The sequence below is a fragment of the Apium graveolens genome, chromosome 11 (genome assembly GCF_009905375.1).
Source record: "Apium graveolens cultivar Ventura chromosome 11, ASM990537v1, whole genome shotgun sequence".
In the NCBI taxonomy this organism is placed as follows: Eukaryota; Viridiplantae; Streptophyta; class Magnoliopsida; order Apiales; family Apiaceae; genus Apium; species Apium graveolens.
The window spans coordinates 135,807,437-135,879,525 of NC_133657.1; the positions used below are offsets into that span (position 1 = coordinate 135,807,437).

General features: G+C 34.2%; 3 protein-coding genes across 4 annotated transcripts in view; 2 read left to right on the top strand and 1 right to left on the bottom strand.

Annotated features, from left to right (window-relative positions):
• Positions 1-5,197, top strand: part of LOC141698400 (protease Do-like 2, chloroplastic) — a 5,890-nt gene extending 693 nt beyond the window's left edge. The window contains exons 2-9 of one of the 2 annotated variants that reach the window (XM_074503084.1): positions 3,605-3,650; positions 3,799-3,886; positions 3,980-4,067; positions 4,157-4,181; positions 4,265-4,336; positions 4,430-4,480; positions 4,556-4,616; positions 4,693-5,197. In XM_074503084.1, coding sequence (XP_074359185.1) covers positions 3,985-4,067; positions 4,157-4,181; positions 4,265-4,336; positions 4,430-4,480; positions 4,556-4,616; positions 4,693-4,907 — 507 coding nt within the window. In that variant the 5' untranslated portion in view covers positions 3,605-3,650; positions 3,799-3,886; positions 3,980-3,984 and the 3' untranslated portion in view covers positions 4,908-5,197. The remainder of the gene's footprint in view (positions 1-3,604; positions 3,651-3,798; positions 3,887-3,979; positions 4,068-4,156; positions 4,182-4,264; positions 4,337-4,429; positions 4,481-4,555; positions 4,617-4,692) is intronic. The other variant, XM_074503085.1, reaches the window with a different exon arrangement.
• Positions 5,198-8,990: 3,793 nt separating this feature from the next.
• LOC141695912 (receptor-like protein EIX2) lies at positions 8,991-11,870 on the top strand. The gene has a single exon (XM_074500117.1). The coding sequence runs from the start codon at positions 8,991-8,993 to the stop codon at positions 11,868-11,870; it is 2,880 nt and encodes a 959-aa protein (XP_074356218.1).
• A 738-nt stretch (positions 11,871-12,608) lies between these two features.
• Positions 12,609-14,935, bottom strand: LOC141695151 (methyl-CpG-binding domain-containing protein 5-like). The gene is made up of 3 exons (XM_074499410.1): positions 14,453-14,935; positions 13,180-13,287; positions 12,609-13,063 (listed from the first exon to the last, which is right to left on the bottom strand). Exons 1-3 carry the CDS (start codon positions 14,834-14,836, stop codon positions 12,860-12,862), a joined length of 696 nt encoding a protein of 231 aa, XP_074355511.1. The 5' UTR covers positions 14,837-14,935; the 3' UTR covers positions 12,609-12,859.
• Positions 14,936-72,089: the final 57,154 nt, after the last annotated feature.

Sequence of the window (72,089 nt, forward strand, 5' to 3'; positions counted from 1 at the left end):
CTCTCGAATACCACCTGATTGTGTGTGCGTGTGTTTATCAATAAAGGAATCTGTTTCCTTTTATATTTATACAAAGAGCAGGCCTGGACAGGTCCTAACCTAACAGTGGTATCAGAGCACTTCCGTTCTTGGGGCAATGGCAGGCGCAAAACGAGTCGAGAATCGGGTCGACGAAATTGTGGAGAAGCTGGAAGCAATGCAAGCTGATATTAGGGAATTGAGATCAGATTTTCAGCGGATAGACATGGAAAACTTCAATCTGGTATAGACAAAATACCATATCTCGAAGAAAGTATTCTTGCTTTGGTTAAAAAATTGGATATCATCACCAAATGGCCGGATGAAGAGACTCCAGCAGCCTCTGGCAGTGGCAACGACAAAGAACCACTGACTCAAACGCCTGATGGATTGCCACCATCAATAACATCCATGAATTTAATTCTCCGACAATTTGAATTGCCCGTGTTTGAAGGTGTGAACCCTGAAGGCTGGCTATTTCGCGCGGAACGTTATTTCGAACTCAATAATCTCTCACCAACAGAAAAGATCAGGTCAGCTGTAAAATGTTTGGAAGGTAAAGCTTTATCTTGGTACTACTATGAGGACAGTCGACGACCTTTCTGCAGTTGGGAAGATTTTAGAAAACAATTGATCGAACGTTTTCAATCCACGCAAGAGGGTGCTCTTCAAGACCAATTATTCTCTCTGCAACAAATTACCACAGTACGAGAATATCGTCGTCAATTTGAGGTATTATCTGCCTCTCTAAGTGATTTATCTGAATCAACTTTGGAAATCGTATTTAGAAAAGGACTTCAACCTGATATACGTGCTGAGACTAATGGACCCCATGCGGCTTCCCAAGATGATGCGCATGGCACAACAAATTGAGGATAAAAACATGGCCATGCAACTTTATCAAAGTGGCAACAGTTTTTCAAAGGAACAAGCCATCCCATCTGAAACTAATTTTTCAAGGAATGTGGCTTGACAACTCTCTGCAGTGTCCTCTACCTCTCCAATTCAGCCCTATGCGAAGACAATAGCTACTCCCAAATTTCGACGTTTGTCAGAAGCTGAAATGCAGGAAAAAAGAGAAAAGGGTCTGTGCTTTCGTTGTGATGAAAAGTATGGGCCAGGACACCGCTGCAAGAAGAAGGAATTACAAGTCCTATGGATGCATGGAGATGAGCGTGAAGTGAACGAGTCCAATGAGAATTATGAGGAGAACATCACTTGAGGTCACTATGGAGGACTTTCCTCATTTGAACCTTGAGGACATGGTTTGAGTTTGGGCGGCGGGTAATGTTAGGCAACATAATAAATATTTAATCAGTTACAAATCTGAATAATTAGTTTGTGCATCAGTTACAGATTTGAAAGGGAGGATTTGGTGGGAATAATATTTTTGCTTTAATTTAGGGATTATGAGTTGATGTTAGGATTATAAATAAGGAAGCCAACTGTATGTTGGAGGTATCAAGGAATAAGGTTAAAGGGTATTAGTGTGGAGAGTGGTGATCTCTCGAATATCACCTAATTGTGTGTGTGTCCTTTTATCAATAAAAGAATCCGTTTATGTTCAATATCTCCTGGCAGCCTATATATATAATATAAATAAAGAGCAGGCCTGGAAAGGTCCTAACAGTGGTATCAGAGCACCTCTGTTCTTGAGGCAACAACACGTGCAAAACAAGTTGAAAATCGAATCAACGACTTCTAGAAAAAAAATGAAAAGATGCAAGCAAAATTTCTGAAGTTGGATATTGAAAAGTTTCGAAATGACATTTCTTTTCTCAAAGAAGGTATGGTTGCCATACTTACAAAAATGGCCAGCTATAGTCGCAAGACTACTGGACCATCTCCGTCTACTCGTGAAGATTTGCAAGGCTTGGAACAGGCCAAGAAGTCGGTCCACGAAATCGAGGAGAATCTGAAGGAAATACAAGCGAATGATAGAGAACTTAAATCAGATTTTCAAAAAATTGATTTTGGAAAATTTCAAGAAGATGGAAGGGCTCGTCAGCAACCACCAATATTGGAGGTTTTAGGGTAGACTCCGTTAAATTCTAATAGTGGCAACAACAAAGAACAAGAGACTTGTTTGTTTGATGTCTCATTGCCTCCAAACTCATGCATGGACTCTTTATCACAAATACTTGAAATAGTCATATTCGAAGGCTTAAAACTTGAAGGTGGGTCGTTGAAGGCTGAAAGTTATTTTGACAATTATTTTGAATTAGTAAACCTCTCAACGCCAACTAAGAAGGTCTAGTCAGCTGTAGTATACTATGTATATACTCGAGAAATGATCTTTTGTTCTTGGACTATTGCGGAGAATGTCAACAGCTTTCCTGTAACTGGGAGGAATTTAGAAAATTATTGGCGGAGAGCCAGGGGTTTTCGACTAGAAAGAAAAGGGAAAAGAAAGAATGAGACTATTTTCTCATTTGAACCTTGAGGACAAGGTTCAAGTTTGGTCGGCCGGTAATGTTAGGAAACATAATAAATAGAATAATTATTAAATCAGTATAAATCTGAATAATTAGTGTGTGCATCAGTTATGGATTTCAAAGGGAGGATTTGGGGGGAATAATAATATTTTAGCTTTAATTTAGGGATTGTGAGTTGAGGTTGGGGTTATAAATAGGGAAGCCATTTATATGTTTTAGGGGGAAGAAATAAGATTGACTTAAGTGTGTTTATGGAGAGTGGGTGGTCTCTCGAATACCACCTGATTGTGTGTGCATGTGTTTATCAATAAAGGAATCTGTTTCCTTTTATATTTATACAAAGAGCAGGCCTGGACAGGTCCTAACACCCAAATGCAAAAACAAAATATTAAGCCTATAACTTACCAAGTAACATGTTCAAAATAAAGGAAAAAAAACCTCTTGTTGTCTTGCTACCAATTACGTAACCTAGAATATTCCTAATAATCTCTTCTATAATCAAACTCTAGGAAAAAATTTCAAACAATAGATTAGTACTCAATAAGTAGTAACAGTCAAGTAATTAACAAAGTGAGCATATAGGTTCAGTAGTTAAAATCCAAAATTTGTGAGTTTATAAATCAAATGAACTGTTCTGTCCTTCTCAGTTCTCTCTCCCCTCTCCTCACTATGCATGTGCCGTTGTTTACACTACAGATTAGAATTATTTCTTTGACCTAGATATCTTTAAAATAAATATAAATCTGGAGCTTTCACCGAGTTTGTGCTTGATCCTGCATCGGTCGCGACTAGTCGATTTGGTCAGTTGCCTGGTCCAGATTTCTTGGCAACATTTATTCTTGGCATCGTTTAATGATTTCTCAACATAAACTACAGTATTTTTCAGTTTATCTTTGTGAATTAGGTCATTGTTGATTATCGGTTCATGTTGCTTACTATTCGTGTAAACGTTTTCTTGTGCACGTGACTTATACTACGATGTGACCTAGATTCGTAACCCGTAGGTTATCAGCTTCAACCTTACGTGTTATGGAATTAGTGTAGTACCTGCATATTGTTAGGTTCCCCCTTTATTTCTTTACGAACTCTCAACCGTAAAACATTATTTAGCAGTACACACTTTCATTTATTGGCCTTTTTTTTGTTAACAGTTGTTCCCATTGGATTATCTTGTTCCCTTTCTTAGAGAAACATTTTGTAAGTGTACCATACTTTTTCCATCTGGAATTTTGTTGATCTGTTAAGATTGGTTTGGAACCTTTTTATGTTAACAAATTCTCGTTATCATCTGTCAAGCACACGCATGATGTTACAGCTGAAATAAAAATTGTCGATTTGTGTCCAGATTTTCAGGTGATTTGGCAGAGATTGGTATTATTAGAGCAGAAATTCTAATGAAAGTTCAAGCGGCTTTAACTCCACATGTGCATTTGGTATATATTAATATCTTTATATGACGTCATACCTTCTCGACAAACCAGTTCGTTTCTTTATTTTTTGACTTTTGGTTGGTATGCACAACCTAGGTTCCATGTCATATATTGAAGGAGGTCAGCTGTCGTATTTAATAATTGCTGGTTTGGTGTTTACACCACTGTCAGAACCGCTAATAGAGTAAATAATCAGATTCTCAAGCTCTACAATTTATCTATCAGTTGGTTACAGAAATCCTAATGTTTTTACTTTGTTCATTTTCTTAATAGCGAGGAATGTGAAGACAGTATAGGGGTAACAAAATGGCCTGCATATATGATTCTTATTCAAATTTGCTGTTGTCTGTGCAAAGTTAATTAGCTGTATCTTGGTTTTAGCTAAAACTAGTGACGAAGGCTCGCTATTCTTTGTCAAGATTTGAAGGGGAACAAATTGTGGTCCTATCCCAGGCATGTTTAGCTTCAGAATGGGAAATTATGTAATTGATCTTCTTCTTTTCTGTAGTGGTAGCTGCTAGTTATGCTAATTGTCTGTTCTTCCAGGTCCTAGCAAATGAAGTAAACATTGGGTATGAAGATATGAGCAATGAGCAGGCAAGTATCCGACACTACTTTTAACTTTCAAACAATATCTTTGATACCTTTAGCCTTTAAAATATATCTTTTCAGGTTTTGAAATTTAATGGGACACGAATAAAGAACATACATCATCTTACTCATTTGGTTGATTGTAAGTGACATTTTTTCATCTATCAAGTACATAGGCTTTTTAAGTAAATATGTTGCTCATATCACTGCTGTGTCAGTGTGCAAGGACAAGTATTTTGTTTTTGAATTTGAAGACAATTACTTGGTCATTCTGGAAAGAGAGGCATCTTCAGTTGCTTCACCCTGCATTCTAAAAGATTATGGAATTCCATTCGAAAGGTCAGCTGATCTTTCAGAGCCATACATAGACATCATTGAAGAAAACATTGCAACAGATCAACAAAATTTCGGTTACAGTCCAGTTACAAGTTAGAATTTGGCTTTAATTGGCTTCTTTGGACGTAGCATATATTTCTTGAAGTTCAGTCTGCAATCTTCTTAGGCAGTTGTCCAAAAAGTGATCAGCAGGTCTTCGGAAATAATATCCATAAAATAATAGGGGTAGAGATGTAGGTCCATGTTGTAAATATTCGTTGCTAAATGTCTAAACTACGATCATTTATGATTAACAGATTACATACACATAATATTTGTCAACATTAGCAATTACTACATCTGTATTTTTAGTATTTCAGTATCATTTCCATAATGTGTTTGAACATGTGTGGGGAAAAACAAGTACACATCTTTGATGAAAAGCTCTTGTTTGACCCTTCCAGACAAGCGGGATATACCGGATTTGTTTGGTTGATGGTCAGGTCATCGTAGCTCTTTAATGATCTCTGTTGTTCGATAAATTCTTATTGATATATTTGTGTTTCGGTAATGATTCATATTCAAAGTTCTTGTTTACTTTCTATATGAATGCAGTCCTATAAAGTTATAACATTGATATATATAGAATTCACCGTTGTTTTACAATTTATTTTGAGAGAAGTTTTGTTTCGGTTTTTAAAGCTATTTTAAATACGAATTTAGGAGCATTTTTCAAATAAATATATAGACGTTGTTATGGATAAAAAAAACTAAGTTTATTATTTGCTATATTTAATGCTAAGGTTCGGGAGCTCAAGGTCTTTAATGGCTGCTCTCGTATTTCGTAACTTAATTCTCTGCCTTTACGAGATGCCTACGTATCTCTGTGAATTAGAGAATCAAGCCAAAAAACGTAGTTCTGATTGGAGGGGTAAGAACCTTTATATAGACGTTGGTGGTCCTTGAATCGAACTTGGTTTAGGAGACTTGGTAGCCAAGTCTCAGAATTAGAATAGACTTTGGGGTCCTAAATAGTAGGAAATTGATTCCTTATCCTTCTAGGTCCCTTAGAGGCTAATCTGCAAGGATTTATGTCCTCAATGAGACTCTTTTCAATAGCTGATTTTTCTCTTATTAATTAATTACGAAATTAATTAATATTCAGGATTTTTTGGGCCTTCTTTGTTCCATCAGACCTGATCTGGTCCATCAGGCCTGATCAATGTGTTAACCTTTTTGGTCTGAATGTCATACATCTTCTTATTGGGCCTAACAGCCCAAATCATGTATAATTACTGTAATATTTAATTACATAATTATGATTTATTTATCCCTATCATTTGGCCCCCAACTTTTGGGAAACCGTATAAGATTTCGCAAAAGTTAAGTTCATTCATTCCCTTTCAGGGTATCGTTTTGCGTAAAGTGTGGAGCGACCTACACGCTTACAACGATTTGCCTTGTACGTGGCTTCAGGGTCGTTTAAAAACTTTCCCTTTTATTCTCTTACCTTCTCCCTATTTTTAGGAATTTTCTGGTATTTTTCAGAAATTTTCCCTTTTTTCGAGATTTTTTCACATTTTTTGCAATTTTTTACAAATATTCTCAAATTTTCAGCCCTTTTTCGACCAGGATCATAGTCGAAATTTCGACCTGGATCCTAGTCGAATTTTGGGCCAGCTTTCCAATCCTGGTCGAAGGACTTCGACTAGGATCCACGACCTGGGTTTCGACCAGGATCCTAGTCGAACCTTCGACCTGGATTTTGGTCGAAAACTAGTGTCTTTCTTTGCTTCCTGGTTGTTTGGTTTCGACTAGGATCCACGACCTGGGTTTCGACCAGGATCCTAGTCGAACCTTCGACCTAGATCTTCGTCGAGACTCATGTGCTCACTTGCTTCCTGGTCGTTAGATTTCGACTAGGATTCTCGACCTGGTTTTCGACCAGGATCCTAGTCGATTCTTCGACCTGGATTTTAGTCTATGTTTTCGCATCACATTCTTGAAAAATATTGTGCTTGATTCAGGAATTCGACCTCGATCCTAGTCTGGCTTTCAACCTCAATCCAGTTCTATTATATCCGTAATTTCCGGGTGTCTGTTCGAAAGAATTCGAACAAAATTCACAAGCTGAAATTCGACCTAAACCTGGTCTATTATACCCATAATTTTCGGGTGTCTGTTCGAAAGAATTCGAGTAGAATTCACGACTTGAAATTCGACCTGAATCCTAGTCTTATTGGGCTTCCTGGATTTGGGCCTCTTATTTTCCAAATCTTAATTGGATTTGGGCTTTTTATTTTTCCAAATCTTAATTGGATTTGGGCTCTTTTTTTATTGGGCCTCTTATTAATCTGGGCTTAATATATCAAAACACCCTCTTTAGAATTCTCTAGAATTATCGGGAATTTTTATTTCTTTGGAATTCCTTAGAATATTCTGGAATGTTCCATTTTCTGGGCTTTTTTCTTTGGGCCTTTATCCTTACTGGGCTTTTTGTCCCTTTAATTTCACTTTTTCTCCTATATAAAGGAGTGAGTAGAGTCTACTGCTCCTCACTTTCTCATTTCTAAATTCTTCTTCTTTCTTCTTCTGTTAAGAATCTCAGAGCAATAACAGTATGTCGGAGTATCTTAAGCCCCAAAGCCTTTTTTAGGAGCATTACTTCAGGTAAGACTTCTCCCTTTACTTCTTGTGCTTGTTTTTGCATAGTTTGCGTTTTAAAATTGTCTCCTTATGTGCCTTTTTTCAGATGGCTGATAAGAAAATGACCCGTTTGACCAAGATGAATGTGGCCAGAAAGTCCAGTGAATTCCCCATTCAGTCAAGGTACACTTCCTTGATTGACATGATCAACACCCGAGGGGACGAGTACCCGTCAGATGGATAAAAAACTAAGGTTATTATTTGCTGTATTTAATGCTAAGGTTCGGGAGCTCAAGGCCTTTAATGGTTGCTCTCGTGTTTCGTAGCTTAATTATCTGCCTTTACGAGATGCCTACGTATCTCTGTGAATTAGAGAATCAAGCCAAAAAACGTAGTTCTGATTGGAGGGGTAAGATCCTTTATATAGACGTTGGTGGTCCTTGAATCGGACTTGGTATAGGAGACTTGGTACCCAAGTTGCAGAATTATAATAGACTTTGGGGTCCTAAATAGTAGGAAACTGATTTATTATCTTTCTAGGTCCCTTAGAGGCTAATCTGCAAGGATTTATGTCCTCAATGAGACTCTTTTCAATAGCTGATTTTTCCCTTATTAATTAATTACGAAATTAATTAATATTCAGGGTTTTTTGGGCCTTATTTATTCCCAGGCCTGATCTGGTCCATCATGTCTGATCAATGTGTTAACCTTTTTGGTCTGAATGTCATACATCTTCTTATTGGGGCTAACAGTCCAAATCATGTATAATTAATGTAATATTTAATTACATAATCAAGATTTATTTATCCCTATCAGTTGTTTTTCCTTTCTGTTTAGCAAATTCACTCAATAATCATTGTATAGTAATTGGAGTCGCCATTTTTTTGTTAATTTTCTTTTGCAGAGTTCACTCTGTGATTTTTATTTCTCATACTACCTCATTTTTCGACATTATGTTAAAGTAAATCATATTCAAAATGGGTGACCAAGTTAGTTATGAACTAACCGAATCATACAATCGAAATGGTGACAAAGATGTAGTTTCAACTAATAACAAATAACAATAACAGGAATCGAAATTAAGAGGCTCAAGTTTTCTTTAGAAAGAAACTATCAAATCGTTTTCTTCTGTTAGGCCGGTTGTCTCATTTCTGGGAGACGTTTTCAAAGTTTCATACCGCGGAATCGACTTTAAAGCTGTGGACAGAAGCTAATTTTTAGTAAGAATATGACAACAGTATCCGAAAATTTCATTTAAAAACTATAGCTGAAATGCAAACAATAACAACAGAAACAACAAGACTTTGCAGTAGGTACTAATACAAGTTTCTTCATCCTATGTGAAGAGCACAGCAGAGTTAGTAGGGAAACTTCACCTGCAAAATTATCGAATAACTGATGCGCGATTTTCCCCAGTTTAATCTCAACAAAAGATTACAGTTATCTGAGTAGCAATTTTCATTGCAAAAGAAATATGTACAGCACTTTCCCACTAAATTTATTATATTACCTCATCAATTTTGTTCTGCTACCAGTTGTTTTTCTGTCTCCCGAAATGGACATTATCAGGCTTAGCTTGGCCCGGGAAAGTTTCACCAACGCCACTTGCTCCGGTAAAGAGATGGAAGCGCTTAAAAGTTTTAAACAAGGGCTCCGAGATCCATCAGGAAGGCTTTCTTACTGGACTGGTGCTGATTGCTGCCAATGGAGTGGCATTGAATGTGACATGTCAGGGAATGTCATCAAGATCGATATACGCAATACATTTCCATCTACTACTTACAGAAGTTCATGTTTAGGTGGTAAGATAAACTCTTCTTTGCTTGAGTTAGAGCATCTAGTTTATCTGGACCTAAGCTTCAACTGTTTTCAGGGACTTCGGATTCCTGAATTCTTTGGAAATCTCAAGAACTTGAGATATCTAAATCTCTCTTTTTCGTCATTTGGGGGGGAAATTCCACCTCATCTTGGGAATTTATCTAGCCTGCATTATCTTGATTTAAATGCAGATGATTTTATTACTCCAATCTCATACATTTTATCATCCGCACATTTGCAATGGCTCTCGGGACTTACTTCCATAAAATATCTCAATATGCGGAATGTAGAACTACACAGCCAAGGACCAGATTTGTTGCAAGCACTTAATATGCTTCCTTCTCTTGAAGAGTTACACTTGCACTCATGCAACCTTGATAATCTCACTGTTTCACATTCCTATGTCAACTTGACCTTGCTTTCTGTCCTTGATCTCTCTGATAATAATATGAAGTCTTCAATACCAGAATGGATTTCTAACCTCACCGGTCTTACAAAACTAGATCTCAGCAATAACTATTTCTATCGTTATGAAAATATTCCTAGAGATTGCAGAGACAAGGCCTCTAAAGAAAATCTTGATCCTGTATTATATTATGGAATAGAAGGTCGAATACCACGATCCTTGGGAAGTCTTTGTGGTTTAAAATTCTTGAACCTCTCAGGAAATCTTTTAACAGGCGAGCTGGATGAATTTTTAGACAGTTTTACCACAGTTTGTCCAGACAACAGATTAGTGACCCTAAGTCTGAGCGGCAACCAGTTAACAGGGGGTATACCAAGCTCAATAGGAAAACTCAAGTATCTGAAACAACTCCATATGAGTCATAATTGTTTCTGGGGATCTCTTCCGGAAACTATAGGAAACTTATCATTCTTGCAGGAATTGGATGTCTCTCTCAATGAAATGGACGGAACAATTCCAAAAACTTTAGGGAAACTTTCTTATATCACTGATCTGAACCTTGAAGACAACCACTGGCAAGGTGTTCTAACAGAAGACCAACTCGTGGATCTTAAAAGCTTGCGATATTTATATGTCAGCACAGATAGAGTGAGGACTCTGGTTTTCAATGTAACACCAGAATGGAATCCCCCTTTCAGGCTCTGGCATCTGGAACTATATAATTGCATGGTGGGACCTACATTTCCTGCATGGATTCGTACACAAAGTGAACTCAACTATGTAATCCTTCACAATACAGGCATTGAAGACACCATACCTGAGGAATGGTTTGCAGACATATCATCCCAAGTTACTCGCCTGCAGCTCACTGATAATAAAATAAAGGGAAAGCTGCCGCAAAAGTTAAAATTTCCAGAAGTTGAAACTATTGACCTGAGGAAAAATTGCTTTGAGGGATCACTGCCACATTGGTTTACCAATGCCACCTACATATTTCTTCAGCAAAATCTATTGTCAGGGCCTTTCCCAGATTATATCAGTGAACTGACACAACTGCAAATTCTTGATGTTTCCGAAAATCTTCTTACTGGTATGATCCCAACGTCCCTTTGTAAGATGATAGCTTTGGAGATACTGTCCCTCAGGGAAAATCAATTCTCTGGGAAGCTACCTAACTGTTGGAGTGACTTTCAGATGATGAGAGTTCTTGATATGGCGAGCAATAACCTATCTGGCGAAATTCCTAGTTCCGTTGGTCTCCTGCCTTCTCTCAATATATTAAGTTTGAGCAACAATAGTTTGAGCGGAGAGATTCCAGCGTCGTTACAAAACTGCACGAGCCTTCAAAGCCTAGATCTTGGAGATAACAAATTTTCAGGAAACCTACCACTGTGGATAGGAATTGATTCCACCGAACTTGGGATCCTGCGCTTGAGATCTAATAAGCTTACTGGAATCATCCCTGAACAATGGTGCAATCTTCCAAATCTTAATATCCTAGATATGGCTGAGAACAGTCTTTCAGGGGTGATTCCAAGCTGTTTGGGCGAACTGCGTTCAATGACTCATACTACGCTTGGTGATTCTAACCTCTGGGTTAGGTACACTTTCGAAGAGCAAATATTAATGCTGACTAAAGGAAGAGAAATGAAATATAGCAGCACTCTGAGGTATGTCAAAACCATAGATCTTTCCAGCAATAATTTAACAGGTGAAATACCACATGGAATAACAAACCTCACTGCACTGGGAACCTTAAACATTTCCAGGAATTGCCTCGCAGGAAGCATCCCTAGTGATATTGGAAACATGAGATGGTTAGAAACACTAGACCTATCTATGAACAAACTCTCCGGCCCTATTCCACAAAGCATTTCATTTCTGAACTCTTTAAGTCACCTCAATTTATCATACAACAATTTGGCTGGGAAGATTCCACAGGGAAATCAACTGCAGACACTCATTGATGTGTCTATATTTGAAGGAAATCCTTCATTATGCGGGAAACCGCTTCTGTCCAAGTGTGGTGATTCTGATGGCGGTTCTGATGTCCCAATGTCAAAAAATCCAGATGAAGATTTTGAAACTGAACTAGAAAACCTATGGTTCTATTGTTGTGGGTTTGTCATAGGTATATGCAGTGTTTGGTGCACTCTATGGAAGAAAGATCAGTGGAGAGAAGCATACTTTCGGTTTTTTAAGTTAGCTTAACACCATTATTCGTGTACATAAAGGATTCTAGTGAAGTAGTAGCTCTGCTTTTGGTGTATGCAAAACGATAACCATTGTTTAATGAGAATCCTTCCTGTTTATATTGACAAAATTTGAATATATACAAAAGCAGATCACACCACCCGTGAACTTCAAATTTTATACATAAAAACTTAAAACAAGATTATCAGCATACCAATATATTAAAAAAGCAGAGAGTAGTAGAACTCAAACCACCAAGACAATATCATTGACAAATATTACAATTAGCGCAGCATGATTTCAGAAATGTAAATCTAAGAAAGTTAACTTGGGAAAAAAAGATGGATCAAAAGATCTTATGTTAGTATTAGATTCCTATCCTACTTTTAAATGATATATATTCATGATCTTGAACAACTTGCAACCTATATATTCAATTATTCATGCATCAACAACTGAATTTTAAAGATAACTAACTACCCTTAAACTAGATCTGTATAAAGCTATACTTATCACGGGATAACAGCTCGAATACGATACTAATATAGACATTTCTCAGAGACTAGGAGGGGAGATGTAGTCTGTGTACACGACCACATAAGTTACAATTCCTTACCCTTAACAATTGAGGCAAAGGCAAGAGGTAAGAACTACTTTATTATCTCCATAGAGCTAGGTGCATAAATATACAAGGCCGCAAAATTTCTTTTAGCCAAGTCACACCTTACAATTCTATACTGTAGATTAGTACCCTCATAGTCCAACAGAGAAATCAATATATAATTGCAAAAATTAAATGAAGTCCTAATATCCAACTCCTCCACTATGGCATGCACAGTATCACAGGAATGGTGAAAATATTCTGCACCTAGCTATGCTAATGACAGACTTATATCCAAGCCCGTTAACATCCCTTGTAGCCATGGTTAAGAACGGAAATATTAAAATTCTTTTACAAAAAAAAACAGCATGTTTTGTGTCTATTGTCAGATGGATATTTAAAGTCTTCAATCCATCTGACACGCACGCTCAAAAGCAGTTGTCCACTCACTGGCAGTTGTTTCACGCACCTCTTCTTCACCAATTGATGGCTTCCACGAGTCCTGATCTTCATCCACGATGGACCAGGTAACTTCCCTAGGTGTATTTTCAAAATCGAAGCTCCACGCAGCTTCCTTCTTCTTCTTCTTAGGGCCCGTTTTTTTAGAAGGCTGCAAATTGTGAAGGCAATTAACTGTATAAGATTATAACATGTAATTACTTTGAACAAGAGTTCGTTCCAAAACATACAGAATTGAATGAACAGACTGAAAAATCATAGCCTCACCGTAGTATTGGCATCAGAATTTGATTTCTTCCTGCTTCCAGTTTCTAAGTACCGCTGCACTTCAATCTTTGAACGGAATCTTTGCCCTGTTATTGGCTCTACATAATACTGCAAAAAACACAGTTCAAGATTAATAGAACACATATCAGTTATGCAGGAAACTTTCAATTCTAGAACGTATTGAATTCTAATATACAACAAGATTGTAACGCCAGATTTTACATAGCCCCTTAGATTAGGAATTACGATTCTTGCTTAGAGATTTATCAGAAAGACAAATTATTATAATAGAATATTCTAGGTAATTCAAAAGGAAGAATCGACATTCTCCTGCAGTAGGCTAAAAGACTACAACATTAATAAGTGAATTGGTATTATAAGGAACAGGTATGAGATAGTTAGTCAGCATGAAAAGTCCATAGTATATGGCTATGGCCCTTCACCCTGGACACTTTCGATACCCTTATATGCCTTTTGAGGATGTATAAATCCTGATCACCCAATCCAATAGGCCTTAAGAAGTACCGTATTTGCAATGGCTTTTTCCCTTCCAAAAGCTATTTTACTCAACTCATGTTGCTCTACATCCTTAGGTAAAGTGACCTAGTGTCCCTCTACATAAGAGATAAGAAGAATATAGAACTTTATTCATTAATGTTAAATAAAAGTTTTCTCTGTATGTTCATCCAAATACATATACATATATATAATTAACACGAGTTGAATGTAAAAGACCCAGAACTGAAGTCATTATACAATTTTGGAAGATGGCACCGGAACCATCAGATTTGTTAACTTGTAGATAAAGCAGATAAAGTAAGCATTAAAAATGTGCCTGCAAGGACCAATCTGTATGAGATTACTATTTTGGAGCAACAATCTTGAACCGCAAATTATGTGTCATACCGTATTAGAAAACACTTTGACACGCAATGTGCGAACCACGAAAGAAAACGAAAATAAAATTGCCGGTCCAATTCTTAGATCACCACTACAAAATCGATGCTTCTCCTATTAACTAGCAATCAATTTTAATTACACTGAACACATTTTTTCGACTAATTCTCATCAATTGTCAAATTTACCATTTCTACAAGGCAGCTTAATTTTCGTAAAAACAGACACTGCATTTATACCAATACAACTCAACAAATTAATACTTGACAAAATAAAGTAATCGAAATCACCAATAACAATATTAAGCTACACATAAATTAAACCAAATTTAATTAACATTGGATTGGACAATGCAATTAAAATCGAAAAATCATACCCTATCAACGGTTCCAGCAGTAGCTCCATTAGTCCGGGTCTTGGTAGTGATCGTCCAGCCCGCGGGCAACCAACCCGAAGAATCCCCTCCATCTTCACTTCCTTTCTTGGCCCGCTTAGGCTCAGGGCCCTTAGAAGAACCACCTTCAGCAGCAATAAAATCACCGGATCCCAGAAGCGGGTCGGACCCGGGTACAGATTTCGGGTCGGATCTTATTCCACCCGGTACCTGAGAAGAACCGCCGGCAGCGGCGAATCCGGGGGGTGGGGTGACCTCAGCGTCAGTGGTGTGAATCGGGTCGGGGGAGATGAATGAGTCGGAGCTTAGAAGCGGGTCGGGTGTGAGTTGAGATTGTTCCCAGGTTTTATCAACTGGATTTGCCATTGGATATGAAAGAGAGAGAGGAGGGTGTAAATTGTGTAATTGAGAGGTGATGAATATGAGTGCAACTCAAATTGTAATTGAGAGGTGAATTTAATTTGTAGCAACAGTTATCCTATATGAAATTTATTAGCTAAAGTCTCTTTTCTTTTTTCCTTTTTTGAATTTAATGATTCATGTTTATTAATATAAATATTTAATCATGGATTCTTTTTTAGTTTTTTTTATACAACATGTAATTATAATATTCTTAGTTATTTTATTATTTGTAAATGTTGTATAATGTATAACGTATATCAAATATAAGTTGATTGTTTATCAATATGTATTATTTTCATACAAGAAATTACCAAATTACACAACGTTTCAAATATAACTAATTAAGATATATATATATATACATATATATATATACTAACAAAATTGGAGTCCTTGGAGAACAAATGCATAACCGTTGGATCCAGTTTTATATCAATGGCCCAGATTTAAAGAAACATAATGGCAATTTTGTAAAAAGGTTAAATATTGAGGGCAATGTCCTGCATTTATATCTATTTTGTTTATTGATAAAGTCGTGCAAATTTCAACTGCTATTATCTCGTAGACATCAAAATCGGCAGTTATAATTTCACGAGCATGTTTATCACTTTTTCTTCAGATGAAAAGAGAGATAGTAGAACAAATAATTAAATTCGAGTTCAATTTACTCTACTTTTGAGAGTGAAAGAGCAATTGCAACACTTCCACTATCACGAGTGACAGTATGTTTCGTGAACATGCATGAACGATTTCCCTTTTAATGATTGAAGGTATTGATGGATTCTTGTTGTTATTTTTCAAAAAAAAATTAAGGTGTGAGGAATTAATTTATCAGGAGTCTATTACATTTAAGTTTTGAATAATATTCTTTGTGTTTCTACTGCACTCTAGTGTGAATTTAAGATTAAAATATATCAGTTTTGTTAATATTTGATCGAATAGTACTAAGATTTATTTTGTAGTAGATAATTTGATATACATAGTAATGCACAGCTCCATTTAAACAATTTAGCATATATGATTTAAGTTCTGCGAAAATTGTGTATGACAGATATTCCTTGTTACCATGAGAAATATTTTTTTTTTCCTTCATATTTGAAGTATTGACTACCATATTTAGTTAAAATTGTATGTTATTTCCATTACAGGTCGTCGAAGGAGTGGGAGATTAATTGCAAATCCTTGGCAGAACAAAAAAAAACACCATCAATATAGGTATGAACACTAGAAGCAATCAAGGATTCACTGGGATAGTAGTTAGTGCAGGACATAGAGCAAACATAATTGATATCCCAGATATGAGAAGAGAAATGCAATTCTGGAGGGAAGAGGAAAAAATGAATCAAGTGATGATGATAATGATTTTATTACGCCCGTTGAAGTATTTGAGAGTAATAGTAATTCGGGGAAATCAAAAAAAATAAAATATGCCTATCTTGAAGATGGTCGGGATTGGTTGGAAAGAGGTATATATGAGGTCCTTGAAAAAGTAGTCATTGATGAATCAAAAATTGAGAAAATGATGACTGTGAACAAGGTAATTATAGTTTTATACTGTTGTTATGTTTTTAACATGTAATTTTATGGCATTGTTTGCAGGAAGCATGTTAATTTTTTTAATATCCTGCAGGGTACAGAGGCAAGGATTATATGTGGGATGGAAGTAAGTGAGGAAATCGGGAGTGGGAAAAAATTGCGCACAACGACAAAGAAAGTTAGGGTATGTTTTAAATATTTTTGTAATACTAGAACATTTATTATGACGAATATATACTTTATTTTAGTTTATATGATAAATAATTTAGTGTTAGCTATAATTATAAATGATATTTCTTTTTGGTGGATAAACATGATAAATCAAGTGCTTGTCGCATTTTAAGAAGATCAAAAGCGGTTGGACTAAGAAGAGTGAAGAACATTACACCCAACATAAATGAAAAGGGAACAAAGTGAGGATATATAAACGGTATATCCAAAAGAAGTTCTCACCATCGATAATGAAAGATGTTATAGTTAGTTTATCAGATTCGTAAAGAAAATAGGTAAATTTAACTGGACTTGGTTCGTTACTGTATTTTCGGGTGGAGTGTTATGCACACAAAATATGATATGATGTTGTTGAATCTTTCGATGGTGAAACTTGCTCAGTTAAGATAAAAGCATGGAATATTGATGTGATTGTTCATATTATTATGGGTTTGCCGATGGGTAACGAAGTGATTGAATTTGATGAGAAAACTGTAGCGTATGCTTTGAAGTTTCCAATGATGTCTGTGATTGAAAAGCTCCCTAAGTCTTGGGAAGATTTTGCTCTCTCCCTGAAAAGACAGAAAGGAGAGATCACATGAACTAACTTGATGTTAAACATCTCTGTATAGAAGAAACACAAGTCCAAACAGGGACATGTGTTGCCTGTGGAACATGGGAGCTCGAAGGTGAATGTAGTGACTGTAGGACAGAAAAGGGAGGTAGTCACTAAGAAGGCTAACACTAAACTTGACAAGAACAAGGCTAAGAAACAAAAGGCGAACAAACCATGTTGGTCTTGTGGACAGGTTGGTCATTGGAGCAAGGACTGTCCAAGTAAGAAAGCTAAGAAAGCTGGAGTGGTAGCTCAAGCAAATACTGTGCTTGGACTTGGAACCACGAGTGGGCCAGTAGCTAACATGGTCATTGGTGAGGTTGTTGCCTCTGGAACCGATGACGGGTATGTTACTTACAACCCTGTACTACTTTCCACTTATCTGTCACATGAGTGGTTGATTGATTATCAGTCCCGACCATTTTTAAGATAGGCGTATTTTATTTTTTTGATTTCTCCGAATTACTATTACTCTCAAATACTTCAACGGGCGTAACGAAATCATTATCATCATCACTTGATTCATTTTTTTCCTCTTCCCTCCAGAATTGCATTTCTCTTCTCATATATGGGGTATCAATGATGTTTGCTTTATGTCCTGCACTAACTACTATCCCAGTGAATCCTTAATTGCTTCTATTGTTCATACATATATTGATGGTGTTTTTTTTGTTCAGCCAAGGATTTGCAATTAATCTCCCACTCCTTCGATGACCTATAATGGAAAGAACATACAATTTTAACTAAATATTGCAGTCAATACTTAAAATATGAAGGACAAGAAAAATATTTCTCATGGTAACAAGGAATATCTATCATACACAATTTTCGCAGAACTTAAATCATATATGCTAAATTGTTTAAATGAAGTTGTGCATTACTATGTATATCAAATTATCTACTAAAAAATAAATCTTAGTACTATCCTGATTAAATATTAACAAAACTGATATCCATTAATCTTAGATTAACAATAGAGTGCAATACAAATGCAAAGAATATTATTCAAAACTTAAATGTAATAGACTCCTGATAAATTAATTATGATATTTATTTCAAAATTATTTGTCATATAAACTAAAATAAAGTATATAATTGTTATAATAAATGTTCTAGTATTACAAAAATATTTAAAACATGCCCTAACTTTCTTTGTCGCCGTGCGCAATTTTTTCCCACTCCCGATTTCCTCACTTCCATCCTACATATAATCCTTGCCTCTATACCCTGCAGGACATTAAAAAAATTAACATGTTTCCTGCAAACACATCCCATAAAATTACATGTTAAAAACATAACACCAGTATAAAGCTATAATTACCTTGTCCACAATCATATTTTTTCTCAAATTTTGATTAATCAGTGACTACATTTTCAGGGACCTCATATATACCTCTTTCCAATCAGTCCCGACCATTTTCAAGATAGGGGTATTTTTTTTTTGATTTCCCCGAATTACTATTACTCTCAAATACTTCCAAAAGGGCGTAAGGAAATCATTATCATCATCACTTGATTCATTTTTTTTCCTCTTCCCTCCAGAATTGCATTTCTCTTCTCATATCTGGGGTATCAATTATGTTTGCTCTATATCATGCACTAATTACTATCCCAGTGAATCATCGATCGCTTCTATTTTTCATACCTATATTGATGGTGTTTTTTTTGGTTCAGCCAACGATTTGCAATTAATCTCCCACTCCTTCGATGACCTGTAATGGAAAGAACATACAATTTTAACTAAATATGGTAGTCAATACTTAAAATATGAAGGAAAAAAAATATTTCTCATGGTAACAAGGAATATCTATCATACACAATTTTCGCAGAACTTAAATCATATATGTTAAATTGTTTAAATGGAGTTGTGCATTACTATGTATATCAAATTATCCACTACAAAATAAATCTTAGTACTATCCTGATTAAATATTAACAAAACTAATATACTTTAATTTTAGATTAACACTAGAGTGCAATACAAACACAAAGAATATTATTCAAAACTTAAATGTAATAGACTCCTGATAAATTAATTATGATATTTATTTCAAAATTATTTGTCATATAAACTAAAATAAAGTATATATTTGTCATAATAAATGTTCTAGTATTACAAAAATATTTAAAACATGCCCTAACTTTCTTTGTCGCCGTGTGCAATTTTTTCCCACTCCCGATTTCCTCACTTACTTCCATCCTACATATAATCCTTGCCTCTGTACCCTGCATGACATTAAAAAAATTAACATGCTTCCTGCAAACACATCCCATAAAATTACATGTTAAAAACATAACACCAGTATAAAGCTATAATTACCTTGTCCACAATCATATTTTTTCTCAAATTTTGATTCATCACTAACTACATTTTCAGGGACCTCATATATACCTCTTTCCAATCAGTCCCGACCATTTTCAAGATAAGGGTATTTTATTTTATTTTTGATTTCCCGGAATTACTATTACTCTCAAATACTTCAACGGGCGTAACGAAATCATTATCATCATCACTTGATTCATTTTTTCCTCTTCCTTCCAGAATTGCATTTCTCTTCTCATATATGGGGTATCAATTATGTTTGCTCTATATCCTGCACTAACTACTATCCCAGTGAATCATTGATTGCTTCTATTGTTCATACCTATATTGATGGTATTTTTTTTGGTTCAGCCAACGATTTGCAATTAATCTCCCACTCATTCGATGACCTGTAATGGAAAGAACACAATTTTAACTAAATATGGTAGTCAATACTTCAAATATGAAGGACAAAAAAAATATTTCTCATGGTAACAAGGAATATCTATCATACACAATTTTCGCAGAACTTAAATCATATATGCTAAATTGTTTAAATGGAGTTGTGCATTACTATGTATATCAAATTATCTACTACAAAATAAATCTTAGTACTATCTCGATCAAATATTATTAAAACTGATATACTTTAATATTAGATTCACACTAGAGTGCAGTACAAACACAAAGAATATTATTCAAAACTTAAATGTAATAGACTCCTGATAAATTAATTGTGATATTTATTTCTAAATTATTTGTCATATAAACTAAAATAAAGTATATATTTGTCATAATAAATGTTCTAGTATTACAAAAATATTTAAAACATGCCCTAACTTTCTTTGTCGCTGTGCGTAATTTTTTTCCACTCCTGATTTCCTCACTTACTTCCATCCTACATATAATCCTTACCTCTGTACCCTACAGGACATTAAAAAAATTAACATGCTTCCTGCAAACACATCCCATAAAATTACATGTTAAAAACATAACAACGGTATAAAGCTATAATTACCTTGTCCATGTTAGATATATTTGAGATGTCATGTCTAATATATTTCATGTTTAGTTTTCAGATCTTAACAAACAGGAAATATCAGTACTTACTGAAAGTCAGAACTTAAGGATATCAGAACTTAGGTTATCAGAAGATAAATATCAGAACTTAAGTACGGGAGGACTTACAGTTAAGGAAGGAAGCTGATTTACAGGAAAAAAGATTGAGACTAAAATAAAAGAAGATATTCATGAAAAGAGTTAGAGGACTGAAAGGATTGTATAAGATATCTGATTGATATATTTTAGGAGACATAATTATATTCCATATCAATTAGAAGTTATCTTGTAACTGTGTACTATATAAACACAAACATAGGTTTACCGTAACGACCGATAAATTATTCTTGTATTATATTATAATAAAGATAAATTATATGTATTATTATGTGATTAAATTTGTTGAGTCATTAAATCCTAAGTGCTATGTGCTATGTATTGCCTGTTTTGATCCGAACATGTTTTGGATATTTATTGAGTGTTTTATTGTAAGTTATACATTTTATATCAAAACCCGTAAAGCTCAAATAGTGTTTTAAAAGCCCGTATTTCAAACAAAATCATTGGCCCTATTTTATCAAAAATGACCTATACCATATCGCTATTCTGAACCCCTAGACATTTTACAAGTTTATCTTTTTCGCGAAAAATGACTTTTCCGGACCCCTTCGGGTACCAAAACCCCACAAAAATCACATTTTTATTTTTATATGATCATGAAATTATCATACATCATTTTTCTTTGCATTTTTGTAATATTCATAATTTTTGGGAATTTTGACATTTATTTTGTATTTATTGGATATTTAAAAATTCATTATTAATACCCAAAAATTATAAAAATTGGGGCCAAATATTTTTATTAGGAGTGTAATTAGCCCCTTAATTTTATTTAGGGGTATTATTTTCCATAATATAAATAGCCTAATTTTTATTAATTAATTAGTTAATTAATCATAAAAATTCAGAAAATTAGGAATTAGGGTTTGTGGGTGAAGAACAGGGCAGAGAATCAATCACAGATTTGAAGGTGATTCCGGCATCCAAATCGATCATCTAAGTAGTCAAATTGAAGCTGGTGAACTGTAGTTTATGATTCTGGGATCAATTTCAGTTAATAAGTATTCGATTTTAATTTCGTATTTTCTGATTATTTGCTTATATTCGGGTTTGGATTTTGCTTAGTTGTTAGAAGATTTTGATGTTGTAGTTGTGTAGATCGTTGAATCCTCGTTCGAACGGCATCGGTTTTGTGTCTATTGGATCCTGTTTTCGCGTCGCCGGAAACGGCGCCGCCACCGCGGCGTTTCTTGGTTTTCCGGTTGCAATGGTGGCAGAGGTCGATGGGGACGCCAGGCTGAATCCTGTTGGATTTTAGTCGCAGCGGAGGCAAGGTAAAACACTTTTACAAATATAAAATTCAAATAAAAGCATATAAATCGTGGTAAAAACATATGGATCGAAAACTAACCTTTAATATGCGATCCAAAAGCAACGTTCGGAGATCCTTAGCAGATGCTCCTCAAACGTGAAGCACTCCACCGGTATCCACCAAGAAAACGACGTTAAGGAGGAGGAGGAGGTGGAGAGAATTAGGTTTTTATAAAAATTGGGGTTCGAATAAAATTAGGGTTTATAATAGTATATTTATAGGCAAAATTTTCAGCTGAAATTTTCCCATGAATATTATTATTATTATCCCATTTATTATTCTCATTAATAATTAAAACACCTTTTAATTACTAATCCTTTTTCTAAACACTTTAGAAATAATTCTCTCTCTTGATTTAATTTCCAAAAATTAAATCCTTTAATTAATAATATTAAGAACTTTTCTTAATCAATTTATAATCAATTAAATCTCATTTAATCAATTATTAAATTTGCCAATTAATTATTTATTTCATAAATAAATAATTATTAGCCATTATTAATTAATTCCTCCACCATTAAATCATTCTCTTTATATGGTGTGACCCTGTAAGTTCAATATTAAGCCGGTAGTAGAAATAAATAATAATAAAACTATTTTATCATTATTTATATAAATTCTCTAATTTATTAAATATAATTAATTAATTAATTATATTTATTCTACATCGTGAGGGATACTTCTCAGCATATCGCGACTATCCGGATAATATGAATTCACTGCTTAGAATACCAAGAACCTATTCAGTGAATAGTTACCGTACAATAAACTCCTTCTACCCTATAATGTCCCCATTAAATACAAGGCATGGATCTCGTGTCAAGCCTATCTAATTTAATCACTTGCTTACCATTTACTATGCTTAGTTCTATGCAAATTAGAAACTCCTTTCTAATTTCATTCACTCTGGCCAGAGATTCCTGAACTAGCATAAGTGGATCAGCCTTGAACATTCGCTTCCTTCACTGGAAGGGGTAGATCCTTTATTGATCATACACTATCTTCGTGTACAAATTCCTATACCCAGTAGAGCCCTAATAATTGTCCCTGGAGACTAAGAACTAAACCAAAGCATAGTTCAGTGTACACAAGATGACTATGATGACCTCAAGTCTAAGGATACTTGTACAACTATCACTATGTGAACAACTGCTGACACGTGAGTGAACTCCATCAGTTGTTCAGCTGTGCGAGTCATGTTCAGTGAACTTATTCTATAATAAGCACCTACATACTAGCTATAGTGTCACCACACAAATGTCTATGAGAACATACATCCTTCATAATGAAGCAAGCATAGTATGTACCGATCTCCGCGGATTATTAATTACCAGTTAGTAATCCTACGACCAGGAACTATTTAAGTTTAGAGTTATCATCTTTTAGGTCTCACTATTATGATCTCATCATAATCCATAAAAAACTTTACTCTAAACTATGGTATATCTTATTTAAACACTTAATTAGATAAAGCCCGTAATAAAAACAAAACAAGTCTTTTATTAATATCAATGGAATCAAAACAGATTACATAAAAGGTTATTCCTAAATCCTAATACTTGATTGGACTTAGGACATATTCCTTTCAAATCCGTAATGCTGCAGTTGAAGGCTCGAAGTTGGGGAAGGGAGTAATCGAGGTGCTATTGCTGTTTGTTCGCCATGGTTCGCCGAGAAGCAGCCGCCAGCGTCGGGTTTTCCGTCCGGGCGGCCGTGTTCTTCGCAACCCGGGTTCGACCCGGTTTCGACCCGGGGTTTGATCCAAAAACCCTGAAACCCTTCTCTGTTTTTGTGTTTCTGATTTTCTATTATTTATTTTATTTTATAAAATCCAAAAATCAGATTTTAGTAATTCTAAAAATCAATTAAAAATCAGTTTTAAATTCTGAAAAATATTATAATTAATTTCTAAATAATTTATTTATTTAGAAATTCGAATTTAATTATTTATTTAATTATTTATCTAATTATTTATTAGTTATTTAATTAATTAATAATTAGGTAATTAATTAATAAATAGGGATTAAAAATAATCGAATAATATGAATAATACTTTGTTAATTAGTTGAATATCGCGAGTAACTCGTAATTATACGAATAGTGATTCGATATCTTAGAATTAGTAATTGAGTGATATTTATTCAAAGAGTGTTGTAATAATTATTCGTATCGAATAATTAAATACAGATAATTAATTAATTAATTAATCGTATAAGATATAATAATAATAATAATAGTTCGATAATTATTCGAGGAATGCGAGTAGCTCGTATTTATACGAGTAGTTAATCGTTGAGTTAGGTTATGATTCGAGTAATAATTATTTATTCGATACATAGCGTATCAGTTAATTGTATTGATTGATTATTTGTGAATAATCAATCTAATCGAGTAAGTGATGATAATTTGTAAATAATTGTAATAAATTGTAATTAATCCTAATAATTAGGGATTAATTATTTTAAAATACAATAATTGTTAATTAATTATTTGAAAATATAATTAAGGATTATTTAATTATAATTAATTAATTATAATTAATTATTAATTAATTCAAATTTTGTTTAATTCATAATAATTAAACCGTTAGTCCGAATTGAGTAAAACGAAGACCCCTAGACTCAGAAAAATGAAACGAATCCAATAAAAATAATTGTAAATCATAATTTCCTCCAAAAGAGAGTGGTCTTGTGATAGTTAATGGTTTATAGGCCTAATAGGGGTAGAATCGAGTCAAATAAATCTCGAAAAATTATAATAAAATCAAATGGGGTTTGTTAATACAGGTATGAGTCTAGTATCGATTCTAAAAATATTTATCAGTTTAAAAATTAATTATGTGCCTTATGTGCTATGTGCTTTACGTGATTATGTGAACCATACGTGCTATATAATTATATGTGTATATGCGAGTCATATAGAAACGCATGGGTAGATTAATAGGGTTGCGTAGTATCAATTCGAGATACGCGTATGTAGTAAGTTATCTAAACAACTATCTTTTTATGATTGATTCAGTATTAGCAAGGAAGATCAAGTAGGAGTCCGAAGGCGGTGAGTGAACCAGGTTAAGTACGCGCAAGGCAAGTTTTTTCCCTATTCTAAATTTAGAATAGTGAATTAGACCCCATTTTCCATATCAGTTACACTTTGATAATTCTTGTTCATATACACTGTTACCCAATTATTGATTCTTGTTTCTATTTCATTTTGATTCTTGATTTCTCTCAATTTATTGAATCCCTATCCATATTCCAATACTTTTACCCTTGTTATATATACTTTGATATATCCTAGTGTTGGGATACATCAAAAGCATTTCGATTGTTCCGGATGCTACGCTTTGGACTGGATGGTTACTATACAGGCTGGGTTTTACCCAGACCATTAATTAATAGGCCGTGGTTGCCTGAGTACTCTTTATGTTGGTCGGGTCTATGCAGTTGGGTATAGATCCGCACTGTATCCTGACTGATCAGTAGGTTATAGTGCATAGTTAGTTCTTGTTTCCAGTCTTGTTAATTTGGCATTCGCCAGCAATGGCAAAATTATTATTCTACATAGAAACAGATGGTTGTACAAATCACCAGATTATTGGTTCATTTATTCTTCTCTCTTTATACTATATAGATTGTTGCAGGCTTGTTGAGCAATTTTGACTCATCCCCTTTTATTGTATTCCAATTGTTTTACAGTTAAGGTAGAGAATGAAATCCATCAGGACCCGTGTAGTCAGGACGCGAGTCAAGCAGCGGGACCCTCTTATACCAAGAGTGTTCCTCCCTATTCCAGAAGAGAGCTTTGAGTTACCTGATCAGGTGTAACAGGATAAGTACTAATGTTGGGTTGAATAAAAGTTTTGTGTGTTTTGAATAAAAGTTGTGTGGTGAGAATGTAGATAGAATAAAGGTTTGTAACAAAGAGAGTTCTTGAGACAGATTGTTTTTATTTGGGTTTGTAATAAAGTTAGTGTGTCGTTCTTGTTTTCAACTCTTAACCTTAAAAGATCCTGAGTAGCAGTAGTTCAGGGTAATTATCATATTTATATTCCGCTTGTGCAGGTTTAGTGTGTAGTTAATGTTAATAATACCCCAAATCTATACCCCGAATTTGGAGGGTGTTATATTTACACTAGATGTGTTATCATTATCGAGAAGATCATACATTGTAACCTAGCAGCTCTCGTGATATTTGTTCATCACTGAGAGAGAACAGTTCCATTGTAATAGAGATTATTATATTGAATATATCTGTTTACTGTTACCTGTGTTCAAAATCGATTTGATTGTATAAAACACTATATTCAACCCCCATCTACAGTATTGTGTGACCTAAAAATTGGTATCAGAGCTTATTTGTTAACACACATTCAGTAAAGATCCAAAACAATCATGTCTGAAGAAGCATAAAATCCAACCAAGCCCACTAAAACTGAAGAAACTCAAAAGACTCAAACCCACAGTCGATATGAGACTATTAGGGTTCCCATACTGAGACCTTTTGAGTATCCCATATGGAAAATGAAGATGGCCATGTTTCTGGAAGCTACAGATCCAGAATACCTTGACAGTATTAATGAAGGACCACATAAGCCAGCCAAGCTCTCTGTTGTAGTTGCGGATCAGCCATCAAAGACCATACCAAAGGAGAAAAGTGAGTATATAGCTGAAGATATCTCATCCATTGCTAAGGATGCAAAGGTAAGGCATTTGCTGCATAGTGCCATTGATAATGTCATGTCAAACAGGGTAATTCATTGCAAGACTGCAAAGGAGATATGGGATGCTTTGGAGAGAAGATGCCAGGGAACTGATGCAATCAAGAAGAACAGGAGGACTATACTCACTCAAGAGTATGAGCACTTTGACTCAAAAGGTGATGAGTCATTAACCGACTTATATGACAGGTTTGTCAAACTCTTGAATGATCTGTCACTGGTGGACAAGGAATATGATCTTGAAGATACAAATCTAAAATTCCTTTTAGCTCTTGCTGAAAGTTGGGATTTGAAGTCTACTACTATAAGAGACAACTATTCTCTTGATGAAACTACTCTTGATGAATTTATGGTATGCTCAAGACTTATGAACTTGAGATAGATCAAAGAAGCAAGAGATATGGGAGAAAATTAAGGATAGTTGCTCTTAAGGCTGAGGAAGAATCCCCCAAAGTGGATGTCTCAAAGAAAGGCAAAGGAAAGGCTCTCATCATAAAGTATGATTCAGAATCATCAAATTCTGATGATGATGATTCAGAAATTGAAAGTTTACCTGAAATGGATGCTGATGAAGAGATGATGAAATTGTGTGCTCTTATGGTGAAGGGTATCACAAAGATAGCCTACAGGAAATTCAGAAGGGGAAAGAAGTTTTCCGAGAAAGGTGGAAGTACTGATAAGAAAGGGTTTAGAAAGTATGAAGGCAAAAGTGCAAAGTCTGACAGAGGAGACAACTCAAATGTCAAATGCTACAATTATGGTGAAAGAGGCCACATATCTCCTGACTTCAAGAAAGGAAAGAGTGACAAAGGCAAGGCACTTATCACAAAGAAGAAAAGATGGACAGACTCTTCAGATTCTGAAGATGAGGTAAATTATGCTTTAATTGGAAAATGCTGATGGCAGCCCTGAAACTGCTGAATTAAAGACACCTCAAATAACTTATGCTTTTCATACTGATAATATTACTGAGTTGAGATTATATCTTAAAACCATGTTTATTAGTTACAGAGATCAAACTTTAATATGTGAAAGATTAACTTCTGAAAATCTTGCTTATAAGAAAAGGAATGACTATTTATAAAAAGAGTTAGTTAAGTTCCATCAAACTCAGAAAGAAAGAGATGATGCTTTTTATGTTAGAGATGAAGTGCTAAAATTGAATCAATCTCTAAAAACCAGTGTTGTAAAAAGTGCATTAAGCGGACGCTTAAGCGGGGGCATAAGCGAAAGCAGAGGTAAAAGCGCTTGGATTAGTGCAAATCCGATAGTTAAGCGTTTAGTAAAGTTTAAGCGGATTGAAGCGGTTTTAAGCGGAATTAAGCGGATTTTGACCGTTTAAGCGGTTTTTGACCAAATTAAATGGGGATTAAAAATAATTAGAAAAAGAAAAATAATATTTTTAAAAGAGGTGTAATTTGATATTTTTAGATGTTACCTGTATTTTTTAAGTTAATTATGACTTTGTGAATGATCATTTTATTAATTTATTATAATATGTGGATGTTATCTATTTATTCAAAAAATATACATTATTTTTAATATATATATATATATTTATTTATTTATTTATAATCTGATTAATGGTCCGCTTTTAAAACCGCTTAAGCGTCCGCTTTAGCGCTTAAGCGCTAGAAGGTGACCTCACCGCTTAGGTCCAATTTGCGCTTTTTACAACACTGCTAAAAACTGAGTTAGAAAAGGAAAGAGAGATTATTAGGACTTGGACTAACTCTGGCAGAACAACTCATAATTTATTAAGTAGTGGAAACTGAAAAGAGGGCTTAGATTATGGAGATGATAAAAGTGAAAAAAGAATTGAACAAATTGAGCCAATTGTTGTTAAACAAACTGCTAAGCCAAAGGTAAATCCTATTAAGTTTGTAGCTAAAACTGTAAAGTCTGATTCTGAAAAGATGAAAGAGTCTGTGACAGAAGTTAAGGAGAAGTCAACTTCTGACAAATTAGAACATGATAAACCAGCTGAAGTCAATATAGGCTTAATGACAAAGAAGCAGTTTAAGCATAAGCTGAAAGAGATAAGGAATGTCAACAAGGTAAATGCAGCTAGGAAAAATAGGAATGGAAAGGAAGGTGTGAATAAAAGTAATAATTATATGCCTGTTCCTAATTTTCCTAGAAAGAAATGTTATAACTGTGGAAACTCTAACCATCTTGCTTCTTTTTGCAGGAAGAATAAGAATATAAACTCTTTACCTCCTAAGTCAGGAGTTAAGAGTCGGTCTGTTAGATTTAAGCCACAAAATCCTTGTTTTCATTGTGGTAGTTTATGGAATTCCATTTATACTTGTAAGGAATATCATAGTTTGTACTATGATTATTATCAAATAAAACCTTCTTTGAAGAAAGTTATTTTAATTTCTTCTAGTGTAAAGTCTGATGCAAAGTCTGATATAAGTTCTGATAAATAACATGTTAGCATAAACTCTGATATTAAATCCGCTGCAAATGCTAAACTTAAAAAGGCCAAAGGATCCAAGCAAGTCTAGGTCCTTAAAACTAACCATTAGTGGTCTTTGTGATTGAAGGGCAACAGGAAAAACATCCTAGTACTGAATAGTGGATGTTCAGGACATATGGCTTAAAAGGGTTGTAACGCATCACCGGAATGCGTTACAGGGCTAGTAACGCGTTCTTGTAATGCGTTACAGCCCATCTGTTATTTTTAAATTTGATTTCTGGGAGTTTCGTAACTCCGTTTTGGGCGTGCAATATATCGTTGGATTCGTTTTTCCGAGACGGATCTAATGGAGTGATCAAATTTTAGTTTATATAAAAGTTTTGAACTGTTTATATTTCCGAAAGTGTTTTAAAGCTATTTTTAACTGTTTTAACTGCTTTTAAATGCTTCATGTGATACATAGAGATGTATAATGCTTAGACCAATATGCTAGATGATGTAACATGCCTACCTTGATGTTTATTCATGTTGATATATGTGATATATGCTTAGTTTATCATGCGATGATAGATTTAGGTGAACTTAAATGAACATAAGACGTTTGTTAGACAACCTAGTATAGTGAAATTGTTTCATAACCTTAATAATAATATTATGAATACAATCATGAGATTCTTGTGTTTATGAAACACGTAATTGAATATGAATTTTCAATATGAGAGAAAAGATGATTCTGTCAACAACAGATTTCTATCTGTAAGAAAGGGTTATTAAGTGACGCCTCTTGACAATGCTCCACCCGATCTGGGAATCATCTGATTATCGATTATTGATTTGAAATATTTAATTTATAAGGAAGAATCTCTTTATAATATGATTATGATTGTAACGTAATATAATCCCTCTAAAATTAAATAATATCAAGTAGTAATTGGCCAATGATACAACGGGCTTGTGTCGGTCATAGCCTTCCAACATGATAGAAAGTAGTTCTTATTTTTAAATCATTGTCGGTTCGTGCTACAGCCGAGGGCTTTGATTTCGAAATAAGAAATACTTGTCTATTACATAAAGATGTGTATATTGAATTAGAATCTAAAGGTCGGTACGTGCCACAGCCGTGGGCCGTTGGAGACTGATTCAATTGTACGGAATGTTGGGTTAGACTTGACTTAGAATATTGAGTTTGTCGTGCCACAGCCGTGACTCAAATATTCAAGAGGCTAAAGTTTGATTAGGGAATAACATAAGATGTAATTGACAAGAGTTGTCTGCCTATTGAACATTATATGGCGGTTCGTGCTACAGCCGGGGTTGTGTAATAGAATGTAGGATCCCTATTCCCACTAGCATTATGAATGCTTAATTTTTCACGTAGGGGGTTGAATAAATTAGATAAACTAGTGGGAGCCACTTATGAATAAAGACCCGATTCATATAGTGTTTTGAAATGAAATTGAATATTTGCTAAGTGTTGTTATGTGTTTATCATTTACAGATTTACAATATACATTATGTCTTCTGCACTATCACTCAGGAGCATACTGGATGCTCATAAGTTGACTGGTCCTAATTATGCTGACTGGCTTCGAAACTTGAGAATTGTTCTCAGGATTGAGAAGCTGGAATACGTGATTGACTCACCTAAGCCTACTGAACCTGCTAGTGATGCACATAAAAATGAACATGTTGTGTATTGTAAGTGAGTAGATGATGCAAATGTTGCTCAATGCATCATGCTAGCTTCCATGAATATTGAGCTACAGAAGCAACATGAGCATATGGATGCTCACACTATCCTCATACATCTACAAGAGTTGTATGATGTGGCAGGGAGGACAGCTCGATATGAGATATCGAAGGAGCTATTCGGTTGTAGGATGTCTGAGGGATCATCTGTGAATGACCATATACTTAAGATGATCAATTTGATTGAACGTCTTGGACAACTTGGTTTTGCCATGGATGGGGAGCTGAGCCAAGACCTGGTCTTGCAATCGCTTCCGAGTTCGTTCTCGCAGTTTGTTATGAACTTTCACATGAATAAGTTGGATGTCAGCCTGCCTGAACTCCACAACATGTTGAAGACTGCGGAATCGAATTTTCCCCCTAAGAAGAGTTTTGTTCTTCTAATTGGTGAAGGTTCTAATCCTAAGAAAAGGAAGAGGAACCCTTCCAAGAAGAAGAAAGTAGGTGAGAAAACGCCGGTTCCACCAAAAGCTGAAGACCCCAAGAGCAAAGTTGTTTGCTTTCACTGTAACAAGGTGGGGCACTGGAAGAGGAACTGCAAGGTTTACCTTGCAGAATTGAAGAAGAAGAAGGGTAGTGAGACTACCGCTTCTGATTCAGGTATGTTCATGATATAAGTGAATATGTTATTAAATCAAATTTCTACTTGGGTATTAGATACCGCCTGTGGTTCTCATATCTGCAATTTGTTGCAGGGACTAAGGAGAAGTAGGACTCTTGAGGAAGAGGAGGTGATTCTACTGATGGGAAATGGAGCAAGAGTTGCTGCTAAAGATGTAGAATCATTTCATTTACATATGCCTACGGGCAAGACTATTGTTTTAAATAATTGTTATTTGGTTCCCTCGATTGTGAGGAATATTATTCCCATGTTAGACTTGGATGGATTTTCATTTATTATTGAGAATAATGAATGTTTTTATTCTTAGAGATAATATTCTTTATGGACATGATACTTTAAATAATGGTCTGTATAAATGTGACATAATTTACTTCAGATTGAACAAACTAATAAAAGAAAAGGGATGATGAAAATCTCACTTCATTGTGGCACTGTAGTCTCCATTTAGTAGACATGGAGAGAGGGCTGCAAATTTGCTAGGAATGGTACACACAGATGTATGTGGACCAATGTCTACGCAAGCCATGGGTGGATTTTCATACTTCATTACTTTCATGGATAATAGATCTAGATTCGGATATGTGTTTGATGAAACACAAGTCTGAAGCCTTTGAAAAGTTCAAAGAGTATAAGTATGAAGTGGAGAAACAAACCGAACATAGTATTATAATTCTTCGATTAGATCGAGGTGGTGAATACTTGAATGGAGAGTTTCTGGATTATCTCAAAGTAAATGGTATAGTCTCCCAGTGGACGCCTCCAGATTGGTATCTGAAAGGAGAAATCGAACTTTGTTAGACATAATTCGGTCCATGATGAGCTATGCAAATCTTCCAGTATTCCTATGGGGTTATGCATTGGAAACCTCAGCATATTTACTGAATAAGGTGCCTTCCAAATCTGTTCCTCAAACTCCGTATGAGATATGGAAAGAAAGGAAACCGAGTCTTAAACACGTTAAGATTTGGGGATGTCCAGCTTATATCAAATAAGTTGACCCAGATAAGCTGGAATATCGATCCGTAAAATGTAGTTTTGTGGGATATCCTAAAGAGACTTTAGGGTATTACTTTTACACCGATCATCGGGTGTTTGTCTCCAGACATGCTACCTTCTTGGAAAAGGAGTTTATCCTTGAAGGAAACAGTGGGAGGAAAATTGAACTTGATGAAGTTCAAGAAGCACAAACTACTACGGATCAAGTGGAAACACTTGTTCTGACTGAACAACCTTCTGTGGAACAGCCCATTCGTAGGTCAGGGAGAGTGTCTCGCCAACCTGAGAGGTAATATGGCCTTGTCATTGAGAATGACAATGAGTTGCCGATCATTGATGATGACGACCCTGTGACCTATAATGAGGCTATGAGTAGTGTTGACTCAGAGAAATGGCATAGTGCCATGAAATCCGGAATGAAATATATCAGTGTTTTGAATAATATTCTTTGTGTTTCTACTGCACTCTAGTGTGAATTTAAGATTAAAATATATCAGTTTTGTTAATATTTGATCGAATAGTACTAAGATTTATTTTGTAGTAGATAATTTGATATGCATAGTAATGCACAGCTCCATTTAAACAATTTAGCATATATGATTTAAGTTCTGCGAAAATTATGTATGAAATATATTCCTTGTTACCATGAGAAATATTTTTTTTTGTCCTTCATATTTGAAGTATTGACTACCATATTTAGTTAAAATTGTATGTTATTTCCATTACAGGTCGTCGAAGGAGTGGGAGATTAATTGCAAATCCTTGGCAGAACAAAAAAAACACCATCAATATAGGTATGAACACTAGAAGCAATCAAGGATTCACTGGGATAGTAGTTAGTGCAGGACATAGAGCAAACATAATTGATATCCCAGATATGAGAAGAGAAATGCAATTCTGGAGGGAAGAGGAAAAAATGAATCAAGTGATGATGATAATGATTTTGTTACGCCCGCTGAAGTATTTGAGAGTAATAGTAATTCGGGGAAATCAAAAAAAATAAAATACGCCTATCTTGAAGATGGTCGGGATTGGTTGGAAAGAGGTATATATGAGGTCCCTGAAAAAGTAGTCATTGATGAATCAAAAATTGAGAAAATGATGACTGTGAACAAGGTAATTATAGTTTTATACTGTTGTTATGTTTTTAACATGTAATTTTATGGCATTGTTTGCAGGAAGCATGTTAATTTTTTTAATGTCCTGCAGGGTACAGAGGCAAGGATTATATGTGGGATGGAAGTAAGTGAGGAAATCGGGAGTGGGAAAAAATTGCGTACAACGACAAAGAAAGTTAGGGTATATTTTAAATATTTTTGTAATACTAGAACATTTATTATGACGAATATATACTTTATTTTAGTTTATATGATAAATAATTTAGTGTTAGCTATAATTATAAATGATATTTCTGTTTGGTGGATAAACATGATAAATCAAGTGCTTGTCGCATTTTAAGAAGATCAAAAGCGGTTGGACTAAGAAGAGTGAAGAACATTACACCCAACATAAATGAAAAGGGAACAAAGTGAGGATATATAAATGGTATATCCAAAAGAAGTTCTCACCATCAATAATGAAAGATGTTATAGTTAGTTTATCAGATTCGTAAAAAAATAGGTAAATTTAACTGGACTTGGTTCGTTACTGTATTTTCGGGTGGAGTGTTATGCACACAAAATATGATATGATGTTGTTGAATCTTTCGATGGTGAAACTTGCTCAGTTAAGATAAAAGCATGGAATATTGATGTGATTGTTCATATTATTATGGGTTTGCCGATGGGTAACGAAGTGATTGAATTTGATGAGAAAACTGTAGCGTATGCTTTGAAGTTTCGAATGATGTCTGTGATTGAAAAGCTCCCTAAGTCTTGGGAAGATTTTGCTCTCTCCCTGAAAAGACAGAAAGGAGAGATCACAAGGACTAACTTGATGTTAGACATCTCTGTATAGGAGAAACACAAGTCCAAACAGGGACATGTGTTGCCTGTGGAACATGGGAGCTCGAAGGTAAATGTAGTGACTGTAGGACAGAAAAGGGAGGTAGTCACTAAGAAGGCTAACACTAAACTTGACAAGAACAAGGCTAAGAAACAAAAGGCGAACAAAACATGTTGGTCTTGTGGACAGGTTGGTCATTGGAGCAAGGACTGTCCAAGTAAGAAAGCTAAGAAAGCTGGAGTGGTAGCTCAAGCAAATACTGTGCTTGGACTTGGAACCACGAGTGGGCCAGTAGCTAACATGGTCATTGGTGAGGTTGTTGCCTCTGGAACCGATGACGGGTATGTTACTTACAACCCTGTACTACTTTCCACTTATCTGTCACATGAGTGGTTGATTGATTATCAGCCCCGACCATTTTTAAGATAGGCGTATTTTATTTTTTTGATTTCTCCGAATTACTATTACTCTCAAATACTTCAACGGGCGTAACGAAATCATTATCATCATCACTTGATTCATTTTTTTCCTCTTCCCTCCAGAATTGCATTTCTCTTCTCATATATAGGGTATCAATGATGTTTGCTTTATGTCCTGCACTAACTACTATCCCAGTGAATCCTTAATTGCTTCTATTGTTCATACATATATTGATGGTGTTTTTTTTGTTCAGCCAAGGATTTGCAATTAATCTCCCACTCCTTCGACGACCTATAATGGAAAGAACATATAATTTTAACTAAATATGGTAGTCAATACTTAAAATATGAAGGACAAGAAAAATATTTCTCATGGTAACAAGGAATATCTATCATACACAATTTTCGCAGAACTTAAATCATATATGCTAAATTGTTTAAATGAAGTTGTGCATTACTATGTATATCAAATTATCTACTAAAAAATAAATCTTAGTACTATCCTGATTAAATATTAACAAAACTGATATCCATTAATCTTAGATTAACACTAGAGTGCAATACAAACGCAAAGAATATTATTCAAAACTTAAATGTAATAGACTCCTGATAAATTAATTATGATATTTATTTCAAAATTATTTGTCATATAAACTAAAATAAAGTATATAATTGTCATAATAAATGTTCTAGTATTACAAAAATATTTAAAACATGCCCTAACTTTCTTTGTCGCCGTGCGCAATTTTTTCCCACTCCCGATTTCCTCACTTCCATCCTACATATAATCCTTGCCTCTATACCCTGCAGGACATTAAAAAAATTAACATGCTTCCTGCAAACACATCCCATAAAATTACATGTTAAAAACATAACACCAGTATAAAGCTATAATTACCTTGTCCACAATCATATTTTTTCTCAAATTTTGATTAATCAGTGACTACATTTTCAGGGACCTCATATATACCTCTTTCCAATCAGTCCCGACCATTTTCAAGATAGGGGTATTTTTTTTTTTGATTTCCCCGAATTACTATTACTCTCAAATACTTCAACGGGCGTAACGAAATCATTATCATCATCACTTGATTCATTTTTTTTCCTCTTCCCTCCAGAATTGCATTTCTCTTCTCATATCCGGGGTATCAATTATGTTTGCTCTATATCCTGCACTAACTACTATCCCAGTGAATCATCGATCGCTTCTATTTTTCATACCTACATTGATGGTGTTTTTTTTGGTTCAGCCAACGATTTGCAATTAATCTCCCACTCCTTCGATGACCTGTAATGGAAAGAACATACAATTTTAAGTAAATATGGTAGTCAATACTTAAAATATGAAGGAAAAAAAATATTTCTCATGGTAACAAAGAATATCTATCATACACAATTTTCGCAGAACTTAAATCATATATGTTAAATTGTTTAAATGGAGTTGTGCATTACTATGTATATCACATTATCTACTACAAAATAAATCTTAGTACTATCCTGATTAAGTATTAACAAAACTGATATACTTTAATCTTAGATTAACACTAGAGTGCAATACAAACACAAAGAATATTATTCAAAACTTAAATGTAATAGACTCCTGATAAATTAATTATGATATTTATTTCAAAATTATTTGTCATATAAACTAAAATAAAGTATATATTTGTCATAATAAATGTTCTAGTATTACAAAAATATTTAAAACATGCCCTAACTTTCTTTGTCGCCGTGTACAATTTTTTCCCACTCCCGATTTCCTCACTTACTTCCATCCTACATATAATCCTTGCCTCTGTACCCTGCATGACATTAAAAAAATTAACATGCTTCCTGCAAACACATCCCATAAAATTACATGTTAAAAACATAACACCAGTATAAAGCTATAATTACCTTGTCCACAATCATATTTTTTCTCAAATTTTGATTCATCACTAACTACATTTTCAGGGACCTCATATATACCTCTTTCCAATCAGTCCCGACCATTTTCAAGATAAGGGTATTTTATTTTATTTTTGATTTCCCGGAATTACTATTACTCTCAAATACTTCAACGGGCGTAACGAAATCATTATCATCATCACTTGATTCATTTTTTTCCTCTTCCCTCCAGAATTGCATTTCTCTTCTTATATCCGGGGTATCAATTATGTTTGCTCTATATCCTGCACTAACTACTATCCCAGTGAATCATTGATTGCTTCTATTGTTCATACCTATATTGATGGTGTTTTTTTGGTTCAGCCAACGATTTGCAATTAATCTCCCACTCATTCGATGACCTGTAATGGAAAGAACACAATTTTAACTAAATATGGTAGTCAATACTTCAAATATGAAGGACAAAAAAAATATTTCTCATGGTAACAAGGAATATCTATCATACACAATTTTGGCAGAACTTAAATCATATATGCTAAATTGTTTAAATGGAGTTGTGCATTACTATGTATATCAAATTATCTACTACAAAATAAATCTTAGTACTATCTCGATCAAATATTATTAAAACTGATATACTTTAATATTAGATTCACACTAGAGTGCAGTACAAACACAAAGAATATTATTCAAAACTTAAATGTAATAGACTCCTAATAAATTAATTGTGATATTTATTTCTAAATTATTTGTCATATAAACTAAAATAAAGTATATATTTGTCATAATAAATGTTCTAGTATTACAAAAATATTTAAAACATGCCCTAACTTTCTTTGTCGCTGTGCGTAATTTTTTTCCACTCCTGATTTCCTCACTTACTTTCATCCTACATATAATCCTTGCCTCTGTACCCTACAGGACATTAAAAAAATTAACATGCTTCCTGCAAACACATCCCATAAAATTACATGTTAAAAACATAACAACGGTATAAAGCTATAATTACCTTGTCCATGTTAGATATATTTGAGATGTCATGTCTAATATATTTCATGTTTAGTTTTCAGATCTTAACAAACAGGAAATATCAGTACTTACTGGAAGTCAGAACTTAAGGATATCAGAACTTAGGTTATCAGAAGATAAATATCAGAACTTAAGTACGGGAGGACTTACAGTTAAGGAAGGAAGCTGATTTACAGGAAAAAAGATCGAGACTAAAACAAAAGAAGATATTCATGAAAAGAGTTAGAGGACTGAAAGGATTGTATAAGATATCTGATTGATATATTTTAGGAGACATAATTATATTCCATATCAATTAGAAGTTATCTTGTAACTGTGTACTATATAAACACAAACATAGGTTTACCGTAACGACCGATAAATTATTCTTGTATTATATTATTATAAAGATAAATTATGTGTATTATTATGTGATTAAATTTGTTGAGTCATTAAATCCTAAGTGCTATGTGCTATGTATTGCCTGTTTTGATCCGAACATGTTTTGTTATTCCCAGTGGACTAACAATGAGATTTACAGAAGGGGGGTTGAATGTAAATCTCAAAACTTTTTCAAGTTTTGAGCAATTTGTAAGACTAAGTGTTTGAGTGATCAAATGTGTGTGAATTGCTTGGAGCTGATGCAGACAGATATATATTTAAACACAAATGTAATGAACACAAAGAACTTAAAAACTTTTCTGGTGGATTTGTTGTTCCACCAGAGATGTGTTATTTCAGAAAATCTGTGATTCAAAATTAAATCACAGCTGCTTCCTAGTACAAACTAGATGATTTTCTCTCTTGATATTTCTAAACAGCTCAGGGAAAATTCACACCTAATTACTAGCTACTACTTGGTTTATATAACACCAAGTTTACAAGTGAAGACAAAGATAAAGTACAATAAGACAATAGTTCTCCACTTGTTTCTGTTCCATTTTTATCCAGTGTAATATGGAATTATCTGTTGACTTTCCATTATGAACCAGACTAAAAATGGCTGCTTTTTCTGCTATTCCTGAAATAGGCTACCACATCTCTGTCAATCCATGTGCCTCTGTCAGCTTTGTTAACTGTCACTATCAACTGCTATGAGACTGAGCATCCGTTGAAGCTTTCATCCGTTGATGACTTTATCCGTTGATGCTCTAGCAGTTGAAGCTTTATCCGTTGAAGCACTTATCCGTTGATGGATATTATCCGTTGAAGCATTAGAGACATCCTTTGAAGCTTAGTTTCTTATCCGTTGAAGGTCTTCAACATCCGTTGACACTTCTTCACTTATATAAAATTACAAGGCATGAAATATTTACAATTAGCCCTCCTTTTTGTACATCCATTAGCAGTCAACATGACTGATTATCTCCTAACAACATCTAAGAATTACAGCTTGAAATCAAAAAGTGAGATGTGCTACAGTACCAAACTTATTGCTAAGTAAGGCTACTCCTTCAACGGATAGACAAGATGGTCTTATCCGTTGAGGCTACAAACACTAAATTTCTACTTAAGTGTTTTGCTGAACTTATCATCAAACTAATACACATATTCCTAACAATCTCCCCCTATATATGTCTACTAGAACTGTAGGCATAAATTTGGGTTTATCTTGATGATAACAAAACACTTAACAAATATATAAACTATAACAAAGCAGAAATTCAAAAGTGCTGCAAAAGTGTATATGCTGAGATGAAATTGAAGAAATACATTGTTTCCAAGGGTGCTCCTTTAGCCTGAGCAAATTACTTTCTTTTCCTTTGATCCCTGGTTTTCTTTCCTAGCCTCCTGTCATTCTCCTCTATTTGAAGTTGAAGTTGTCTTTAGAATTCAGCTTCATCTTCTTCATTGATATCTAACTTAGATTGCATATCCTTGAGAGTTTCATTACTGGCAATCTTTAGCTGATCTTCAATTCTGAAAAATCTTCTGACTCCTTTGTTGTCTCTGAACTCCATCAACCAATGAGGTGATTTGTGAATTGTAATACCTCTCTCTTGAATGAGTAAAGTTCTAGGCAAGGCATTGGGCTCCCTCCAAGTTTTCCTTATGATGGCAATCTTGTTGAGAATCTCAGTCCTGGCAGTTCTGGTAAAGCCAGAATCCTTATGTATGGCTGAGTAGACTCTAATCAAGGCAGAGTAGCCTTCATTCAGAATTCTGTGAAGAGGCCATGTTCTTTCCCCAACTCCTTTGTATTTGAACACTAGTCTTTCTGGTAGCTGTCTGTAGGCAGCTATTCCCCTTACATCCTCCAGCTCATCCAGATAGAGTTCAATGTCTGAAAATTCTTTTATGTCACAGATGTGAACATAATCATCTTTAGAGGTTTGAGGTTTAGGCTTAGGTTTCTGTGTGAATTTAATTGAGGCTTTAGAGGGTGTTGATTTGATTCTTCTTTTCTGCTTCTTTGATGGTGGAGAAGAGGTTAGGAAGGTGGGCAATTTGATGGTGTCCCAATCAATTGGTTCCTCCTTGGGAATGATTGTTTCACCATGAATGTTCATGAAGGGGTCAGGTACAATGGGTTCAGGAATAGAGGGTAGTGGTTTGGATATTGATTGGGTTTCTTCAGTCTTATCTACCTTCTTTCTCTTTGCATTGACCTTCTTTCTTTTCCCTTTCTGCCATTCTTCCTTACTTCTTTCCTCCATCTCAGTACCAACCATGTCCCCCATAGCTTCATCTTCACCTTTGTCTTCAATTTCTTTCTGTTCTTCAGCCTGACTTGACTTTAGCTGTTTTTCAAGCTTTGCTTGTGCTCTTTTGTCAGCCTTTAGCTGTTTGGCTTCTTCCTTCAACCTTTTGGTTTCTTCCCTCTTGGCTATTGAGAATTTGGGATGTCCTTGCATCACACATATGCTCTTTCCCTCTCTGAAGATAATATCCATATTTCTCCTTACAGCCTCATCTATGGTCTCTTTGAGATATGCAATACTTCTACCTAAAAGCTTATCCTCATCAGCTTTTGGAAGAGGAAAATCCACCTCTTTTAGAGGATTCTTTGTAGAGTCCTTATTGGATCTGTTGTTGGGCTTGAGAACCATAGGTTGCAGATCTTTGGAAGAAGTTTCTCCATCCTTATGCCTCCCTACTGGCTTGAGTTCCATAATAATTGATTCCACTTTTGTGCTATGCTTCACAGATTGTGATTGAGAAGTTGTAGAACCAAATATTAGTTGCATCTTTTCATCAATTTTCTTCCTTTGCTCTTTGACTTGCAATTCAGCTGCTGCTATCTGGATTAGATCAATTCCATCTAGCTTTCCTTTGACTTGAATTGGTGGAGAAGTTGTGATGACAGGAACTAGCACTTGAGAAATCTGAACTGTTGTAGATGGCTCTCCTTCCCCTTCCCCTTTATTCTCCCCCTTTTTGTTATCATCAAGGGTAGGGGTCAAGCCTTGTGCTTGTGCCAGCTGCATGAGTAGATTTGTTTGAGTTTGTTGATTCTGAAGAATGGTGACCATAGAGTCTTCAATGATTTGAACCCTATCTTCCAATCTGGCCAGCCTCTTGTCAGCATCAGAGGCATTCCTTAGTCTCCCCCACAAATCTTGCATAGTACCATAGGGTATAACTGAATCCAATTTCTCAGCATTGTAGGATTTCAGATCAGCAATGTCCAGCTTGAGCTCATCCACACTTAGATTTTGCTGGTAATGCTGCAACTGCAAGAGATGCAGAGATTCCAGATGAGCTTGAAGAATTGCCTTGGTACCATCATCCTGAGTCTCCTGAATGGCCTGCTGAATTGTCATGACTTGTTTGACCAAAATGACACCAAACTCTCCTGGTGTTGATGGTTTTTCCCATGCCCATGCAGGACGATTAGGAACAGAACTTGGGCCTGCTACTCCCCCTAAGTTCATGCTCTCATTCAAGGAATTAGAGTTATCATCATTAGAATTTACTCCAAATTCTTCAGATGGCTCACCAGCTTGAGAAGGCAGCTTGTTGACAGCAGCTTTGTCTCTGAGAAGAGATTCTGAAGTGTGTACAATGTGTAGTGTCTGTTCTGCCTCCACATTGCCCTGTGCAGCCAATAATTGATAGGCTGAAATAGGGTGAGTAAAAGTGTCAGCATCCAAGGAAATGTTATTAATGACAGCTTTGTAGTGTTGCTGAAATTGTCTTTCCTTATCTGCATCATCCACTTTCATTAACTCACTAGCAATGGCTGGATCCACCCTTATAGCTTCTGTACCTGCCTTTCTCTCAATTTCTCTCTTTTCTTGCATCAGGGGCTCCCCCTGGCTCACACACACCCTCACACCCTCACCTTCACCTTCTAAGGTGGCACTCCTCTCACTTACTTTTGCCATGCTGGAAGAAATAGCATGCATTTGGTGACGCTCAACCACTCCTTTTGCTTGGGAGCAACCCAGCCTCTCACTCAAAAAATCACTCCCTTCCCTCAAGCCTAAAAGTGATTGTACAGTTGCCATGTCCTCTACAGTTGGAGTTGTTTCTGTTAAGTGTGTAGAGGCCATCAACGGATAGGGAGTATCCATTGAAGTAGAAACTGATGGTATCAACGGATAACTGCTGTTAAGCTTATCCGTTGAAGAACAACCACTTGTCAACGGATGAGAGATATCCGTTGAAGAAGGAAATGATGTAGAGATAGAAAGTGATATAATTGTTGAATCTGTGTAGATTGATTTTAAGTGTGGTGACACAGATTCTACAACTACATCTGAAAGAATTGGCTGATGATCCAACAAATCATCTAAAAGACGATGATCACCAGGTTTTGAGTGGGGCTCCTCCCTGAGTTTTAATGAGGGAGAATCAGGAATTGATGTGAATATCATATCCACATCCAGAGAGGGTTTGGAGAGTTTGAGGAATGATGTGTTTCTATATTGAGAGAATGGGGCTGTGATTCCACATTTGCTGGAATCACATCAAGCTGAATTTGAGAAGGCACTGATACTGGTGGGTGTATCTGTGCTGTGTGTGTCCCTTGTGTGGAAACTAGGGTTTTGGCCTTCTTCTTCCTTGAAAAGGCTTGAATTCGTGAATGTGTAGTTTCAGTGTCCCTCCCTCTTTTGTTCTGTGTCCCTGGTTGGGGACTATTTTCAATAGTTACATCCTTTTGGGAGGATGCAACTAGGGATGTGCTGGACTCCTTTTGAACCACTATAGTCTTTTGAGAGACTGTGGCTTGGCTGGATTGGGTACCACTCACCTTTCCCACCTTATCTTGGGGTCTTTTTGATGTTCACCTCTCCCCTCACCACTCACACCCTGTTCACTCCCTTCAGGGTTTATGGTAGTTGTTACAACTGTTGTCTTTTGAGAAACAACAGAGGTAGGTTTCTTTGACTTGACTTTGGAGATTTTAGATTTGGTGGCTTTGGTAGGAGCCTGTTTGGACAATGACACAGGTTCCATAGCCACACTAGAAGGCAAAGAAACATTGGGGTTGGAAATAGTAGGAGTTATAGAAACATTTACCTCACTTACCTGTGGTGCATTCATGATTGGCAAGTATACCAATGACAATATTTGAGTTTATTATTCTCATTGGATATAACCAAACCTTCAGCAACATGGTTAGCCAATAACATAAAGAATCTAGCAAAGTAGATGTTATGTGGTCTATTAGCTTTGTTACCTAATCTGGAACCTAATTCTAGCATAACACAGTTGCTAAAATTAAAGTACCTATCAGAAACTAGCATATAGAGCATATTAACAAGAGATGAAGTGATAGCATCAAAATTGCTAATCTTCCCAGAGAAAACCTTAATAAAGGCATCTCCAAGAAAACTCCATTCTTTCCTAAGGTCTTTCCTTCTAATACTACCTAAACAAGCAGAATTAAAAGCATAGCCTATGGAATCTAGCATAGCAGAGACATCTTTATCAGTGTGTGGTGTCATGGCATTATTCTCAGGCAACTTAAAGCAAGATTGTAAATCATCACAATTAATGCAATAGTCCTTACCTTTGAGAGAGAAGGCAATAGTCATATCTGTGGAGTTGAACTCTGCAGTTGTCCAAATCTCCTCAATCACTTCACAGTAGATGGTTGGGGCTTCCAGCATTGCATAGCTCAGTTTGCAGTTCTTAATGAAGTCCATCATCTTGTGATAATCAGAATGGGCTTCCTTCTTTTCAACCAAGACTATGAAATTATTCTTTTCATAAACAAATCCTGTTTGAGACATAATTTTGACTACTGGTGCCATTGTTGTGAGTAGAGGTTGCAGAGAAGAACTTGAGAATTGAGAGAGAAAGAGAATGATAATTGCAAGAAGAGAATGATAATTGCAAGAAAGCGTAAAGTGAAAATAAGAATTCAATTGGGCACTTTCCTGAATTAAAACACAAGTAAAATAATTAAATGATACTTTTAAGTAAGTGAAAGCCGTTCATGAATAAATGAAACTGTAGAAATTCTGAAAACTACCGTAAATACAAATACATACAACACTGTATATCTGTATCAACGGTTGAGTAAAAGAATCAACGGCTGTGACTCACTGTCGTGACACATCAACGGATAAGGTAAATAGTTATCCGTTGATGAACAACCCGATTTTATCCGTTGAAGGATAAAATTACCAGAAATGTATTTGTCTTTCAACGGATAATGAATATCCGTTGATAGAACAATTTTGGCTTTCAACGGATAGGGAATATCCGTTGATAGGATAAGTCTTGATTAAAGCCAACTTTGTTCTTGCAGCAAATTCATTTCAGGCTACGAGACAGATTACATAGATGATATAGATTATGAATAGTTAAGCATACCTAACTCACTTACTAATCTTGTGAATGTTGATTCATCAAGTGGCTTGGTAAATATGTCTGCAATCTGCTTTTCACTTGGAACAAAATGAAGTTCCACTGTACCTTTCATCACATGTTCCCTAATGAAGTGGTACTTGATATCAATGTGTTTGGTTCTTGAGTGCTGCACTGGATTTTCAGTAATGGCAATGGTACTTGTGTTGTCACAAAATATTGGAATTTTGTCAACATTTATACCATAGTCAAATAACTGGTTCCTCATCCACAGTATTTGTGCACAGCAACTACCAGCTGCAATGTATTCAGCTTCAGCTGTTGATGTGGAAACAGAATTCTGCTTCTTGCTGAACCATGATACAAGCTTGTTTCCTAGAAATTGACAGGTGCCTGTTGTGCTTTTCCTGTCTATTTTGCAACATGCATAATCTGCATCTGAGTAGCCAATTAGATCAAAACCAGACTCTCTAGGGTACCAAATTCCTAGATTTGGAGTCCCCTTGAGATATCTGAAAATTCTTTTAATAGCCACTAAGTGAGATTCTTTAGGGTCAGCTTGAAATCTAGCACAGAGACATATAGAAAACATAATATCAGGTCTACTGGCAGTTAAATTTAAAAGTGAGCCAACCATGCCTCTATAACTTGTAATATCCACAGACTTTTCAGCCTTGTTTAATTCAAGCTTGGTGGCAGTGGCCATGGGAGTTTTTGCAGGTGAACAATCCATTAAGTCAAACTTCTTTAAAAGATCATAAATATATTTAGTTTGACTAATGAAAATTCCACCACTAACTTGTTTAACTTGTAAACCAAGAAAGTAAGTTAGCTCTCCCATCATGCTCATTTCATATTTACTTTGCATTAATTTAGCAAACTTTTTACAAAGTTTATCATCTGTAGATCCAAATATAATATCATCTACATAAATTTGTACAAGTACTTAGAGCCATTAACATTTCTAAAGAAGAGAGTTTTGTCAACAGTACCTCTTGTGAAGTGATTATCTAGAAGGAACTTTGATAAAGTCTCATACCAGGCTCTAGGTGCTTGCTTTAGTCCATAGAGTGCTTTCAACAGATAATACACATGGTCTGGAAAATTTGGATCTTCAAAACCTAGAGGTTGGCTTACATAAACTTCTTCCTCCAATTCCCCATTTAGAAATGCACTCTTGACATCCATCTGATAGACTTTAAAATTGGCATTAGCTGCATATGCTAGAAAGATTCTGATGGCTTCAAGTCTTGCAACTGGAGCAAATGTTTCATCAAAATCTATTCCCTCTTGTTGAGAATAGCCTTTGGCAACCAATCTGGCTTTGTTCCTTATGACAATGCCATTTTCATCTATCTTGTTTCTGAATACCCATTTTGTGTCAATAGAACTCTTGTTCTTTGGCTTGGGTACCAGCTTCCATACTTTGTTCCTCTCAAATTGGTTTAGCTCCTCTTGCATAGCTAAAATCCAATCTGGATCCAAAAGAGCTTCTTCCACTCGCTTAGGTTCCTCCTGTGATAGAAAGCTACTATACAGACATTCATCTTGAGTATCCCTTCTAGTTTGTACTTTAGATGTAGCATCACCAATGATCAGTTCAAAAGGGTGATTCTTGGTCCATTTCCTTTGAGGTGGTAGATTAGCCCTTGATGAGGTTGCCTCAGTATTGTCATGATGTGAGATAGAATGTTGATTTGTTGAAACTCCCCCTGAGTTGCTGATCCTTTGAAAGGAATTGGGAGTTCTATCAACTGATGAGGTGAAGTGATTATCCGTTGACAGACTGTGATCAACGGATACTTCGTTATGAACTTCAACGGATGATGCACTTTGTCTTTCAACGGATGCTGCATTGCTTCTTTCAACGGAAGCTGAATTTTGAATTTCAACGGATGCAGCATTCTGTGCATTATCCAAAGGCAGACTCTGGTTTCTTCTTGAGATGCCTTCTTCATCATTCTCATCTTCACTATCATCACAATATATCTCAATATTGTCAAATTTGAGTCCTTCATGATGTCCCTCATCTGTTAGTCCATCAATCTTTTTATCATCAAACACAACATGTACAGATTCCATGACAATGTTGGTTCTTAGATTGTAGACCCTATATGATTTTCCAGCAGAATAACCAACAAATATTCCTTCATCAGCCTTTGCATCAAACTTTCCTTTGTGATCAGATTGATTCCTTAAGATGTAACATTTGAAACCAAAGACATGTAGAAAGTTTAAAGTTGGTTTTCTTCTCTTGAATAATTGATAGGGAGTCATGCATTTTGCTTGATTGATTAGATAAATATTCTGAGTGTAACATGCACAGTTAACAGCCTCAGCCCAAAAATAAGTTGGGAGCTTTGACTCCTCAAGCATTGTCCTTGCAGCTTCAATTAGTGATCTGTTCTTCCTTTCCACCACACCATTTTGTTGTGGAGTTCTTGGAGCTGAGAACTCATGCATGATCCCATTTACTCCACAGAACATCTTCATGGTTGAATTCTTGAACTCAGTTCCATTGTCACTCCTAATATTCCTTACTTTGAAATCAGGATGATTGTTGACTTGCTTGATATGATTGATGATGATTTCACTAGCTTCATCCTTTGATCCAAGAAAATAAACCCATGAAAACTTTGAGAAATCATCTAAAATCACTAGGCAGTATCTTTTCCTTGAAATTGACAATACATTGACTGGTCCAAAAAGATCCATGTGTAGAAGTTGCAGTGGTTCATCAATTGCAGATTCAAGCTTCTTACTGAATGATACTTTCTTTTGCTTTCCTTTCTGACAAGCATCACACAGCCCATCCCTTGTGAATTCCACTAGAGGCATTCCTCTAACTAAGTCCTTTTTGACTAGATCATTCATTGTCTTGAAATTCAAATGGGACAGCTTCTTGTGCCATAGCCAACTTTCAACTGGACTTGCTTTGCTGAGAAGACAAGTAATGGATTCTGCATATGTAGAGTTGAAATCAGCTAAGTACACATTTCCTTTTCTAACTCCAGTTAGAACCACTTTATTGTCCTTTTTACTTGTGACAATACAGGCTTCAGAATTGAAGGAAACAGTATTCCCTCTGTCACATAGTTGACTGATGCTCAATAAATTGTGTTTGAGACCATCAACCAATGCAACTTCATCAATGATGACATTTTCTTTTGAAATCAAGCCATATCCTATAGTGAATCCTTTGCTGTCATCTCCAAAGGTTATGCTAGGGCCAACTCTCTCCTTAAATTCTGTGAGCAGGGTGAAATCTCCTGTCATGTGTCTTGAACAACCACTGTCCAAGTACCATAGATTCCTTCTTTGTCCCTGCAAACAACAAAATCAATCAAGTTGATTTTGGTACCCAAGTTTCCTTGGGTCCAGCCTTGTTAGTCTTTTTCCTAGACTTCATTCCTCCTGCATCTTTTGACTTAGGTAACTTTGGGTCAACCTTGGTCTCAGATGTGGTTGGTTGAAGTGTAGGGTTAGTCACATAATCATTTAACACATTTGATTGAATTTGATAAGGCATAGGTTGTGCAAACATGTTATTCCACATAGGCATATTGTATGGCATTTGAGGCATACTAAATGCAGTAAAGTAAGGATTGTTAATGTATGGCATGTTTGCAAAATGTGCATGGGGATTCTGGTGAGACATAACAGGCATAGCATGCAGAGGTGACATAGACATGTTAGGCATGGAGGGATTTGAAGGCATGGGAGCATTTTTAACAGATTTGCAATTATCAGATAGGTGATTAACACTTTTACAATGTACACAGCTTTTTCTAGGAGCATACCTATCAGGTGTGTAATTGTTATGTTTATTAATCCCTACCTTCCCATTTCTTTTAGATTTTCTTTTAGTTTCCTTCTTATCCTCAACCAACTTAAGCCTATCTTTCAACTGATCTAAAGTCATGTGTCCTATATTCACCTTACTGATATCTCTGGATGTGCTAGCTCCTTCTTTGATAAAGTTCTTGAGAGTTGAATCATTCTTTTTATTTTTAAAAGAACTTGCCTGTTTTAATTGATGAGCCTTCAACGGATGCTCCTTTTCTTCCTTCAACGGATAACTTTCATCATCCGTTGACAATCCATCAATTAAGTCTAACTTCTTTTTGTTTTTCTTCCAGGCATCCTCACAGAATGATTTAATTCCCTGAACCTTGGCAATTTGAACACCAACATCCCTAGATGTTTTCCAGGCCTTGATTACCTCTTGCTCACTTTCTAACTGTTTAGAAAGAATTTCTACTTTCTTAACAGCTTCTTCTAGTTCACTCTCGACAGTCAAGCATTTAAGTTTAATCTTTTCAAGCTCAATTACCTGACTCTCTAACACAACATTCCTATCACTTAAAAACACATTATTTTCTTTGATCCTAGTGTTTTCTTTAGCTAGTGATTTAAGAGAAACACACAAATGATATAATTCATTGGACATATCATTTATGGCTTTATTGCATTCATGTTTAGAAAGCTGAGAGAGATCAGTAGTAATTACCTGGTTGCTTGATGAACTAGTTTCATTTTCATCAGAATTAGCCATCAGGGCTAGGTTGACATATTCCACATCATCATCTTCATTTACCCCATCTGCTGCCCAATCATCTTGAGTGAGAAAAGCTCTTTCCTTTTGTTTGAGCAAATCAAAATACTTCCTTTTGTAATCAACTTGCTCAAATTTCTTTTTCTCAGAATTTGGCTTCCTACACTCACTTGCAAAGTGTCCACTAATGCCACAGTTGTAACATTTGAACTTTGATTTGTCCACCATGTTTTTGTTTGGCTTAATGAACTTTGTGTTTTTCCTGAACTTCATCTTTGCAAACCTCCTGGACAGAAAGGCAAGATGTTCATCAATATCATCAGATTCATCCTGACTGGAATTGTCTTCATCCTCAACAACTTGCTCTTTACCCTTGCTTGATTCTGATTTGCTTGTGCCAATTTTGAGACTTGGCATTGTCTTTTCCTCATTTCTGGCTTCAACTTTTTCACTGTCAGCTACAAGTGCAACTGATCCTCCTTTTCTCTTTCCCTTTTCCAACAGCTCATCTTGCTCCATCTCAAGTTCATATGTCTTCAAAATTCCATATAATCTTTCAAGTGTGAAGTCCTTATAATCTTGAGAATTTCTTAGAGAAACAGTCATAGGCTTCCATTCCTTTGGTAGAGACCTTAGAAATTTTAGATTGGAGTCCTTGACTTGGTACACTCTCCCATACAGCTTCAATCCATTCAACAGTTTCTGAAATCTGTTGAAGGTATCATTCAATGATTCTCCTTCTTCAAAGTGAAAATATTCATACTGTTGAATGAGAAGCTGTATTTTGTTTTCTCTAACTTGCTCAGTGCCTTCACAGATAAGCTGCACAGTATCCCAAATTTCCTTAGCAGTTTGGCTGTTGATGACATTGTCAAACATATCTTGATCCAGGCCATTAAACAGAATGTTCATGGCTTTCTTGTCCTTGTGGACTTTTTCAATATCTTCAACAGTCCATTCTGCCTTTGGCTTGGGAATAGACTGTCCAACAGCAACTGTTGCAGTAGCAGCTGTGGCCACCTTGTGTGGGATGTGAGGACCATTTTTAATGCAGTTGATGTAGCTTTCATCTTGAGAGAGAAGATGTAAATACATCTTCACCTTCCAGTGATGATAGTTATCTCTTTCCAGGATTGGAATCTTTATACCAATATCCTTCTTACTCATGATGTTAGCAGAATAGATCTTTAAACTCTTTGTATGTTAAGAGCAGGCTCTGATACCAATTGTTATTCCCAGTGGACTAACAATGAGATTTACAGAAGGGGGGGGTTGAATGTAAATCTCAAAACTTTTTCAAGTTTTGAGCAATTTGTAAGACTAAGTGTTTGAGTGATCAAATGTGTGTGAATTGCTTGGAGCTGATGTAGACAGATATATATTTAAACACAAATGTAATGAACACAAAGAACTTAAAAACTTTTCTGGTGGATTTGTTGTTCCACCAGAGATGTGTTATTTCAGAAAATCTGTGATTCAAAATTAAATCACAGCTGCTTCCTAGTACAAATTAGATGATTTTCTCTCTTGATATTTCTAAACAGCTCAGGGAAAATTCACACCTAATTACTAGCTACTACTTGGTTTATATAACACCAAGTTTACAAGTGAAGACAAAGATAAAGTACAATAAGACAATAGTTCTCCACTTGTTTCTGTTCCATTTTTATCCAGTGTAATATGGAATTATCTGTTGACTTTCCATTATGAACCAGACTAAAAATGGCTGCTTTTTCTGCTATTCCTGAAATAGGCTACCACATCTCTGTCAATCCATGTGCCTCTGTCAGCTTTGTTAACTGTCACTATCAACTGCTATGAGACTGAGCATCCGTTGAAGCTTTCATCCGTTGATGACTTTATCCGTTGATGCTCTAGCAGTTGAAGCTTTATCCGTTAAAGCACTTATCCGTTGATGGATATTATCCGTTGAAGCATTAGAGACATCCTTTGAAGCTTAGTTTCTTATCCGTTAAAGGTCTTCAACATCCGTTGACACTTCTTCACTTATATAAAATTACAAGGCATGAAATATTTACAATTAGCCCTCCTTTTTGTACATCCATTAGCAGTCAACATGACTGATTATCTCCTAACAACATCTAAGAATTACAGCTTGAAATCAGAAAGTGAGATGTGCTACAATACCAAACTTATTGCAAAGTAAGGCTACTCCTTCAACGGATAGACAAGATGGTCTTATCCGTTGAGGCTACAAACACTAGATTTCTACTTAAGTGTTTTGCTGAACTTATAATCAAACTAATACACATATTCCTAACAGTTTTGGATATTTATTGAGTGTTTTATTGTAAGTTATACATTTTATATCAAAACCCGTAAAGCTCAAACAGTGTTTTAAAAGCCCGTATTTCAAACAAAATCATTGGCCCTATTTTATCAAAAATGACCTATACCATATCGCTATTCTGAACCCCTAGACGTTTTACAAATTTACCTTTTTCGCGAAAAACGACTTTTCCGGACCCCTTCGGGTACCAAAACCCCACAAAAATCACATTTTTATTTTTATATGATCATGAAATTATCATACATCATTTTTCTTTGCATTTTTGTAATATTCATAATTTTTGGGAATTTTGACATTTATTTTGTATTTATTGAATATTTAAAAATTCATTATTAATACCCAAAAATTATAAAAATTGGGGCCAAATATTTTTATTAGGAGTGTAATTAGCCCCTTAATTTTATTTAGGGGTATTATTTTCCATAATATAAATAGCCTAATTTTTATTAATTAATTAGTTAATTAATCATAAAAATTCAGAAAATTAGGAATTAGGGTTTGTGGGTGAAGAACAGGGCAGAGAATCAATCACAGATTTGAAGGTGATTCCGGCATCCAAATCGATCATCTAAGTAGTCAAATTGAAGCTGGTGAACTGTAGTTTATGATTCTGGGATCAATTTCAGTTAATAAATATTCGATTTTAATTTCGTATTTTCTGATTATTTGCTTGAATTCGGGTTTGGATTTTGCTTAGTTGTTAGAAGATTTTGATGTTGTAGTTGTGTAGATCGTTGAATCCTCGTTCGAACGGCATCGGTTTTGTGTCTATTGGGTTCTGTTTTCGCGTCGCCGGAAACGGCGCCGCCACCGCGGCGTTTCATGGTTTTCCGGTTGCAATGGTGGCAGAGGTCGATGGGGACGCTAGGCTGAATCCTGTTGGATTTTAATCGCAGCGGAGGCAAGGTTAAACACTTTTACATATATAAAATTCAAATAAAAGCATATAAATTGTGGTAAAAACATATGGATCGATTACTAACCTTTAATATGCGATCCAAAAGCAACGTTCGGAGATCCTTAGCAGCTGCTCCTCAAACGTGAAGCACTCCACCGGTATCCACCAAGAAAACGACGTTAAGGAGGAGGAGGAGGTGGAGAGAATTAGGTTTTTATAAAAATTGGGGTTCGAATAAAATTAGGGTTTATAATAGTATATTTATAGGCAAAATTTTCAGCTGAAATTTTTCCATAAATATTATTATTATTATCCCATTTATTATTCTCATTAATAATTAAAACACCTTTTAATTACTAATCCTTTTTCTAAACACTTTAGAAATAATTCTCTCTCTTGATTTAATTTCCAAAAATTAAATCCTTTAATTAATAATATTAAGAACTTTTCTTAATCAATTTATAATCAATTAAATCTCATTTAATCAGTTATTAAATTTGCCAATTAATTATTTATTTCATAAATAAATAATTATTAGCTGTATTAATTAATTTCTCCACCATTAAATCATTCTCTTTTTATGGTGTGACCCTGTAAGTTCAATATTCAGCCGGTAGTAGAAATAAATAATAATAAAACTATTTTATCATTATTTATATAAATTCTCTAATTTATTAAATATGATTAATTAATTAATCATATTTATTCTACATCGTGAGGGATACTTCTCAGCATATCACGACTATCCGGATAATATGAATTCACTGCTTAGAATACCAAGAACCTATTCAGTGAATAGTTACCGTACAATAAACTCCTTCTACCCTACAATGTCCCGATTAAATACAAGGCATGGATCTCGTGTCAAGCCTATCTAATTTAATCACTTGCTTACCATTTACTATGCTTAGTTCTATGCAAATTAGAAACTCCTTTCTAATTTCATTCACTCTGGCCAGAGATTCCTGAACTAGCATAAGTGGATCAGCCTTGAACATTCGCTTCCTTCACTGGAAGGGGTAGATCCTTTATTGATCATACACTATCTTCGTGTACAAATTCCTATACCCAGTAGAGCCCTAATAATTGTCCCTGGAGACTAAGAACTAAACCAAAGCATAGTTCAGTGTACACAAGATGACTATGATGACCTCAAGTCTAAGGATACTTGTACAACTATCACTATGTGAACAACTGCTGACACGTGAGTGAACTCCATCAGTTGTTCAGCTGTGTGAGTCATGTTCAGTGAACTTATTCTATAATAAGCACCTACATACTAGCTATAGTGTCACCACACAAATGTCTATGAGAACATACATCCTTCATAATGAAGCAAGCATAGTATGTACCGATCTCCGCGGATTATTAATTACCAGTTAGTAATCCTACGGCCAGGAACTATTTAAGTTTAGAGTTATCATCTTTTAGGTCTCACTATTATGATCTCATCATAATCCATAAAAAGCTTTACTCTAAACTATGGTATATCTTATTTAAACACTTAAATAGATAAAGCCCGTAATAAAAACAAAACAAGTCTTTTATTAATATCAATGGAATCAAAACAGATTACATAAAAGGTTATTCCTAAATCCTAATACCTGATTGGACTTAGGACATATTCCTTTCAAATCCGTGATGCTGCAGTTGAAGGCTCGAAGTTGGGGAAGGGAGTAATCGAGGTGCTATTGCTGTTTGTTCGCCATGGTTCACCGGGAAGCAGCCGCCGGCGTCGGGTTTTCCGTCCGGGCGGCCGTGTTCTTCGCAACCGGGTTCAACCCGGTTTCGACCCGGGGTTTGATCCAAAAACCCTGAAACCCTTCTCTGTTTTTGTGTTTCTGATTTTCTATTATTTATTTTATTTTATAAAATCCAAAAATCAGATTTTAGTAATTCTAAAAATCAATTAAAAATCAGTTTTAAATTCTGAAAAATATTATAATTAATTTCTAAATAATTTATTTATTTAGAAATTCGAATTTAATTATTTAATTATTTATCTAATTATTTATTAGTTATTTAATTAATTAATAATTAGGTAATTAATTAATAAATAGGGATTAAAAATAATCGAATAATATGAATAATACTTTGTTAATTAGTTGAATATCGCGAGTAACTCGTAATTATACGAATAGTGATTCGATATCTTAGAATTAGTAATCGAGTGATATTTATTCAAAGAGTGTTGTAATAATTATTCGTATCGAATAATTAAATATAGATAATTAATTAATTAATTAATCGTATAAGATATAATAATAATAATAACAATAGTTCGATAATTATTCGAGGAATGCGAGTAGCTCGTATTTATACGAGTAGTTAATCGTTGAGTTAGGTTATGATTCGAGTAATAATTATTTATTCGATATATAGCGTATCAGTTAATTGTATTGATTGATTATTTGTGAATAATCAATATAATCGAGTAAGTGATGATAATTTGTAAATAATTGTAATAAATTATAATTAATCCTAATAATTAGGGATTAATTATTTTAAAATACAATAATTGTTAATTAATTATTTGAAAAATATAATTAAGGATTATTTAATTATAATTAATTAATTATAATTAATTATTAATTAATTCAAATTTTGTTTAATTCATAATAATTAAACCGTTAGTCCGAATTGAGTAAAACAAAGACCCCTAGACTCAGAAAAATGAAACGAATTCAATAAAAATAATTGTAAATCATAATTTCCTCCGAAAGAGAGTGGTCTTGTGATAGTTAATGGTTTATAGGCCTAATAGGGGTAGAATCGAGTCAAATAAATCCCGAAAAATTATAATAAAATCAAATGGGGTTTGTTAATACAGGTATGAGTCTAGTATCGATTCTAAAAATATTTATCAGTCTAAAAATTAATTATGTGCCTTATGTGCTATGTGCTTTACGTGATTATGTGAACCATACGTGCTATATAATTATATGTGTATATGCGAGTCAGATAGAAACGCATGGGTAGATTAATAGGGTTGCGTAGTATCAATTCGAGATACGCGTATGTAGTAAGTTATCTAAACGACTATCTTTTTATGATTGATTCAGTATTAGCAAGGAAGATCAAGTAGGAGTCCGAAGGCGGTGAGTGAACCAGGTTAAGTACGCGCAAGGCGAGTTTTTCCCCTATTCTAAATTTAGAATAGTGAATTATACGCCATTTTCCATATCAGTTACACTTTGATAATTCTTGTTCATATACACTGTTACCCAATTATTGATTCTTGTTTCTATTTCATTTTGATTCTTGATTTCTCTCAATTTATTGAATCCCTATTCATATTCCAATACTTTTACCCTTGTTATATATACTTTGATATATCCTAGTATTGGGATACATCAAAAGCATTTCGATTGTTCCGGATGCTACGCTTTGGACTGGATGGTTACTATACAGGCTGGGTTTTACCCAGACCATTAATTAATAGGCCGTGGTTGCCTGAGTACTCTTTATGTTGGTCGGGTCTATGCAGTTGGGTATAGATCCGCACTGTATCCTGACTGATCAGTAGGTTATAGTGCATAGTTAGTTCTTGTTTCCAGTCTTGTTAATTTGGCATTCGTCAGCAATGGCAAAATTATTATTCTACATAGAAACAGATGGTTGTACAAACCACCAGATTATCGGTTCATTTATTCTTCTCTCTTTATACTATATAGATTGTTGCAGGCTTGTTGAGCAATTTTGACTCATCCCCTTTTATTGTATTCCTATTATTTTACAGTTAAGGTAGAGAATGAAACCATCAGGACCCGTGTAGTCAGGACGCGAGTCAAGCAGCGGGACCCTCTTATACCAAGAGTGTTCCTCCCTAATCCAGAAGAGAGCTTTGAGTTACCTGATCAGGTGTAACAGGATAAGTATTAATGTTGGGTTGAATAAAAGTTTTGTGCGTATTGAATAAAAGTTGTGTGGTGAGAATGTAGATAGAATAAAGTTTTGTAACAAAGAGAGTTCTTGAGAAAAATTGTTTTTATTTGGGTTTGTAATAAAGTTAGTGTGTCGTTCTTGTTTTCAACTCTTAACCTTAAAAGATCCTGAGTAGCAGTAGTTCAGGGTAATTATCATATTTGTATTCCGCTTGTGCAGGTTTAGTGTGTAGTTAATGTTAATAATACCCCAAATCTATACCCCGGATTTGGAGGGTGTTATATTTACACTAGATGTGTTATCATTATCGAGAAGATCATACATTATAACCTAGCAGCTCTCGTGATATTTGTTCATCACTGAGAGAGAACAGTTCCATTGTAATAGAGATTATTATATTAAATATATCTGTTTACTGTTACCTGTGTTCGAAATCGATTTGATTGTATAAAACACTATATTCAACCCCCTTCTACAGTATTGTGTGACCTAAAAATTGGTATCAGAGCTTATTTGTTAACACACATTCAGTAAAGATCCAAAACAATCATGTCTGAAGAAGCATAAAATCCAACCAAGCCCACTAAAACTGAAGAAACTCAAAAGACTCAAACCCACAGTCGATATGAGACTATTAGGATTCCCATACTGAGACCTTTTGAGTATCCCATATGGAAAATGAAGATGGCCATATTTCTGGAAGCTACAGATCCAGAATACCTTGACAGTATTAATGAAGGACCATATAAGCCAACCAAGCTCTCTGTTGTAGTTGCGGATCAGCTATCAAAGACCATACCAAAGGAGAAAAGTGAGTATATAGCTGAAGATATCTCATCCATTGCTAAGGATGCAAAGGTAAGGCATTTGCTGCATAGTGCCATTGATAATGTCATGTCAAACAGGGTAATTCATTGCAAGACTGCAAAGGAGATATGGGATGCTTTGGAGAGAAGATGCCAGGGAACTGATGCAATCAAGAAGAACATGAGGGCTATACTCACTCAAGAGTATGAGCACTTTGACTCAAAAGGTGATGAGTCATTAACCGACTTATATGACAGGTTTGTCAAACTCTTGAATGATCTGTCACTGGTGGACAAGGAATATGATCTTGAAGATACAAATCTAAAATTCCTTTTAGCTCTTCCTGAAAGTTGGGATTTAAAGTCTACTACTATAAGAGACAACTATTCTCTTGATGAAACTACTCTTGATGAATTTATGGTATGCTCAAGACTTATGAACTTGAGATAGATCAAAGAAGCAAGAGATATGGGAGAAAATTAAGGATAGTTGCTCTTAAGGCTGAGGAAGAATCCCCCAAAGTGGATGTCTCAAAGAAAGGCAAAGGAAAGGCTCTCATCATAAAGTATGATTCAGAATCATCAAATTCTGATGATGATGATTCAGAAATTGAAAGTTTACCTGAAATGGATGCTGATGAAGAGATGATGAAATTGTGTGCTCTTATGGTGAAGGGTATCACAAAGATAGCCTACAAGAAATTCAGAAGGGGAAAGAAGTTTTCCAAGAAAGGTGGAAGTACTGATAAGAAAGGGTTTAGAAAGTATGAAGACAAAAGTGCAAAGTCTGACAGAGGAGACAACTCAAATGTCAAATGCTACAATTATGGTGAAAGAGGCCACATATCTCCTGACTTCAAGAAAGGAAAGAGTGACAAAGGCAAGGCACTTATCACAAAGAAGAAAAGATGGACAGACTCTTCAGATTCTGAAGATGAGGTAAATTATGCTTTAATTGGAAAATGCTGATGGCAGCCCTGAAACTGCTGAATTAAAGACACCTCAAATAACTTATGCTTTTCATACTGATAATATTACTGAGTTGAGATTATATCTTAAAACCATGTTTATTATTTACAGAGATCAAACTTTAATATGTGAAAGATTAACTTCTGAAAATCTTGCTTATAAGAAAAGGAATGACTATTTATAAAAAGAGTTAGTTAAGTTCCATCAAACTCAGAAAGAAAGAGATGATGCTTTTTATGTTAGAGATGAAGTGTTAAAATTGAATCAATCTCTAAAAACCAGTGTTGTAAAAAGTGCATTAAGCGGACGCTTAAGCGGGGGCATAAGCGGAAGCGGAGGTAAAAGCGCTTGGATTAGTGCAAATCCGATAGTTAGGCGTTTAGTAAAGTTTAAGCGGATTTAAGCGGTTTTAAGCGGAATTAAGCGGATTTTGACCATTTAAGCGGTTTTTGACCAAATTAAATGGGGATTAAAAATAATTAGAAAAAGAAAAATAATATTTTTAAAAGAGGTGTAATTTGATATTTTTAGATGTTACCTGTATTTTTTAAGTTAATTATGACTTTGTGAATGATCATTTTATTAATTTATTATAATATGTGGATGTTATCTATTTATTCAAAAAATATACATTATTTTTAATATATATATATATTTATTTATTTATTTATAATCCGATTAATGGTCCGCTTTTAAAACCGCTTAAGCGTCCGCTTTAGCGCTTAAGCGCTAGAAGGTGACCTCACCGCTTAGGTCCAATTTGCGCTTTTTACAACACTGCTAAAAACTGAGTTAGAAAAGGAAAGAGAGATTATCAGGACTTGGACTAACTCTGGCAGAACAACTCATAATTTATTAAGTAGTGGAAACTGAAAAGAGGGCTTAGATTATGGAGATGATAAAAGTGAAAAAAGAATTGAACAAATTGAGCCAATTGTTGTTAAACAAACTGCTAAGCCAAAGGTAAATCCTATTAAGTTTGTAGCTAAAACTGTAAAGTCTGATTCTGAAAAGATGAAAGAGTCTGTGACAGAAGTTAAGGAGAAGTCAACTTCTGACAAATTAGAACATGATAAACCAGCTGAAGTCAATATAGGCTTAATGACAAAGAAGCAGTTTAAGCATAAGCTGAAAGAGATAAGGAATGTCAACAAGGTAAATGCAGCTAGGAAAAATAGGAATGGAAAGGAAGGTGTGAATAAAAGCAATAATTATATGCCTGTTCCTAATTCTCCTAGAAAGAAATGTTATAACTGTGGAAACTCTAACCATCTTGCTTTTTTTTTGCAGGAAGAATAAGAATATAAACTCTTTACCTCCTAAGTCAGGAGTTAAGAGTCGGTCTATTAGATTTAAGCCACAAAATCCTTGTTTTCATTGTGGTAGTTTATGGAATTCCATTTATACTTGTAAGGAATATCATAGTTTGTACTATGATTATTATCAAATAAAACCTTCTTTGAAGAAAGTTATTTTAATTCCTTCTAGTGTAAAGTCTGATGCAAAGTCTGATATAAGTTCTGATAAATAACATGTTAGCATAAACTCTGATATTAAATCCGCTGCAAATGCTAAACTTAAAAAGGCCAAAGGATCCAAGCAAGTCTGGGTCCTTAAAACTAACCATTAGTGGTCTTTGTGATTGTAGGGCAACAGGAAAAATATCCTACTACTGAATAGTGGATGTTCAGGACATATGACTGGAAATAAAGCCCTGCTCTCAGACTTTGTGGAGAAAGCTGGCCCGTGAGTTTCTTATGGAGATGGCAACATGGGAAAAACTCTGGGATATGGCAATATTAATCTTGGGAATGTCATCTTTGAAACAGTAGCTCTTGTCTCAGGACTTAAACATAATCTGCTGAGTGTGAGTCAAATCTGTGACAGAGGTTATCATGTGGATTTCTTTGAAGAACACTGTGAAGTTGTAAGCAATTTTACAGGCAAAATGGTTCTGAAAGGTTAAAGGCATGGTAACATTTATGAAGCCAGACTTTCAACAAGTTCTGATGGTTCTACAATCTGTCTGTTGAGTAGAGCATTAATTGAAGAAAGATGGAATTGACACAAAAGACTCTCTCATTTAAACTTTAACAACATAAATGAGCTTGTAAAGAAAGATCTCGTGAGAGGACTACCAAAATCAGTATTTGCTCCTGATGACCTTTGTGATTCATGTCAAAAAGCAAAACAAAGAAAATCTTCTTTGAAGAGCAAAATTGAGTCATCAATTCTTGAGCTTTATCACCTACTGCATGTTGATCTATTTGGTCCAGTCAATGTCATGTCTATTGCTAAGAAGAAATATGCTATGGTTATAGTGGATGAGTTCACAAGGTACACTTGGGTGTACTACTTGCACAAGAAGAATGAAACTGCATCTACTCTAACTGATCATGGCAGACAGCTGGATAAGTTGGTCAAAGATTCTCTTAAAATTATAAGAAGTGATAATGGCACTGAGTTCAAGAATTCAATCATGGAAAATTTCTGCAAAGAGCATGGAATCAAACAGGAATTTTCTGCACCTGGAACTCCACAGCAAAATGGAGTTGTAGAAAGAAAGAACATGACTCTCATTGAAGCTGCACGAACTATGCTTGATGAAGCAAAGCTGCCAACTTACTTTTGGGCAGAAGCTGTGTAGACTGCTTATTTTACATAGAATGCAACACTTATAAACAAGCATGGAAAAACACCATATGAGATGGTGAAGAAAAAGAAGCCAAATCTGAAATACTTTCATGTATTTGGATGTAAGTATTTTGTTCTTAAGACTCATCCTGAACAGTTGTCAAAATTTGATCTAAAAGCTGATGAAGGAATTTTTGTTGGATATCCACTTTCCACAAAAGCCTTCAGAGTCTACAATTTACGAACAAGGGTTGTCATGGAATCTATCAATGTATCTTCTGATGATAAGAAGATTACCGGACTTAAAGATTTCAATGATCACGATCAGCTGAGATTTGAAAATGAAGACTTAAATTCTGATGACTTAAACTCTGATCCTATAAGTACGGATGTCATTGAATCTGTGATAAAAACTCCAAAGGAAAATGCACCTGTCCAGGGGGAGCAAGCTGAAGATCCTACCACATCTCAAGACTCTCAAAAAGCATCAGAACCTGTCACTGGCTCTTCAAGTTCTGATTGATCTAGTTATGATGAGCTAAATTCTTATAATTCTGGAAACTCTGATACTTCAAATCCTGAAGGATCCAAGTCAAATTCTGAAGTCTCAGAGAGCATAACTACAGGAGGAGCATCAGAAAATACTGATAGAGACAACATGGATCATGGGGGAGGATCCAGTTCTAGAAGTCAACTTCAATCTACAAGAAAGTGGACCAAATCACATACACCTGACTTAATTATTGGAGATCCCGAAGCAGGTGTCAGAACTAGAACTGCAACGTCAAATGAATGTCTCTATCATTCTTTTCTATCTCAGACTGAACCAAAGAAAGTGGAAGAAGCTCTTCAAGATGCTGATTGGGTGCAAGCAATGCAGGAAGAGTTAAATGAATTTGAAAGAAATAAAGTTTGGACCCTAGTGCCATAAACAGAGAACAGACCAGTTGTTGGCACAAAATGGGTGTTCAGAAACAAAACTAACAGTGATGGCATACTTACAAGGAATAAAGTAAGGCTGGTTGCTAAAGGCTACTCTCAACAGGTGGGTATTGATTATGATGAAACATTTGCACCAGTTGCTAGATTAGAAGCCATAAAGATCTTTTTGGCTTATGCTGCTCACAAAAAGTTTAAAGTCTTTCAAATGGATGTGAAAAGTGCTTTTCTTAATGGAGAATTGGAAGAAGAGGTCTATGTTGAACAACCTCCAGGCTTTGTAGATTCAAAATTTCCAAATCATGTCTACAAGCTTGACAAAGCACTTTATGGCCTTAAGCAAGCTCCTAGAGCATGGTATGAGACTTTAGCTCAATTCCTTCTGGAAAGTAGATTTCACAGAGGTACAATTGATAAAACACTGTTCTACCTCAACCAGGAAAATGACTTACTTTTGGTACAGATATATGTCGATGATATCATATTTGGCTCTACAAATGCCAAACTCTGTGAGAGGTTTGCAAAGCTATCAAATATCTATTAACTTGTATATTTTTACATAATTTACAAGTTGGGAGAGATTTTTAGATATATTTGAGATGTCATGTCTAATATGTTTCAAGTTTAGTTTTCAGATCTTAACAAACAGGAAATATCAGTACTTACTGGAATCAGTACTTACTGGAAGTCAGAACTTAAGGATATCAGAACTTAGGTTATCAAAAGATAGATATCAGAACTTAAGTACGGGAGGACTTACAGTTAAGGAAGGAAGCTGATTTACAGGAAAGAAGATCGAGACTAAAACAAAAGAAGATATGCATGGAAAGAGTTGAGGACTAAAAGAATTGTATAAGATATTCGATTGATATATTTTAGGAGACATAATTATATTTCATATCAATTAGAAGTTATCTTGTAACTGTGTACTATATAAACACATATATAGGTTTACACTAGATGTGTTATCATTATCGAGAAGATCATACATTGTAACCTAGCGGCTCTCGTGATATTTGTTGATCATTGAGAGAGAACAGTTCCATTGTAATAGAGTTTATTATATTGAATATATCTGTTTACTGTTACTTGTGTTTGAAATCGATTTGATTGTATAAAACACTGTATTCAACCCCCTTCTACAGTGTTGTGTGACCTAACAGTCCACAATCATCTTTTTCTCAATTTTTGATTCATCAATGACTACATTTTCAGGGACCTCATATATACCTCTTTCTAGTCAGTCCCGACCATTTTCAAGATAGGCGTATTTTATTTTTTTGATTTCCCCGAATTTCTATTACTCTCAAATACTTCAACGGGCGTAACAAAATCATTATCATCATCACTTGATTCATTTTTTTCCTCTTCCCTCCAGAATTTCATTTCTCTTCTCATATATGGGGTATGAATTATGTTTGCTCTATGTCCTGCACTAACTACTATCCCAGTGAATCCTTGATTGCTTCTATTGTTCATACCTATATTGATGGTGTTTTTTGGTTCATCCAAGGATTTGCAATTAATCTCCCACTCCTTCGACGACCTGTAATGGAAAGAACATACACTTTTAACTAAATATGATAGTCAATACTTCAAATATGAAGGACAAAAAAAAATATTTCTCATGGTAACAAGGAATATCTATCATACACAATTTTCGCAGAACTTAAATCATATATGCTAAATTATTTAAATGGAGTTGTGCATTACTATGTATATCAAATTATCTACTACAAAATAAATCTTAGTACTATCCTGATCAAATATTAACAAAACTGATATACTTTAATCTTAGATTCACACTAGAGTGCAGTACAAACACAAAAAATATTATTTAAAACTTAAATATAATATTGTTATGGGTTTGCCGATGGGTAACGAAGTGATTGAATTTGATGAGAAAATTGTAGCGTATGCTGTTTGGGCTGAACAATTTCCTGGATCCGTAAGCTCCCAAATTACACCTTTAATGGTTAGGGACAAGCTCCTTGCAAATCACAGAGATGATACTAATTTTAAATGAAATTTTATAATGATGGTTTATAACTTCTTTATTGAATCAAATCAAAATCGATATTTGACAAGAGATATACTACGCTTCTTTGGTAATATCGAAAACTGTAGTGACTATAATTGGTGTGAGCTTCTAATTGATAAATTGAAAAAAACACATGCTTATTTGGCTACTGATACAAAGAGAAATTTTGTAGGACCACTGCCTTTTCTTATTGTAAGTTATAAGTTTCCAAGTCGGTTTTCATAATACTGGTTATATTGTTGAAATATGATAAAGAAACATATTTTCTTGGTGTAGTACTTGTATGTTTGCAGAGTACAAAATCAAAACACAACAAGTGTGCCTACAGTCTATCCAGCCTACCGTGTTTGGTCAGATATGCTGGTACGAGAACGGCAGAAGTATGATGCAAAGAACGAATGTTTTGGTGTGGGTAAATTAATAGAATTACATGACAGATTAGAGGTAAATAAGCGATGCATTTATCATTTTTTTAAATTTAGTTAATGTTTAAATTAAATTTTGTTATCTCTTCAATTAATCGTAATTCATGACTATGCAGGACGAAGATGATGTCATCAGCAGAGAATGGGAGGTAAGAAATTGTATAATGTTAGAAAAAGGTGGAAAGAAATGTGGGTGAAAAACATCTTATTTTGACTGATAAAAAGATGCAGGAACGGGAAGAAAATGTTGAATTGACGATGTAGGAGATAATTGTGAGGGATGAGGTGGAGAACGAGGAAGGGATGAGGGACACAGCTCAAAATATAGAACTTAGCATAATGGTTGCTGATGAAAAGATTTGTGTAAGAAATACATTTTTCATTACACGACACTTCCAGGGAGTATGGACACTGATTAGTACAAAATAGTTATTTAATAGTAAAGACAAAGTTTTGATGATTTTCAGTAAACTGTTGCATGAACAAATAGTGCAATTTAAATGCGTGAAGACAAATACGAATAATGAGAACTTTTGAATGATGAACTCAGACAGAAACAAATTATGGACATTGATGCTGTGGACTTTCGAACACCAAATCCACAAATATGACCGTATTCCTTGTAAAATTTAAAAGCAACTTCCAAAGTTGGAAAATACTGATTGGTTTGTGGTTTGTGCCTGTTGTCGCATTTTGGTGTCCAAAATTCGCTACCATCCGCAGCAACAAAATATATAGACTCACACTCATTATCTTTATGTGATTCCTCCAAATCTTCATCTGTGCTTTCATTGCTGGTCTCTCCTCTTGAATCTTGTTTACATTGTGATTTATCAGAATCCTGTTCACATTCTAACTATTCAGAACCAGAGCTCTCAATTTTAGGATGGTATTCAGAACCTGATATGAATCATAAAATGAATTAATGTACAACATCATTTGTATTTAGAACATAACATAAAAATAAGATATAACATAAAAAAATCTATAAGCACAAAAAACCCAGTTAAAATTACCTGCAGATTCTTCAACATAAGTCATATTTGGTCTTTATTAGCCAAAAAAATTGACTATTTACTGAAGAAGTGAAGGAGAAAAGTATGTGAAATCAGTTGAGTGATAAATGTTAAATAAGAATAGGCGGATACTGAAATAGTCGGATTGATAAGATCTTTTCTAAATTTTGATAGAGACTCCTATAATCTTGTTGGGGTTAACTGTAAGGTGTTCTATTTTTATGCACGATGGGGTATATGTGCATAGTGTACTTGTATAACCCTATAATTATTATTTAAGAACTATAAAGAAAAAAAAATTGATTGTTGGATTAAACAAAAATGAATGGTCAGAATTTAGGACTCCAAGTCTCCAACTAAACTAGGGACTCCATTGAACTTTTGTCAATATATATATATATATATATTCTTGTTTGTGTTGTATAATTTGTATTTAATTAATGAATTTAAACATGATAGTCAGTGTACGTTTAAAATGAAATGATTAAATTTAATCAGTAGAAGCCGCTACTATGTTTACAAAGAAAAAGCTAAAAATTAATATATATGTTGAATACAGAGTTGACCAAAAATTTTGAATTTTATTTTAAATAAACTATATGTACTGATCTATATTATTACTGATTTCACTACTAACTTACAATTAACTTACTCAATTTAACAAGTTAAAAAATGCATAACTGAAGTCAGAATGACTTGCAATCATAATATAAAATAATATAAAATTTACACTACTGTTAATATAAAAGTTGATTTTAATGAAAAATGTTAGTTTTCAAAATTCAACATATGTATGTATGAAAAAATGGTAATTTTTTTTATTTACACTACCGTTAACAAAGTAAGATTAAGTCATATGTGTGTGTGTCAACATGTAAGTTATCGTATGTTATATTTCTTGGTAAATTATGATGGTTTCAATTAGAGCTGCAAATGAACAGAGCCGTTTGTGAACAAAATTCGGGATCGGCTCGTTTAAGTGAACTCGACTCGGCTCGTTTTCTTAAACGAGCCGATCGCGAACAAAAAAACAAACTCGGATAATTAAATGAGCCGAGCCGAGTTTTTGGTATGTTCGGCTCGGACTCGGCTCGGACTCGGCTCAGATTCGGTAACTCGGCTCGGCCTCGGTAACTCGGCTCGGCTCAGATAAAATTTTTATATATAACATATGATAAATATTTACTAATCACTTGTATAAAGATTTTAATTTTTTTAATTAAAATTTAATACTAATTTTAAAGTAAAATTATTAATTTAATACATATTTTAACAATAAATAATTTAATTAATTTCATAGATATCACTAGAACTTGATTACTTTAACAAACAATTTATAATTAAACATAAGCCTAAATTTCACCTCACTTTTATTAGAGGAATATATGATAAAATCGACCAAAATTACGATTTCGAATAAATTAAAATAGTGAGTTGTTAAAATAAATAATGACATTATAATATTTTTACAAAAATATAAAATAATTTTTATTAATTATATTTTTCAACCACTTAAAGGGGCTTACTTCCTTTATTTTATTTTATATGTCTTTTCTAATCTAAACCAATTTAACTGAAATATCAAAAATTATTAAATCTTTGACAATCGACATCAATAATTTAAAAGTAATATACATTTTCTAAAGTTATGAATGTTTTAATAATTTTTAAAAAAATGATTCTGTTCTAAAACTCGACTTGTGAAATAAATTGATAAAATTACATGGATTAAGAAACAAGTGTAGAGTGTGAGTGTGCGTATATGTTTTTAAGATAAAATTAGTATTTGATCTCCATATAACTTATAAAATTATAAATTATACCTTAAGCTAGGTCGATTAAAAAATATATGCGAACTATTAGTGGACAACTCGACTCGGCTCGAGTTCGGCTCGTCTCGGTTGTTCGTGAGCAAACTCGTGTTCGACTCGGCTCAGCTCGTTTATACACGAGCCGTTCGTGAATATTTTTTTCAGCTCGGGTTTTAAACTCGGCTCGGCTCGTTTTAAAAAAAATTAGGCTCGGCTCCGACAGAACTCGGCTCGTTTATATGCTAAATATCTAATTTATGTAAATGTAATAAGCATTATTAACATCTAGTAAGATAACTGATTACTTAAATAACATGCATTTATAATTATTCAAAAATTAAAATTATGTAATAAATAAATTGCAATAATTTATCTATGGTATTCACATTATCACTGATTAACAATCCATATCTATTTTTACACAACCGAGTATCAATTATGGTTGTAACATAAAAATAAATTATATATTTTAAAGACTTATTATTGATATTCATAATTTTTCAAGAATTCGAAGAAAAATTTGTAATAATATCGTTATTTAAACCATTTTTAAATTTCTTTCATTATGAATCTAATGTTTCTTAATATAATAAGTTGATAATATTGTATACTATTCCACTAAAATCAAATATTTTTCAATTCGATATAGTTTTATAAATATCAGTTGATTTCTTCAAATTAGTGAACAATATATATTGTTTCTTAAATAGTATAAAATGCATCGAATCAAATGCTACAATATAGTATAAATATAAATTTTATTTGAATAATTTAAAATATTAAAAATAATTCAAAATATATGTACAAAAATATCTTGATCAATGAATATTATTTATCTAAAAGAATTCTTTTTAAAAAGCTAATTTTTTAAAGTAAAAAATGAAAAATAAATTGATTTAATATATCATCGTAGTTTTAACAAATATCGTGAAATCTCATATCAAATTTCGAATATTCTTAAAATCGGGATAAATTCCAAAAATAATAATGCGCTAACAGTGAAGTTAGTAATTTTAATACAAATAATCAATTGATTTGATCCTATAAAGAGCTAAAACACATTAATTTATATTAACATAAGATATTAAAAAATTTCACATTATTGATAAGATATTCTCGCTGAGGTTGTAATTTAAATTTACTAAACGTAGAATGGGATGTAATCAAATTTCGATTATTTTTTGAACAATGGGCCAAGTTCTGATTTTAAATTCGAAATAAACTAAAATGCATTGACTGATAATAATTCGAACTTATCTAAATATATAATACCAATATAGATTATTTACATATATGGGATTCTATTTTCAATACTTTCTTTAAAAATTATATATGTACATTTTAATTATTTTTATAATAAAAATTATGTTAAAAATATATGAGATATATTTTTAAACTAAAAAATGATTAATATATAAGATAATAATCCATTTATGTACTATGCCTAACTTTACATCTGGAATTCAATTCTTTAAAATTAAGTGTACAAATATTCAAGTAACTATCTTTTATTTTGCGGAATTCAAGTAACTATTTTTAAAAAAATATTCATTTAGCACACTTACATATTATGTGTATGATAAAAAGTACATGTGACAATAAGTTGTAGTGATATGGGGTTGTATATGTGAATGAAATATCTCGAGTTTGATTCCCACAAATCACATTTTTATATAAATATTAAAAATAGGGGTAGTTTAGTCTTTTCAATGAGACTTTTTAATCTCACAAATATTATCACCATGTTCTTCTATTATATATAGACTCGTCCGTGTGCTCCACATACATTTTTTTATATTGTATGATTTTAAATTTAATCGTTATTTAAAATTTTTAATATTATATCAAGAAATTTCAATTAAATTGATAATATATTTTAGTCAAAAAGGTAATTGATTGGTTATTAATAATTAAAAATTATTATTATATTTTATTAAACAGAATTTTTTATGTTATATTTGGAACAAAAAGTGGGTTTGTTAGAAAAAATTGAAAAAATTAATATACTTTAGTTGAAAAAATTCATTATATATATAGATGGCCATTTACCGGCGTTTACCGCCCTGCCGATCGGGATCAGGTCCCTACCCATTCGGGGCAGGGATCAGAAAGATATCTATTAATTTTCAATATATCATGCATTTCAAAAATATTTCAAATGATTAAAAATCTACTAATAAATGTATCAAAATTCACAATTTTATCAAATAAAATAAAATTATATATTTTTAAATATCACCGAATATATATATATATATATATATATATATATATTTATAAGTTAAGTTCTATGGAGACCACTTTTTTTGGAGACCTTGGAGACCATTTATGTTCTGCAAGTAAAATATTGCATAAAAATATTGCAAAACATATTATTTTGATAATCATGCTCAATAAATATCCTTATTTAATTCAAAATTTTGAATATCATGTATGTACTGCATATAAAATCTTATGTTAGGCCTTAATCAACTGTAGAGGGGGTGAATACAATTAATACAATCAATTCGACAAAGTTTCAACAGAATCAATAGTTTTTATATTAACAGATAAAAACTGATTACAAACGTACTCTCTCGAAAGGATGAACAAATATTCTTGAGTGCTGCTAGGTTATGCGAAAGATATAATAATATTCGCATTACTTATAGCATGAACCTAATCTGTGCTTTATATAGAGCACAACTACATAATGTATAAGGAATCCTATTCTATTAACAACAAGGAAACCTAATACAATACTTCTGAGATAAAGTCCTTCACCTCCTTGAGTTCCTGTTTCCTTTTCCTTATTGAAGATCAACTGATGTGATAAATAATTATTACATCATCCGTTGACATCATCATCCGTTGATATCATCATCCGTTGATATCATCATCCGTTGATATCATCATCATCCGTTGATATAAGTTCTGATGTGAACTTCTGATAGTTTTTGCTGGTATCATCAATTATATCTAACAATCTCCCCCAACTTGTGCATGATAGAAATATGTACAAGTTCCAATTGATGATATCAAAACTATCTAAATGTAGGAATCAAGTATGCATATTCAATCTTACTTCAGTGAATATCAGACTTTACTCTTCATTCAGAACTCTAACACAGTCTGGAAAATCTTCAAGAAACTTCCTCAGCAGATTCTATTCCATAACATCCAAATACCATTACATCCTCTGTTTATGTTCTCTCAGTTCATCTGTTGATTCATCATTCTGATAGATGGGAGCCCTGAGATTATGTAACTTCGAATTTGAAAGGAATATGTCCTAAGTCCAATCATGTATTAGGATTTCGGAATAACTTTTTATGTAATCTGTTTTGATTTCATTGATATTAATAAAAGACTTGTTTTGTTTTTATTACGGGCTCTATCTATTTAAGTGTTTAAATAAGATATACCATAGTTTAGAGTAAAGCTTTTTATGGATTATGATGAGATCATACTAGTGAGACCTAAAAGATGATAACTCTAAACTTAAATAGTTCCTGATCATAGGATTACTAACTGGTAATTAGTAATCCGTAAAGATCGGTACATACTATGCTTGCTTCATTATTAAGGATGTCTGTTCTCATAGACATTTGTGTGGTGACACTATAGCTAGTATGTAGGTGCTTATTATAGAATAAGTTCACTGAACATGACTCGCACAGCTGAACAACTGATGGAGTTCACTCACGTGTCAGCAGTTGTTCACATAGTGATAGTTGTACAAGTATCCTTAGACTTGAGGTCATCATAGTCATCTTGTGTACACTGAACTATGCTTTGGTTTAGTTCTTAGTCTCCAGGGACAATTATTAGGGCTATACTGGGTATAGGAATTTGTACACGAAGATAGTGTATGATCAATAAAGGATCTACCCCTTCCAGTGAAGGAAGCGAATGTTCAAGGCTGATCCAATTATGCTAGTTCAGGAATCTCTGGCTAGAGTGAATGAAATTAGAAAGGAGTTTCTAATTTGCATAGAACTAAGCATAGTAAATGGTAAGCAAGTGATTAAATTAGATAGGCTTGACACAAGATCCATGCCTTGTATTTAATCAGGACATTGTAGGGTAGAAGGAGTTTATTGTACGGTAACTATTCACTGAATAGGTTCTTGGTATTCTAAGCAGTGAATTCGTATTATCCGGATAGTCGCGATATGCTGAGAAGTATCCCTCACGATATAGAATAAATATGATTAATTAATTAATCATATTTAATAAATTAGAGAATTTATATAAATAATGATAAAATAGTTTTATTATTATTTATTTCTACTACCAGCTTAATATTGAACCTACAGGGTCACACCATAAAAAGAGAATGATTTAATGGTGGAGGAATTAATTAATAATGACTGATAATTATTTATTTATGAAATAAATAATTAATTGGCAAATTTAATAATTGATTAAATGAGATTTAATTGATTATAAATTAATTAAGAAAAGTTCTTAATATTATTAATTAAGAATTTAATTTTTGGAAATTAAATCAAGAGAGAGAATTATTTCTAAAGTGTTTAGAAAAAGGATTAATAATTAAAAGGTGTTTTAATTATTAATGAGAATAATAAATGGGTTAATAATAATAATATTTTATGGAAAAATTTTAGCTGAAAATTTTGCCTATAAATATACTATTATAAATCCTATTTTTATTCTAACCCAAAAATCCAAATTTTTCAGAAAACCTAATTCTCTCCACCTCCTCCTCCTCCTTAGCATCGTTTTCTTGGTGGATACCGGTGGAGTGCTTCACGTTTCAGGAGCAGCTGCTAAGGATCTCTGATCATTGCTTTTGGATCACTATTAAAGGTTAGTAATCGATTCATATGTTTTAATCACGATTTATATGCTTTTATTTGGAATTTATATATGTGTAAAAGTATTTTGCCATGCCTCCGCTGCGATTAAAATCCAACAATGGTAGCAGAGCATAGGTTGTATGCATATAGATCTGTGGTAAAAATTTCAGAATTTTATGTGCTTGTATGAATTAATTATGATTTTTAGAAGTTATATTATGGATTAATTATGTCTGATGAGAAATCGTTTCTCAAAATAATTTTGAATGTTGATCTGGGTTCTACAAGTATTGTAGATCGTTTGGGTATTTTTTTCATAATTTTATGATGTATAGATTTTTTATTATGAATTTTTGAAGATCTTGCAATTAAATTCGTAATTAAATAATCATGTATATATATATAAATTGTAAGTATGTATATATATCTGCTGTGGTTGCTGTA

What these genes read in the sequence shown, in the direction of transcription:
- LOC141695151 (XM_074499410.1), bottom strand. Translation starts at nt 14,836, where the DNA reads ATGGCAAATCCAGTTGATAAAACCTGGGAACAATCTCAACTCACACCC. An exon ending in CTGCTGGAACCGTTGATAGG is followed by an intron (nt 13,288 to 14,452) that starts GTATGATTTTTC and finishes TGTTTTTTGCAG; the next exon opens with TATTATGTAGAGCCAATAAC. An exon ending in ATTCTGATGCCAATACTACG is followed by an intron (nt 13,064 to 13,179) that starts GTGAGGCTATGA and finishes CACAATTTGCAG; the next exon opens with CCTTCTAAAAAAACGGGCCC.
- LOC141695912 (XM_074500117.1), top strand. Translation starts at nt 8,991, where the DNA reads ATGGACATTATCAGGCTTAGCTTGGCCCGGGAAAGTTTCACCAACGCC.